A 72,089-nucleotide genomic window follows, 5' to 3' on the forward strand; every position below is an offset into this window, starting at 1 on the left:
AATGGAAAGGAATAAATCCTCAGACATAAATTCCTTGATACAAGTAAATGACGTAAGACAAAGAGAAAACGTAAACTAAAAATTTAGTTTTAGTCAAAAGCAACGTTTTAACAAACATAAGTTGTATGAGGTGATTTAGGAAACCGTAAACACACACAAGGCCGGAGATGGCAAAATAGTATACCCTGGTGACGGGGTATGAAGTGACGGCGACTAATTAGTCCAGCCGGTAAAAACTATGCAAAGTCAAGATAGTGTCATGACAAATATAAAGCGCTTGTCAATATAATACAAGAACGGAGTAAACGTGTTGACGGACTAACGCGACTAGTAGTTAAGTAACAACTCGGTCAAATAGGCGACAAAGATAAGAAAAAATAAGATGAAAGTTATGGTTCGTGAGGACTTACACATAAAAGACACGGAAAGAATGAATATCACAAAAACGAAATTAAGTTCGTTTAGTCTAAAATTATGGAACTACGTAAATAAGGTTTCGGGGACGAAACCTCTTTAAGGGGGGTAGACTTGTAACACCCCAAAAACGGGTTTGGTAATTATATTAAATTAACAAAAAATAAACGGGTAAAATACTGTTAGTTTTAAAGGTAAACCCGGTAAATATTATGATTTAAATAAATAAACCTAATATTAACTAAAAGGAGGATAAATACTTTGAGAAAAATAAAGTTTACGAGAAGCCTGAGCTAACGGGACTTAAAAATAAAACGGGTTATGACTTACCTGAACCCACCAAGTAACTAGGAATGATTAACCTAGTTAGTTAATTGTTTTAACACAATTAATGACGCATGAATTGGTAGGTTTTTGTAAAATTAGAACTAAAGGGACTTAGGTTGCCAAAAAGGGTTATAAAAACTAAAAAGCAAAACACAACACACACTTAGTGTGTGTGTGTGTGCGTACGACCAGGAGCAATAACAGGGGGCTCAAAACCCTAGTTCAACAAATTCATCAAATCGAAGCTCAATTCAAGCCCTAAATCGATGCATGAACACATAAAATAATCACCAAGCTTAGGGGATCATGAGGTATGTCAAATTTTAGATATTTATGAAGTTGAGATTCTTGATGAACTTATGAAAATCGAAATTCAAGCTTGAATGATTGATGTTTTGGTGAAACTAGGATGAATCCATGTTTAAGAACGAACCCTAGTCAATAAATTTATGAATTGGTGTTCATAATTATGAACTTCCTAATCACCCACTTAGGTGTTAAATGGGTTTTGTAGGATGAGGAAGAACATTAGAGTTTTGATTAGGAAATGGGTGTTGTTTGAATTCCATGAAGTGAATCTAGAGTTGTTATGTATGTTAGATATAATAAATTAGAAAATGATGTTAAACTTGGTAGAAATAACTAGTTATGAACTAGTTTGTAAATGTGTAAAAAAATTATGCCTACTAGGTGTTTGTAAAAATGCCTAAGTGAAATCGCGCATCTACTCGGTTTTAAGTAGAACTTGATTTAATTAGGTATCCGTAGGAATGCCTAATAACATGATAAAAAGGGTTTCATTTGTAGATGAAAACCCGTAGATGTTGTCTAATGAATAAAGTGTCTTTGATAATTAACGAGATTGCCTAAATGAGTTATTGAACACAAATTTGCATTTTTGTATGATTAAGGGTAAATGACTTTATAAGTCAAATTAACCAATGATGAAGTCGAATAGTAGTTTCGACATAGAATTCGTAAGATGGAATACTCGTATGTGAAAATAACTAATCTAACCGTCTTACGAATTATGATGATAGTTTGACTCGTGACAAGCTAAATGGAGGCTTGGGAAAGAAGCGGGTCAAACGGATCGAGTATGCGGAAAAGAGCATATCCGGATGTGAGATAAGTGAAACTTACACTTCTTTTGTAGAATACGTATATTCTATAAGCTATAAATACGATAAAGATAATATTCGAAATATGGTTTCTGACGCGTAATGATATGGGTCGGAACAAATATAAATGATAAAAACCATGGTTTATGGTAAAAAGGGGGCGAAACGGTAATTTATCCATGTAATGACTAAGAATTTATAAGTTCCGTTAAGATTGCCTTATAGTGTAACTAACAATGAGAAAAAGGGTAAAAATGGAAGTTTAGTCAAGCATCGACTAATGTAAATTGAACTTAAAAGGATCTTGTGGTAACATCCGAAATGGGTCGGATGTGTGAATTGGAAATTGAAGACCATGTTTTTAATCTATGTAAATGTTTGGTCATTTAGTCCAAACGGGTCAAATGTTGGTGATAACACCATTTGATAATATCTACTAATGATTGTTGTCAAGTCATATGTTAACATGAGCGAATAGCAATTTGGATAATTGCGACGCCATAGAATATCGGTTAATTAAAGCAAGGTATAAAACGGGTCTATATGTTGACTCGAGCCAGGTACGCATATATATAGATTTATAGTTAAAAGTGCAATGTTGATCAAATGCCTTAGCAAAGGACCCTTGTTGTAAAAGGAGAGACTAAGTTGAACAAAACGCCCTTGATGGGTAAATCGGGCAAACCACCTTTAAAAGTTGTTTAGAAATAAGCATTTTAATCAATTGAATCCTTAGGATAAGTATAAAAATGGATGATACGGAACGTTAGTGTCCAATGAATTAGCAGCACAGAACAACAATCTTTCTGTCGAAATGGACCCGTCGCGCCCCGCGACGGAGAAGTATTAAGACGTCGCGCCGCGCCACGGACTGAGGCGCCCCGCGAAAGCCAGGGCCAAGTCTGTTGCGGCCCGCGACAGACTACAGAGCTGGCAAATTGATTTTTATTTGTTGTTTGATGTTTAGAACTTGTTTAAACTATTATTTAAGCATCAAAACTAACTTTTAAGTTGGTTTTGATCACAGGTAAATATCAAGAGTTCCCGGATGAAGATCAAGCTCAACGAAGAACCGAACACAATGCAATTACAAGCTTCCGCACATAGTTTCGTTGTTATATTTACACGACGAATTTCTATCAAACAAGATGTAACGAATTAAAATTTAGTAAAGTTTTAATTAACATGTATTTTCATTATAAATGTAATCATAATTACATGTTTATTTTCGAAATCTGTACGAAAACCGATAATTAATAGTCAGGGTCTTACAGTTTGGCTTTCTAAACAATATGCTTTATTTTAAATTATATATATATAGGGTTAGGATTTAGAGAGAACGGTGAAAAATGTGAGAACGGTGAGAACGATTTTGGTGGTGACATGTGGCATTGATACTAAATTACACTAAGGGGTAATATTGTCAAAAAAACCACTCACATGAACTGGGTGTTCAAATAAAACGCCATAAAAAAACCCAATTCAGAAAAACGCCATTAAAATACTCAGTTAAAAACGCCATAAAACACCCAGTTCAGAAAAACACCATGAAAAAACTCAGTTGAAAACGCCATAAAACACTCAGTTCAGAAGAACGCCATGAAAATACCTAGTTAAAACGCCATAAAAACATCTAGTTCAGAAAAACGCCATAAAAACATCTAGTTCAGAAAAACGCCATAAAAATACCTAGTCTAAAACACCATAAAACCTGGTTAATTTTTTTTTTTGAAAAGTATATCAATAGTATACTCGTTGGAAAGATAAAAAAATGTTGAGTTTTATGGTGTAATTTTTTTCGAAAAATAATCACGTATAAAAAAGTTATTGTCGTTTAAATATGATGGGGGAAAATGGCATGTGATTAGCATGTGCACCTTTGTTTGGATCTTCCTATTTTACCCTTTCTGGTAGTTCCATGACCCCTATTATTTACAAAAATGCCAACGCATCAATCTCAGCCACAAACCACTAAGATCTTGTGGCTGAGAATCGTTCTCACTGTTCTCACACTTTGAGACGTTCTCTCCTGATCCTGTTCCTCTATATACCGGGCTATGATTCGAGTTACAGGAACAAGGGCCAAACCAACGACCCAAGAATGTGTCACACCCCAAAATTATCAGAGCATTGGCGTGACTGGACTGGTATCTTCATTGCACAGCGGAAGCAAATAAACTAAGTCTTTCGAGAAACTGAACACCCACTAAGTACTCGACTCTTCATGGTCCTCCTATTCCAACCGTGCTTTGTCTTAGAAATGCAACCTGAGAAAGAACATGCGAAAAGTCAACATAAAGTTGAGCGAGTTCATAGTTTGTTTGTAAAAGATCTGAAATAAATCTTTTGAGTTGTGAAAGGTTTGAAATAAATCTTTGGTAACCGGTTTTTGAAATAGTATTGAGAAAATGAATTTAAAAATCATTTTCTTGCCAAGTTATATGGAAACGTTGTGTTTGTAACACGTTATGTTCATAAAACCATGTATTTGTAAAGCCTTGTCTTTGTAATGTTCGCATAACCGTCAATGCCCACCCTGACTTTGACTCCATACCCCCATAATTCTTTGTATTTGCATAAAACATGGTAGTTAATTTGTATGAACAAGAAGTTTCCGTAAGTATAAAATCCCTGGTATGTAGCAGTGTAAGAGGACTTGTGATCACCAATGGTTTGCAAGGCCACTGACATATGTGAAGTGCAAATAGGGAGACTCAAACCTAGCAGATTTCGCCACGGCAAAGTATGTGGACAAAGTCACCCCACGGTCCGTTTCTAGTTTGGCCGGGGGCTGGGCTCGCTACACCCAGATAGATCTACCGCTCCTGTCCCTCGGTCCCTCCATGAGGACTAATGGCCCCATGTTGTTCCTATCCACTCACATGATCGTATAACACCTCCTTACGTTAACCATACCATGTAAAAATTTTTCGTAATTACTGTAACATATATTCCACCTCAGCCACCCTGGCTGAGCCTCCCCAGCCACCCTGACTGAGCTTTCCCAGCCACCCTGACTGAACTTTCCCAGCCACCCTGACTGAACTTTCCCAGCCACCCTGACTGAACCTTCCCAGCCACCCTGACTGACTCCTTAGTTATGAAAAATTATTCATATTTCGAAAATAAGCATTTGTTTTGTAAAAACCGGTATGTTTAGTATAAACCTTTCGTAAATCATTTGAGTTCCTCGAAATCCATTCGTGATATGATTTAGAAATACGAGTTTTGCGTTTGTTCAAAACTTTGTATGTTTCTGAAAATTGTGCATGTCTTTCCACCCCGAAAACATTTACAAAAAAGAATGTAAAACAGTAGTAAAAAGTGGGGGTTATGAACTCGCCTGAATATTCCTGTGCAAAGCTAGCTAATTTACGACTTCTTGATGTCGTTTCCAAGGCTCGACTTGCTAGCGTGCATTCTACAGTATTCCTAACACGGAATATCTAATAAGTTTCTAAGCAAGAACGGTAACCACGTGTTACCGAGCTCTACCGAATCGTTAACTGAATGATTTGACGTAAGTTGTTATCTTAACGAAAATGAATAAGTTATATTCGTTTAGCTTCATTTTATGAAGTCGTACGTTGATATATATAGGAATATTCGTATGAAAGTAATATATAATAGACTTGTATTATATATCGCGTTTTGAAACTTATAAATATATACATATGCCGTTAAGGCGTTTGACATGAATAGAAAAGAGTTATACTCATTCTACAAAAGAATCCTCGAGTTGTATTTGAAAATAAATAGGTAACTATATTTATTTTTATAAAAGAACTCGTTTTATTTGTCGTATGATATATGAAATAAATATAAGAACTATATTTATTTTATAAGGCGAAATCGTGTCGCGTGATATTTGAAATAAATATGCTATATTTATTTATAAAGGATTCGAGTTTATTTGAAATAAATATAATAATAACTATATTTATTTTTGTTGTCAAAATAATTTCCGTATCGTTGTGTCTCGTAAGTTGTAAGTCGTTGTCGAAGGAACTTTATATTTGTATCTCGTAAAAGTCGCTTTATAACAATAGTTGTCGTTTTACAAGAAAAGCACGTTTTTATAATAAAACTCGTTTTATTTTACGGGTTTTCTCGAAAAACGGGCAGAGTTTCCTCTGTTTTTGGATGCCCCGGACAACCAAGTTGCCGTTATTTTTACCAAAATTCAATCAATATTCAAACATAATATATTTACTTTGTCAATATATCAAGAGATGTAAACTATATTCACGTTGGTTCGAGCTCGTTCACGTAACGTTAACACTAAAAATAACAAAATAATCGTAACGTTAATTTTTACCAAAACTCTCGCGTCGAACAGCGGACTGAGTTAACCGGGTCTGAGTTGACCGAGTCAGCTCTCGTTGACTGAGTTGGGCCGAGTCGACTCGCTGAGTTGACCGAGTCAACTCAAACCGCTTCTGCCACAACAAATCTGACCGCATTGGACCCGTTTCGAGCTGAACCCGAACCACACCAGGTCTGACCCATTGACCCGAGTTGACTGAGTTGACTCGGTTTGACCGAGTCAAATCGAGTTGAACTGGGTTGAGTCGAATAGCACCGAGTTGAACCGAGTCGCGCTAAATTTCACCGAGTCGAACTGAGTCGAGCACAGATCTGATCCTTTAAATCCCGAACCTGAAAACCGAGTCAAACATGAACCGAACCAAACTTTGAATCACTTAAACTGAACCGAAACAGGTCAAAAGAAAATGATGGTTGAAGCCTGTTTACCGGACAGAACCCGTTGGTTCTGCAGCTCCGATTGCCGCCACACCACGCCGTCACGTGCCGCCACGCGCCACCATCTCTCTCTCTCTACATTTCTCTCTCTCCGTCTCGTTTCTCTCTCATCTCTTCAGCTCTCTCTCTCCGTCTCGTCTCTGTGTTTGCACCACCACCAGACGCCATCGCTCACCACCACCCGATGATGGTGGTGGTGGCCTGTTCTTGTCATCGAGGAAGAGGAGAGGGGGGGTGTCGCCGCCGGAGTGGGGAACCGAGGAGGGGTGTGCTTTGTCGGCCGGTCGGACTAAACTCCGGTCACCGGAGTTCATACGGAGAGGGAGAGGAGATCGAGAGGTGGGGGTTTGGCTGTATTGGGGGTTTTTTTTTGTTTGTGAGGAAGGTGATTCCTCTGTGTTGTTTATGAAATAGAGAGAGAATGGTATTTTATGTGTGTTGTTTGTGAATGTATAAGTAGTGGATGTATTTATAGACCACAATGACTTTTATGTCTATTGTGTATTTACATTTCATTCAGGTCTACGTTTTATCATAATAGTTAAAGATCTTTTGTAGAGATCTTGTGTTCCACCCTTTTGAGACACTAATGCCCTTTGAATCCTTTGATGAGATTTTAGGCAAGATTTTGTTAGGATTTTACTCATATCTTGAAGAGATTTTTGGAAAGATTCACAAGCAAATAAAAATCTTGTAGTAAAGATTAATATATTATGTGTAGGTTTAGGCTTGGGCCCAGGGCCCACAAGCCCGTCTCGTGTGTAGGTGGCCCGCAATTCCTATGAGACACCGTATCGCGACCTAAACTCCATAAGCTTAAAAATTTTCGTGTAGCATCCATATTTGTCGGTGTTGTCAGTATTCTGTACGGTTTCGATCCGTCGTCGCTTATCACCCAGCAGATTTTTCCGTAAACCATCGTCCGCGCATTGTAAAGTCGTATAGACGTTCCTGGCACTCCAAAGGCCTAATTAAGTTAATTTGCGTCGTAAACACTAATTATTATTGCGTTAATCCTCTGTTAATTACGTAATTAAGATCCGTAAATTACCGGTTGTCACAGAATGGAATCGTCGAGCGAAAACAGTTGACAACCTCCAAGAAGCAGCTTTTCTTGCTACCAGAGCTTTCTCCATCAATTAGGAATCTGATGCCGTCACTAAACACATTCTTAAATTGTAGCCATTTGTTGAGTGTTTTTTTTTGGTGTCTAATCCGCATATATATCACCATTGCCCTTGATTTTCTTGACTGCATATCTCTTAAATGTCAACATATACACGTGTGATTTAGTTTACGAAGATTTTTTAATGCCGAGAAACTATTGTTGATGAATGACGATGAATAGTAACTTTATTTTTATAATAATATATAGCTTTTTATTATTTTTTATTTAATATATTATAATAGTTTATTATTATATTTACTTTTAATAACATGTTTTTAATATTTTTTTACCTTTTTAAAACCATCTATTTCCTTTATCATTTTTTAATAATTCTCTTTTCTTTGTTTAGAAGATAAATTAATTTATCGATTAATTTGATACTTCGCTAATAATTTACATTTATAACTTTTTTCTAAAAACTTAAGTACGTAGTTCTGGTTGATTTTTCCCTGACATTCCGTTATAAGTTTTGTTAAAAACGAAGTTGTATTCAAAATAAAGTATTTATTTGGTATTATGAAATTGTACGATGATAAACTAAACCGTTCTTATGGTTTGACTTTCCAAACAATATACTTTATTTTCAAATCACGTCTATTTTACATTATTATTTGTTCGGTTTCACCGTAACGCGAGAGTACGTGACGTCAAGAAAAACTAGTTCCATTTAATTCCTAGTTTCCAACTAATTAAATATTTGCCAACGTCTGTATCTTAGACATTTATTTTTCCTCTCCGATCAAAGGTCTATGTTACTTCATATGTTTCACACACTTCTTAATATTCGTATTTGATTCGGATCATCGTATACACACATGATTTGAAATTTTATAATATACACACATGATTTGAATTTTTAGTGATTCTTTTGAAACTGTAAACAAATTTTATAATTCACTTTATCAAAGTTTTTTTATTTATATTTTGGAATTCAACATATATACACACATATTTTCAAATTTTAAATTAATATGTATTTATATCATAAATTTCACATAAAACATATCACATGAACTAGGTTAGAACCCCGTGTATTACACGGGTTAAATAAATGTAATTTTATATATTAAATAATAAAAACTTATATTTTTATGAACCTTGTATATTGTATGGGTTAAACAAATGTAATTTTATATATCAAATAATCAAAATGTTATATCTTTAAAAACATGTGTATTACACCAATTAAATAAATGTAATTTTGTATACTAAATACTAAAAACGTCGTATATTTAAAAAACCCGAGTATAATCGGGTTGAATAAATCTACCAAATAATAAAAAATTACATCCTTAAAAACCCCGTATATTACACGTGTTGAATAGATATAAAAAAGAGTTATATCTTTAAAAATCACGTGTATTACACAGATTAAATAAATGTATTTTTGTATATTAAATACTAAAAATATCGTATCTTTAAAAACCCGTGTATAGTCGGGTTGAAAAATCTACCAAATAATAAAAAAAATTATATCCTAAATAAATGTAATTTTGTATATTAAATACTAAAAACGTCGTATCTTTAAAAAAACCCGTGTATAGTCTGGTTGAAAAATCTAACAAATAATAAAAAAAATTATATCATTAAAAACCTCGCGTTTTATTCGAGTTGAATAAACATAATTTTGTATACCAAATAATAAAAAAAAGTTATGTTTTTAAATAATTAGGATAACATTTAATATTAATTTATTATTTATTTATATATTTAATATAAGATAAGTAGATAAGAGAGGTATTTGTTTTAAAAATATATTAAATTAACAATTTAGATTTGAGGATAATATTTTATTAAAGTATAATAAGATTTAATATTAATTTATTATTTATTTATTTAGATAAATATAAATTTAAGTATACCTTCAATGAATGACACATGTCCAAAAGTTGGTTTCTTTTATTATAGTAGTTAGAAGTTAGATGTTTTCATCCAAATATTAAATTAAATCGATGAATAAACATTTATTAATCATAACCAAGTGTTTATTTATCATTTAATATTTTAAAAACTAGATAGAATTGTCGGTAGGTGGGGGTTGAGTCCAACTGGCAAAATCATTGGCATTAAGGCTACATGATATGGTGATGGTCCTCCCTTGGAGGATGGTCCGCCACGTAAGCGCCACGTAGGATGGGCATGTGGATGGGGTAAAGAGGATGGAGGTATGGAAATGGGAGGATGGACCTAAAATGTATATGTATATATATTGTATATATAGGTGTGTGTGAGAGGGAAATGGTAGATTTTTGTCTTCTTGTGGATCATCCCCAACGTCCATACTCGACGCCAAGGACAAAGCCTGGGGGCGGCACGGTGTTTGGGTCGGCGCCGTTCCGGAACTATCCGGGGACGGTCCCCATACCCAGAAGCCTAAGGTGTTGCTCTCCTTGAGATCAAGGGCTCGAGCCCCATCGAAAACGGATTTAATGTTAATTTAATCCGTTAAAAAATAGAATTGTTGGTATTAATTATTTCACCAAATAATCACGTACTTAATCTTGAATGTGGTATTGTTTTTTTTTACGAATAAATTTATTAAAAAAATATTATATTAGAATTATAACATAGGTTATGATTGACTCATTTACAAAAAAATAAAAATAAAAATAAATCCTAGCATCCTGATGAGGGGGCACGTGGGTGTCCGTGATTATCATGACGTGTCAAAAATATATTTAGAAGAGTGAGACAATTATTTGTCCGTCGATAATAAATGTGTGTGTGTGTGTGAGAGAGAGAGGGTGGAGCGTGCGTGTGTGTATGGGGGGGGGGGGGTACATGTGAGGGATCTCAACATTGAGAAAAAGTGAGCGTCTGCACCTTCTTTATCTGAGATGCTATAATATGCTCGATTGTGAGTTACCTGTCTATGCTAATAGAGTAAAATCACGACAAGTTTTGTTACATGTCAAGACCATGACCACGACTACGGAAGTAGCAAAGTAAAATTTAATGTTTTATTCGGGAGGGTTTTTAGATTGTTTTGTTATCTCATGCTGTAAGAAAAACTATTATTTAACACGCCACTTTTTATAAAACCATTTAATAAATATAAATGTAAAAATTACAATTTGATCTCACATTATTTATAAGAAAAAAAATAAATTAAAGTAAAATAATACTGATTAAAAAAAGATAAATAAAAGTAAAATAATGCTGATTGCACATTTGATAAGTTGATAAAACACAATTATTAATTACACATTCATAAACTCAAAACATATCACAAAATATTAATTGAACCTCAAATCAAACTATGGAAATCAAATCAATTTCCATAATTAAAAAAAACCGACCTAAAACCATTAAAGCTTAAAAAGAATAACAAAAGTTACAACTAACAAAAAAACATAAACTTTAATCACTATCAAAAAAAAAAAAAAAAAAAAAAAAAAGTTATACCAGCACCAGCACGTACCTCACACCTTGGTCTATTTAACCTCCCACTCACCCCACCCCCACTTTCAAAATCAAAAACCGCATCTCTCTCTCTCTCTCTCTCTCTCTCTGCAACCACCGCCGTGACGACCATGTCAACCACCACACCATCGTCACCACAAATCACCATCAGATCCGTCTTCGCACAAAACATCGACACCGAATTCCGCACAATCTCCTCAATCATCGACGATTACCCCTTCGTTTCCATGGACACAGAGTTCCCCGGCGTCGTCAACCGCCCTAACCACCACCACTTCCACCACCACCACAGCCCCACCGACCACTACCTCCTCTTAAAATCAAACGTCGACGTTTTAAAACTCATTCAAGTCGGTCTAACCCTAACGGACGCTAACGGCAACCTTCCAGATCTCGGAAACCCTAACTGCCGTTACATTTGGGAATTCAACTTCAACGACTTCGACCCGTCACGTGATCAGCACGCTTCCGATTCCATTGAACTACTAAAGCGTCAAGGTATTGATTTTGAGAAAAATAAAAAATTAGGGATTTGTTCAGTCAAATTTTCGGAACTTATGATGACGTCAGGGTTGGTGTGTAATGAACATGTGAGTTGGGTGACGTTTCATAGCGGTTATGATTTTGGTTATTTGGTGAAGATGCTGACTGGACGAGTGTTGCCGGGTGAGTTGACTCGGTTTTTGGAATTGTTGAATGTGTTTTTTGGGGCTAGGGTTTATGATGTCAAGCATCTGATGAGGTACTGCGAGAGTTTGTATGGGGGGTTGGACCGGGTGGCCAAGACGTTGGAGGTGGACCGGGCGGTTGGGAAGTGTCATCAGGCGGGTTCGGATAGCTTGCTGACGTGGCATGCGTTTGAGAAGATTAGGGGGTTGTGTAATGGTGGGTTTGAGAAGTATGCTGGTGTGCTTTATGGGCTTGAAGTTGTTTGAGATGCTAGCTAGCTTGTAGAATTCTTTGCTAAGAATTTTAGTTGCAAATCGACAGATGTAAAGTTCTAGTATTTCTAATATGAATTAGCTGGTATTAATCGATTATTTCGTTTTTATTTACATATGCCTGTTTTACTGTTCCAGTAATCTTGTTGTGTGGTTTTTTCAAAATATATGAGTCGCTAGCTAATGTGGGTAGCTTCGGGGCGTTCTGATGTTCCCCTTGGAAACATTAGGTATATGGGTCCCTTGGGGAGTGTTCTCATTGAGGAGGAACACATATAGTATGTCTTGCTAGTTCATATCTTCAACTGGAAGTAAGATAGGGGCAACCTGGATATAACAGAAGCACACACTACACTATATTTCTAAACATAAATCAATTCGTTTTATGGTTTATCAAAAGTTTGGATGGATGTATTGCTGTTCTGATATTGCGTTCGGAGTTGAAAAGGTATTATCGTTTTTTATGCTAGAGTGAGTTTTGTAGAACCTTGTTGCAAGGCACAATAGTTCCTTTTAACAACAGCTTTATGGTTTCTATCAGGTATACTTGCTATTGGTAAAGTGTTCTATTTATTTTGCGGAACTTACAAAGATGTTTTTTTTTGGATACGTGGGTGGGGGTGCTAGTGTCCTGTGTCTCATTTGCCTCGACTTGGCTTAACTTACATTTAAACTGGAAATTAACCTATGTTTTGAAAGTAGTCTGTCGGTGCATGAAAAAGTGTCTTATATATGGCATAGTTATTAAAGGCGCGAGGCGCACTTAGGGCGATTTGTTGGGCCCGGGGCTTTATTTGCGCCTAGGCGCCCCGGGGCGCTCGCTTTAATAACTATGATACATGGTACGTTATACCGTTCTAAATGCTAACAGACCCTAAAATCTCTCTGTTAGTAAATTAAATTGTTTTAAAAATCTTTTGTTGACACTTTATCATAGATTTACTGTTTTGACATATGACCTTTTAGTGGCTAAGGGTTGAAATATAGCAGAATATATATTTACATCTTTAGGCAGAATACATATTAATATCAATGGAAGTGCTTCTATATTTTTGAAAAAAAAAAGTTGCTGCTGTAGTTCTTGATATGGATTGGATAACTGGATGCATTATCAGTAACAACTAACAAGAGTTTGTTGTTTCAAACCATGGTTTAAAAAAACGTTCGAGGCGTCCGTATTGAGGCGCGCCTCGAGGCGAAGCGGGAAGAAATCATTTTTGAGGTGGCGCCTTGCAGGCTATTTTTATACGTACGCCTCATTGGTCCGAGGGGGTCGTATCTAGCAGAGGCAGTCGTTTATGAAGAGGCGTGCGTTTCCGATGGGAACCGGAGAATTAGGGTTTTGTTCATTGGAGAAGACGGCTGTAACAACAACTGATGCTTACCAGGTGCGGCACTGAAGAAGAACCACTGCAGATGGACATGTAGCGTGGACGGTCCAGAAGAAACAAAGCATATGGAATGACGGCTGTATCAACAATTAGGGTTTTGGATGGAGAGTGGAGAGGTTTTTAGGGGGTGTTTGGTGTTGCGTTTTCAAAACTGCGTTTTGAAAAAGCATGTAGGTACATGCTTCTCCAAAACTGCGTTTTGGAGGCAGATAATCACTTTTTCATCCAAGCACTTTTTTAGATTATTTACGTTTTACAAACGCAATAATCAAATAATCACTTCAAAACGTAATCCCAAACACCCTCTTAGTTGACGATTAGGTCTGAAGAAGTTGACGTGAGTTTTTATAAACTTGGGTTCTTTCTTAAAACTTGGGCTCTTTTTTAAACTTGCGCTCATTCCTATAAATCAAGAAATTTTGACTTGGCCCAATGAATTCTAGAAGTATTTATTAGAATTTTGAAGTATTATTTTATTTTTTATAAGATATATAAAAATTATATTTATTTATTAGTTACGCCTCGTTTCGCTTCGAGGCTTATGCCTCGTGAGGCGAAGGGAAAACGCCTCGAAACTCGATTCCGTGTTTTTAAACCTTGTTTCAAACTACAACATCAGAGCTTGAATACTATTTTTATTATAATCTGCATAACCCTTTTGACTGTGATTTGGCACTGGTAATAGTTAAATTACCGAAAGACTTTATTCTCAAAAAGTAATGAATAAGTGCTTGTTTCATAAGAAAAAAACACCTGAAAGCATACCTGTACAACAGTAACTATGATCTACAAAACACTGGAGCCAAGTACAACTTGTAAAGTCCTGTGTTGTGCGCGAGGCGACCTCAGGCTATGGGTGGTGCGCTTCATTTGATGGCAGGTGAGCTCGGTACAGGAGACTGCTTGATCGGTTGCTCTTTGGATTCTAGTAAGTTTTTTTATATCCTGTTCAGTATTCCCATTTCTTTTTTATGTATGATGGATTAATTTTCTTGCTTCTGCTAAGTTACTTCTTTTTTCTGGTTCTCATAAATATGTTTCTTAGTTGCTCTCTTGCTGACTTCCATTACTTTTAGCTAGTAGTTGGTAACTTCTTTATTCTGACTTTGATACTTATTTGTTTCTTAATTGAATGTGAATGATATGTTCTTAATGTTTATGTGCTTTTTTTTAGTAAGTGTGTGTGTCTTGATTTATTTATGAAAATTTGTGTTTACCCATTTAGTAAGTGTTAATGTTTATGTTGATGAAATTTTTTTAATGAGCTTTTGCCTGTTCTTGTATATATGCCGATGATGTCAATTTAGTTATACCCTCTTAGTTGCATTTTCTTATTAAAAATCCTAGTAGAGTAGCATATCAACAGAGCTGTTAAGTTCTAGTCTTTCTTTCTAATATGAATTTAGCTGCTAATAATCTATTTATGGTTTTTGTTTGTTACATATGCCTGTTTTATACCATGTTTCACTAATTATTCTTTTGAGAATTTTTGATGACTTGATGGAAGTCCTACGTTTGATCTGTTTTAGGCATTTTATCTTCCAGTAATCTTTTGTGTGTGTTAGTATTTTAATCGTGTTTGCCATTTGAGCCTTTTGTGTGTGTTTCCTTTTTATATCATTTTACTACAGCTCACACATAAAGTCATAGATAATTTTGCTAAACATGCCCTTAGTCTCTTGTCTATATCCCTGTTTTCAGTTACGTCTGTTCCAAGGTTTAAAAAAACGAAAACGAGTTTCAAGGCGTTTTCCCTTCGCCTCACGAGGCGTAAGGCCGAGGCGGTATTAATAAATAAATATAACATCAAAAAAAGAGTTTTCTCATCAAATTTCATTAGATGCAATAGTTAAAACATAAAAAAGATTCAACACATTTAAACAGATTATCATACACATTTAACAGCACATTCTGTACAGATTAAACAACATAGGATTGCAGGAACATCAAGTATTATACAACAAGTATTATACATCAAATATTATCTAAACGAATAAACTGAATACATAATACAGGATTACAGGAACAGCTACAGTAAATATACAGAATACAGGATTATACAGCAAGTATTATTAACAGCAGCAAAATCGGAATCATTAGCAGCAGCAATAATCAGAATCAGATTAAAACAAGAACGACAAGAATAATCGGAATCATTAACATCAGAATTAGATTAAAACAAGAACAGCAGCAATAATCGGAATCATTAACATCAGAATCAGATTAAAACAAGACTAGCAGCAGCAATAATCGGAATCATTAACATCAGAGTTCAGATTAAAACAAGAACAACAGCAATAATCGGAAGTTCAGAATCATTAACAGCCGCAAGTATTATTAAAAGCAGAAAAAAACATTAACAGCAGCAATATTTATTCATGATCGATTAAACAAAGCATTGAGAATGAATTAACAATCATCAAAAGCAGCCATAACAGAATCAATTAACAGCAGCAAGTATCATAAAATAAGCCATAAATCAATTAACAATCATCATCAATTATTAAGAATGACCGATTAAACAAAGCATTAAAGAAAACTTACCTCTATTGAAGATTGAAGAAGAATCACGATTTCAAGATTGCAGATGGGATTTTGTGTTTTTGGATGTAGATACTGATCAACCCTATAAAGATATTTAAAGAAACAAAAAAAAGTCGCGCTAGTTTTATTATTGCCGCCAATAAGTTTGGCACCTAAAAAAACCCTAATCTATCCCGCCTAAAACATACACGTACGCCTCGACAAAATAGTTCCGCCTCGAAACGAAACGTGCGCCTCACACCACTGAGGCGTACGTATAATATGTGTCCCTTAGGCGCCTCCTCATATATGATTATGCTCTGTTCCGCCTCGAGGCGCGCCTCAGCACGGACGCCTCGGCCGTTTTTTTAAACCATGGTCTGTTCACTGTAGTTCTTATATATGCACTGAACTCCTATTTGCCCGACTTAACCTACATTTAAACTGGAAATTAACTTATGTTTGCTCTGTTCAATACTTCTGTTGTTGTTTTCTCATATTCTTTTTCTGAATGACCATATGACTTCATGTTCCTTCTCATGTTCTTTTCCCTTTATGTGTAAGATGTTCTTATTCCTTAACCTCTTGTAAGTAAATTATTTTTTCTGATTCCCGGCAACTTATATATATGTGTGTGTGTGTGTGCGAGTGAGTCTTAGTTGCTGGCATTTGTTACTTCTGTTGGAGAAAAAAAATAGAAGATGAAGGTTATCAAGAGTTTTAATTGTCGTTCAATTGAGTTATATTAGGATTGGGATTTGTTTTAATTTAGTTTGAGTTATATTAGGATTAGGATTAGGATTAGGATTTGTTTGGTTTATATAGGGATTTTATAAACCATTACTTGCGTTATATAGTATGGGTTCTAGAGTGAACACTAGTGTATTTGCGATCTGAGTGAACAAATCCTGGCCACTGTTTACACACGTATATGGCTAAGATTTCATCATCAAATCGTAACATACACTAGTATATTTCATCATCAAATCCTGACAATTGATTTACGCACGTGTATGGCCAGGATTAGTTCGCTCGGTTCACAGATACACTAGTGTTCACTCTTGAACTTAATCCTGTGTCTAATTATTTTAATAATGAGTCACGAGACGGGTTAGTCTCCACTTTCCAAAATCGTTTTGTTTGATCTTCAACGACCTGGGCCTTCAACTTCTAGTTAGTAGTTGATAACCTCTTTATTTCCGACTTCTCTTAGTTATGTGCTTTGTAGTTGTACATAACTACATATGCTCTTGATTTACTGATGGCAGTTTTGTTAATGTGCTTTTGTCTATTCTTATATTTATATATTTATATCCTGCTGATATAAATTTTGTTACTCTCTTAGTTGCATTTTTTGTTGCTCTGCAGCTCATGTTTACATTTTGCATATCTATGCTGCTGATGTAAATTTTGTTATGTACTTTCTTCAGCATTAATTTTTTGTCAACCTTTTGGGTTTTATAATCTGATTGTGATCTGTGAAATGGACTCTGCTGAGTCATCGGATACTGCATACTTGTATTATTACCTGGCCATATAGACTTGTTCCGTTTGTTTTGTACTACCTGTAGTCATAGTATATATGCCAAGTGTTTTAGTAGTTAGATTAATGAATGCGTTCCCTGTATGAATTATAGTTTATAAACAATTTAGAAGTGTTTTCCTAAAACAAGTGTGCCTGCTCGCCTTGCCCTTTTAAGTGCATGTTAAGTCAACAATCTATATGTTTAGCGGCTCTTTTATTTTCAACTATAGAAGTATATGCATTTAGCACCCGAATGAACAAGAAGTGAATTGATTATCCTACTATACATTTACAAGCTAAAAAGGAATAGTCCCAGGCAGCTTGCCTGGCACTTTCCTATTGGACCAACCAACTTTTAATTTAATTTTATTTCCAATTTAAAATTACGCTTTCGTCCTTCGTTTAAAATTACGGTTTTGTCCACAGCTAAAAAATTAAATTATAATTTTGCCCCTAGCTAAAATTACGTTTTGCCCCCAACTCAAAATAAAATTATAATTTTGCCCTTAGCTCAAAATTACGCTTTTGCCCTCGATTCAAAAACTGATTTTTAATTTTGTTCCCAGTTTAAAATTACGGTTTCACCCCCCGTTTAAAATTACGTTTTTGCCCCCAGTTCAAAATAAAATGTTGTTTTTCCCTCCAGCTCAAAATTACGATTCTGCCCTCAGCTCAAAATTAGGTTTTTGCCTCCAGTTCAAAATAAAATTATGTTTTCCCCCTAGCTCAAAATTATTAGCTGCCTGTCACTTCCCTATTGGACCAACTCATTTTTTATTTAATTTTATTCCCAGTTTAAAATTACGCTTTCGTCCTTCGTTTAAAATTATGTTTTCGCCCCCAGCTCAAAATAAAATTATACTTTTGCCCTAGCTCAAAATACGCTTTTGCCCTCGATTCAAAAACTGATTTTTAATTTTGTTCCCAGTTTAAAATTACGGTTTCACCCCCCGTTTAAAATTACGTTTTTGCCCCCAGTTCAAAATAAAATGTTGTTTTTCCCTCCAGCTCAAAATTACGATTCTGCCCTCGGCTCAAAATTAGGTTTTTGCCTCCAGTTCAAAATAAAATTATGTTTTCCCCCTAGCTCAAAATTATTAGCTGCCTGTCACTTCCCTATTGGACCAACTCATTTTTTATTTAATTTTATTCCCAGTTTAAAATTACGCTTTCGTCCTTCGTTTAAAATTATGTTTTCGCTCCCAGCTCAAAATAAAATTATACTTTTGCCCTAGCTCAAAATACGCTTTTGCCCTCGGTTCAAAAACTCTTTTTTAATTTTGTTCCCAGTCTAAAATTACGGTTTCGCCCTCTGTTTAAAATTACGTTTTTGCCCCCAGTTAAAAATAAAATGTTGTTTTTTCCTCTAGCTCAAATTTACGATTCTGCCCTCAGCTCAAAGTTACGTTTTTCCCACAGTTCAAAATAAAATTATGTTTTCCCCCTTAGCTCAAAATTATGATTTTGCTCTCAGTTTAAAATCATGATTTCGTCTCCTGTTCAAAATATAATTCCGATTTTGCCCTCTGTACAGACATACATGTTATGAGAGAGAAATATTTGTCTTATTGCCCCGCAACGCGGGCGGGGCAAAAACTAGTTCATAACAATTTGAATTTGGAATTCTTTTCCAACTACATGAATTGTATGTTACCTCCTCACTTTTTTAATATTTTGAGCAAAATGTTTTCTATAAGGCTTCTTTGATTTTCTAAGTTATAAATTAAAAAGTGATAAGAACATGCTCATAGTTTCCACGGTGATGTTTTTGGAGTTGGAACCTATTAAGCATTGGTAGGTAGCCATTAGATCATGCTTAAAGTCCGGTTGTTAATTTAGCCTCGTTGCTTGAGATATCTGCAGCATTATAAGGTAAAATTTTGAAGTTCTCCTGCAATGCGGGATTAAGATTTCTTGAGCATCGTGTCCAAATTATGAACTAATAATACACATTGTATATGGTTTCAAAATTGGCCCTATAGTGTTAAGTATATTTTGCTGATGTAGAATCCCACAAAATAATAATGATAATATGTGATCATCGGAAGCATGCAATCACCAGGCATTTCTGGTGTTCTTGAGGCTACTTTTCTGAAGCTCATGCTAATGCTATCATGTGGCAGCTGATTTACAGGATAGCTTCTCGAGGGTCACATGTTCCTCTATTTATATTTGCAGGCGAATGTCTTCATCTCCATGAGAGTGTCGCTGCAAGAGCATACTTGGTTTCGTTTATTTAACAGAGATTGTCGTCTTGCTTGTCTGTGAGTCAAGTATGTCTTTTAATTAGTTATTTGTTACTCCCATACGATGAAAGCTGTAATGGTTTATTTATCTTTCCTGTAGCGTTTTAGAATGTTAATAAATATTAGTCAAATGCCTAGAGTGATTATCCTAAAAAAAAACTTTATAAAGAGTTGGGTGGTCCGGTGCCTATTTAGTTAAGAATAGGCTAAATGGAAATAAATTGTATGCCTAACAGATGTAGGTTTTTTGATGTGAGGTATAACATATGAGAAGTAGGACCATTGGGCATTGGTACAATTACTTTTGTAGATGATTTGTTTGGCTGATCTACTCCAAGCTAAGAAAATCCAATTGAGCAATTGATTCCGGGTTAGTTTCTTGAAAGCAATTGAATCCACCTTTACTAGGGTTGTAAGCTAAGTGGATGATTAGTTAACTTCAGAGAGCTCAATCTAGGGTCGTTTAGAACATTTTTGTCTAAGCTTGAACTTGGCTCATAACTAATTTTACAAGCTAAAGCTTAGCTCGTTTATTATTTAATTTATTTATATATTTTCTACTTAAATATAATTATTTATTAATTCTAATAATATATATAACAATTTTTGTTATGTAATTATATAATAAAAATGTAAGCATTGTTACATTTATAAAAGTAATGTGCGTTTAAGCCCGAAATCCTGATCAAAATCGGTTGATGAAGTTCGGTATTAGACAACTATTATAGGTTTAGATATGTTTATATAATAGAGGGACTAATATGTAATTATGTAGTCTATGTATATCCTTTGTACTCCTTTATCATTCATACAATATACAAAATACAATTACTCTGATTATCTTGGTATCAGAGCACAGCTCCCAAAAACCCTAACTGCCGTCACCTTTTTTTTTCTGCAGCCTTCTAATCTGCATCATCTCTTCAACCGAACAATGGCCCTGCTTGCTCCATTTACCACAGCCGAGAAAACCAGTCACAATTCCCACAAGTTTGCTTTTACCCTCTCACCCTCTAACTATGGTCACTGGAAAACTATGATACACCCTTTTCTTGTCACAAACAAACTTTTTGATTACGTTGATGGGACTATTCCTTGCCCAGATCCTGTGATAACCGTCCCTAACACAGACGCTGCTTTACCTCTTACAACCCGTTCAAACCCTAATCACACCACATGGGTTTCTAATGATGCTCATGTACGAATGCTGCTGCTATCCACCATCTCTGAAAGTGCCTTCCAGCATATTCAGGGCACCACTTCTAGGGAGTTATGGCTAGCCTTGGAACGTGCTTTTGCCCCGCATTCAATCTCTCGTGAATACACCTTGAAGTCACAACTACTCAGGATCCAGATGCAACCAGAAGAATCATCTACTGCTTATCTCACCAGAGCCAGACAATATGCTGATGCCCTGGCCAACATAGGAGAACCCTACAAAGAAAAAGACTTGGTCATGCTGGTTGTGACCGGTCTTCGTGATGAATACGATGGCTTTAAATCTCAGATTGTAGGTCGTTCTGCACCTACACCTTTCTCTGACCTCTTTGCACTACTTGCTGATCATGAATACATGGTAAAAAAACCTGACACATCCTCTGTTCAGGCATTCACGGTCACCAGCAAAAGTTCCTCAACCCCACCTACAGCCCCGTCCTTACCAGCTGATACAGTTCAGTCTCTACAACAGCTCCTATCTCAGTTGGGGTTACAGGTGCAGCCCCAATCTTCTTCATCACAGCAGCCCCAGCAACAGGCTTTCTATGGGTCTAGGGGTAGAGGTCGGAGCTCTTCATATCGTGGTTGTGGGGGACGTGGCAACTCTCGCTACAATAACAATCCTAACCACAACTCCTACAACAACAATGGTAACAACAGAGGACAATTTAACTGGGCATCTAATCAAAACACTGTCTTTGGTACTTGTAACAGGTGTGGAATCGGTCACATCCCGTCACATTGTCCTAACCGGGATCCCAGTACCCTAAGGACAGCACCAGCAGCAGCAAACTTTGCTGATTATCGCTCACAAGCTTCAACAACTTGGCTGCCTGACACTGGATGCAATGGTCACTCTGCCATGGATCACAACGGCCTTGATCACTCAGAACGATACTATGGTAAGGATTCCCTCCTTGTTGGTAATGGTGAAAGTTTACCCATTTTACACATTGGCTCCACCAAAATCTATTCGCCACACAAAACCTTTACACTTTCCGATATTCTTCATGTTCCACAACTTAAAAGAAACCTTTTTTCCGTTCAAAAATTTTGTCAAGATAATAATGTTTTCTTTGAATTTCACTCGACTTTTTTTTGCTGTGAAGGACACGTGTACACGGAAAACCCTCCTCACGGGTCCAAGTAACACGTGTACACGGAAAACCCTCCTCACGGGTCCAAGTAACAACGGGCTCTACTCCCTTTGTGTGCCATCCATCCGTCCTCTACACAAAGTTGCCTTTTCTGCTGTTCGTGCTTCTCAAGATACATGGCATCGAAGACTTGGACATCCACATCCAGATCTATTGAAGTCTATGTTATCTCTTTTTTCACTTCCTGTTAGTAATAAAAGTTTGTCATCCTCTTGTACCTCGTGTCATATGGGGAAATCCTCAAAACTTCTTTTGTTTCCTACGACTTTTAAGAGTAATAATGTTTTGGATTTAATTTTTTGTGATGTGTGGGGTCCTGCACCAATTAAATCATTGAATGGTGATTCTTATTTTTTACTATGTGTTGATCATTTTACTCGTTATATGTGGATTTTTCCCTTAAAACATAAATCAGATGTGTGTGTTACATTCAAAAATTTTCATGCTATGGTTGAACGACAATTTATGACCAAGCTCAAATCTGTCCAAACTGATTGGGGTGGGGAGTTTCGACCTCTCTCTCCCTTTTTTACCTCTCTAGGTATCATTCATCGTCTCTCTTGTCCCCACACTAGTGAACAAAACGGATTTGTTGAGAGACGCCACCGACATGTAGTGGAAACCGGGCTTACTCTTCTTGCTCAATCCGGTGTGCCTCAAAAATTTTGGCACTTTGCCTTTGACACTGCGGTTTACCTAATCAATCGAATGCCATCCAGAGTTGCTTCCAAAATCTCTCCCTTTGAACACTTATTTCAACACCCACCTGATTTATCTTTCTTACGTGTTTTCGGATGTCAATGTTATCCTCACTTAAGTCCCTATAATCCTCACAAAATGGATTTTCGTTCTTTACCATGTGTTTTTCTGGGATATAGTACATCTCATTATGGCTATCGTTGTCTTGACTTGGCCACAAATCGTTTATATGTTGCACGACACGTTCGCTTTAATGAACAACTCTTCCCTTTTGCTCAACAGTCCATCCCATCACCTACTCCATCTCCCACTGATCATTCGCCTTATGTCTCCTCTTTTCCCTCCCACAAACCTGACATTCCCGACTCAACCACCGAACCTGCAGTCTCTACTTCCAGCTCATCCCCACCACCGGCCCAACACCAATCCACTGACTTACCCAATTCCCCACCACAATCGTCCCTAACCTCTTCCCCACCACAACCGACCCAACAATCTTCTCAAACTCAGCCCACAAATATAGCCCAATCACCAGCTACATCACACTCTCCACCACTACCCACCCGTCCTCGTCCTGCCAACCTTCGCCAAAACCCACAAAAACCTAACCGCTACGACCCCTGAGCCTACCATACCACCACAGGGTCCAATGATCTTGAACCTACTACTTTCACCATTGCTAACAAAAGTCCTGAATGGCGTCATGCCATGTCTGAGGAATACAAGGCCCTCATGAAAAATGGCACATGGACTCTTGTCCCTCTGGTATCAAATGCTAATGTTGTTGATTGCAAATGGGTGTATAAACTTAAACGGGATCAAAACAGTGCTATTACTCGATATAAGGCTCGATTGGTTGCCAAGGGCTTCAACCAGCAACCTGGAATTGACTACCATGAAACCTTCAGCCCTGTAGTCAAAGCAACCAGCATTCGTGTTGTTCTTTCACTAGCGGTTACATGTGGCTGGTCTCTTAGACAATTGGATGTGCAGAATGCATTTTTACACGGTGATTTACATGAGACCGTCTATCTGAGACAGCCACCTGGGTTTACAGATCCTACTAGACCGAATCACTTATGTCTTTTACACAAGTCATTATATGGTCTGAAGCAGGCACCTCGAGCATGGTTTCAGTGGTTGTCTCATGCTCTTCAGCATTTGGGGTTTCAAGGTTCCAGGACAGATCCTTCATTATTTATCTATTCATCTGCAGGTACTATTCTCTATATGTTAGTATATGTCGACGACATCATTTTGGCAGGCAACAATCCAGCCGCGATTGACAGTGTGGTAAAAAATCTGAGTTCCATCTTTGCTATTCAAGATATGGGTGCTCTATCTTATTTTCTGGGAATTGAAGTTCAGTCTAAGGGCCCTGATTTACTCCTCTCTCAAAAGAAATACATTTTGGAGCTCTTGGCCAAAGCAGGACTTTCTCGATCTAAGCCTGTTAATTCTCCCTGTTCTCCCTCGGTTCATCTGGCTCTTGGTGACAGTCCAAGCTTTGATAATCCCGTTCGGTATCGCCAGATTGTAGGGGCTCTACAATACTTAACATTGACACGTCCTGACATAGCATTTGCTGTAAACAAAGTTTGTCAGTTTATGCACTCTCCGACAGAGAACCATTGGTCCGCGGTTAAACGGATCCTTCGATATCTACAGGGCAGTCTAAATCACGGTCTCCTCTTCTGTCGGTCCTCTAGCTCCACTTTGCATGCTTATACAGATGCTCATTATCGGTCTTTGACAGCATATTCTGATGCGGACTGGGCTGGTTGTCCTGATGACCGTCGTTCCACAGGGGGATTTGCTATCTATCTAGGCTCTAATCTCATCTCTTGGTCAGCTCGAAAACAACGTACTGTCTCTCGGTCATCCACTGAATCGGAATATAAAGCATTAGCTAATACAGTTGCTGAACTTACCTGGCTGGATTCTTTACTGCGTGAACTTCGTGTCCCTGTGAAGTCGGCTCCTATCTTATGGTGTGATAATCTCGGTGCCACATATTTATCTGCCAATCCCATCTTTCATGCTCGTACCAAACATGTTGAAGTTGATTTTCATTTTGTGCGAGAAAAGGTTGCTCAAGGGAAACTTGCGGTTCGGTTTATCTCTACACATGATCAGATTGCTGATGTTTTCACAAAGCCATTACCTTCTGAACGATTTGCAATTTTAAGAGAGAAGCTACAGCTCGTTCCCCGCGCTTAGCTTGAGGGGGAATATTAGACAACTATTATAGGTTTAGATATGTTTATATAATAGAGGGACTAATATGTAATTGTGTAGTCTATTTATATCCTTTGTACTCCTTTATCATTCATACAATATACAAAATACAAAATACAATCACTCTGATTATCTTTCGGGCTCAAGCACTCGCTCGTTTTTAAATGAGCTCCAACTTATGCTTCAACTCGGATTGATCTCCTTTAAGCTTTAGATTGTTTCTAGCCTTCTTCTAAAGCTTGAACTTGGCTCATGAGTAATTTACAAGCTAGATCTCGACGTGTTAATAATCCTGTATCCCTTTTATTTCTTCCATCATGATTTCAATCGACTCCTTGTTGTTGAATTCCAGATTATTTCTTGACTTACAAATTTGCCATATAGTTGTCATGAACACAACTCCAGTTACTTTTTTCCATCTCCAGAGTAATTTACAAACATTCCGTACCCAGTCATGCCGATATTTGAACCCAAGGAGCTCTTTACAATGCACTGCGTGCTCCCCGTATTTATCCATACAAGCTTTACGGCATGTCGTACAAGTTTCATCTTCTGGGTACATAGGGATTATCAACCGGTATTTAAGGATGGCTCTGTATTCTACTGCAGACATGCATTGTCCTAGCCCCTCAATTGGGATAACGGTCAAAAAATCCTGAGCATGGGGACCCTTCAGGCACTCAAGCACCGCCTTTTGGCGAGATGACAAATCAAAAATTTCTCCGAGTCTCGGCATTTCAAGACAAAATCTTTCATGATCCATCCTGGAATTGATAGAGAATTGCTAACAGAGTATTCGCCAAGGTTATTTGTGGCTTCAAGGGGGCGGTGTCCTTGTTAGAGAAACCGCTAATATTAAAGTTCGGGAGAGAGACATTTAAGAGTTCGAGCGCCTGCTGATAGTCCGGGTCGAGCCCGACAACCCCATTGTTTCGAAGGATATGATCATGTAGTTCCCAAGACTGAGCTCTAAATGCCACAAAGGCATAAACCTCAACATCTCGAGCTAAGAGGAGGCCCAAACCACCTAGACACATTGGCAGAGATGCTAGACGCCATTGGAGGTCACCGAAGAAGGGGCCACCACCCACAACTATGTCTTCTATGGCCTCCCAGAGGCTATCATCGAAACGAGATGCCGCATCCACCATTAAATGGGGTTGACAAGTCCGCAGCCCAAAAAGTAGCTTAGCAATCCCCATGCACGACCTTAGGAGAAGGAGTTTACATTGGGGATCCCTAAGGCAGGGCAAGAGTTTCATGAGGTCAACCGCCCCCAAGGCCCGCTGTCCTGCCAACTGGTTAATTGAACTTGGATATGAAGTTTACTCTCGAGCTCACTTGTTAACTGAGCTCCAATTTAGGCACATCTCATTTTTTACCCCGGCCACCAACTAGCTAATCATACACTTTAAACACCTAGGCAATATGTTCAACTTAGTACATGCACATTCTTTTTTTCTGTGATTCTTTGGGATGGTCATCTTCCTATTATATTTGCACATATTGTTGATTAATGCTTAATATTGTTATTGTAAGGCCATATTGCAAAGTAGAAGCAACAATAATTTGACCTTCTGGTGTTTATACAGTAATCCCCTAGACAAACAATGGACAGTAGCTCATGGACTTGGGAATCATAGGTTGTACCAGAAGAGTGCATTGTTGGATTGTACCATACAACTCTTTATTGCATGAGGGTCATCACATTTTTCTTATATAGTAATCTTAGAGAGTAATCTGTTTGGTATGAGGTAATGAAATGGACGAGGGAATGGAATGGGCGAAGGAATGGAATTGATGAGGTAATGGAATGGATCACTCCCATTCCATGTCTTGTTTGGTTGTCATGTGAGAATAGAATGAATCATTACTTTTTGTTGTTTGGTATGCGAGAACAGACGAAGGAATAAAATTGGATGGCAGTGGTCAATGATGGGCGGTGATGGTGGGTGGTGATAGGTGTCCATTGTAGTAGTGGCGGTTGGCAGTGGTGGTGGGTGGGGATGGCGGCAGGTGGTGACAACAGTGGTGGTGGTGGGTGGCAACGGTGGTGGGTGGCGGCAGTGGTTGGAGGTGGTAACGGCGGTGACGGTGATCGCAGGTGGTAGCGGCGGTTGCGGTAGGTGGTGGCGGTAGATAGCGGTGGCGAGGTTGGTGGCGACGACGAAGGTGGCAGCGGCGATGATCGAAGGTGGCTGGTGGCGGTGATTGGAGGTGGCAGCGACGACAGTGGGTGGCGGCGATGGCGGTGGCAGGGACGGAGGTGGGTGGTGGCGGGAGGTGGCGGAGGTGGAGGTGGGTGACGACGGCGGATGACGGTGGTGGTGGGTGGGTGGTGGTTGTTAATGAAGGGTGAAAAAGGAATGGAATGAAAAAAAAAACAGGGGGATGAATGGAACGATTTTGAGGGAATGAAATGCATTTTGGAAAGGACGATTCCATTCAATTGACCAACCAAACACTCTTTTCTTCATTACTTCACAATGGTCCATTTCATTCAACCTCTCCTTCCTAGATACCAAACGCTATCTAAATGAGTGTTATAAAGTTCATGATGTATAATATAAATGAGTTCTGCATCCCATAACAATAATGTATATTGTGCATTACAAGTTATACAATCCTTTGTAATGAGTTATGCATTACAAGTTGTATGTTGTGCTGATTTTAGTGATAACTTTTAGATTCAGGCCGTAGCAACCAATTTGTTGTATTGTGAATGGTATTATCATCTCAATTGGGCCATTCGGCTCATTATGAGAGATACAGTCTAGAGGTTGTAAATTGAATTGAGCTCTAGGATTCTTTGGGTCGGGCCTTTCATGCTCATTTGTTAGGCCCAAAGATAGATTTCTTTTGGGGTTGGTGTCACACCCTGGCTTTGCGGAAGCGTGGTTAATTTGGTGTGACTTCTTAATACCATAGCTTAACCATAACAAAGCTATATGAGATAAAATCATGCAAGATCATCCATTCAATTAAGTTTTAAAATCCAAAAACAACAACATTGTTTTAACGGAACATACCCTAACAACATAAACATTGTTCAACACACAAACATCAACATAACACAAACTCAGTTTAAGGACTGTGACTTGTCCAAGAAAGAGTCACATTCCCTAAACCCGGATGACCTCGTACTAGTGCAGGGGGAAAACGTGCCATACCGTGCCAGATTCTTTAATTCCCTGAAATACATCTAAGTTGAAAAATCAACAATAATGTTGAGCGAGTTCATGTGTAAGTGAGTAAATAAACCTTCGTTTGTATAAAAATCCTGGTATGTAGCAAATAAGGAAAAAGAGATCACCAATGGTTTGCAAGGCCATTGATATGTGTGAAATGCAAGTAGGAAGGCTCAAACCTAGCAGATTTATGCGCCGGGTACAAAGTCATCCCGAGGTCCGTTATGCTGGGCCTGGGACTGGGCTCGCTACACCCAAATAGATCTATCGCTCCTGCCCCTCGGTCCTACCCTGAGGATTAATGACCTCAAGTTTCCGCCTACCCATTCACATGATCTAAATAGTAACCCTCCTTACGCTAACCATACCATGTATAAAGTAATCATAATCAAAGTAACATGTATTTCACCCCCGCAGTTTAGAAAACTGAAAACAGTTAAGAGAAAAGGGGAACATGAACTCACAACGGTGCGTCTCTACCAAGTATGTCTCCGAAAGCAAGCAGCTGTGCAATGACCTACAAGTTCTAACTCTATTAGACGGACAGCCGTGCCTTAGCTTTATGGTTTACGTTTTAGGAAATAGTTAGACAACTATTCCGTATATATACTTGGTAATTATTCTCCTTCCCAAGGATGGGGGATTTAATACATGTGCGTTCGTGATATATTATTAAGTCTCACTTAATATATATTTATTTCTAACTCCAAAATATAAATATTTTTCTCAAAAGTATTATATTTTTACTTTACAAAATTTTCCCAAAATAATACTTTGTCAAATATACGCGTGCATAAATATTTCCGTAAAATGCGTAAGTTACGTTTTAACGATCGAGTGGTAATAGTAATTACCGGTGTAACTTATATATTTATCGTGAAAGCGTTCGTATTATTTTGGATTCGTTAACATTCGATAATATTATTTTTACTCTAAAAATAATATTTATGTATCTTCACAAAATAATCATAAACACGCATCAAGTGATTTATGGAAAATATATATATTAAATATATATTTACTAAGTTTTATTTTGTGAAATCCCACCTCTGATATTTTGTAAATAAAGTCGTGGCGAAACTTATATTTTGAAAACATGTCAAAAAGTATGTAACACCTCGAAAATTTACGTCCAATAATGTCTTGACACGTGTCATAAGGTTCCGTTATGTAAAAACATACTTTAGAGGGACTAAAAGTGACAAACAGTGAAAACCGTGGAACGTAAGGGTCCAAAGTGTCAACAATGGATAAATAGACTCTATGATAACCCTACATAATGTTTATAACCTTAAACGGGTGGTTCATGGATCATACGACGTGGAAATTGCACAAAAGTGAGGAATTGCAAACTATAGGGGCCAAAAGTGTCAACATGTTTAATTTATACCTCTGAATGAACTTTTGGCAGACCCGAAGCTTTGAGAAGCTAAAATATACTCACTAGAATATGTGGTTAAAATTTCGTGAAGTTTCGTTAACGTATGAGAAAGTTATGGCCAAAACCGTACTTGAGGGGCTAAAAGCGTCAACGTCGAATTTCATGGCTTTTCGGTCGAGCGCAAAGTTATCCGAGGACATTACCATGTTGGTAAATGTCCTAAGGTTCTTAGAAACCAAGTTTGGGGGTTTACGAGTCAAAATAACAGCCGAAACATCGCGTGCAAGACCAGGGACCAAAGCTGCCAAGTTTGAAAAATTTTTGGGCCTGCAGACCCCAGGCGACCCGCCTGGGAATCCTTAGGCGGGCCGCGTGAACCCCCCAGCATCTGGAATTCGCGAAAATTGCAATTCTGGTCCGAATTTGAAGTGTTAAACAGCTGTATGCACCTCCAAATGCTCCAATGAAAACCCTTGCATGCCTAAGGCAACAGTAAGCTATCCACAAACCTCTAAATTCACCTTTAAAGCAGATCATTCATTCATTTTCTTGGCACTTGCATTGTGATCAAGAACACACACATCTTGCAAAACTCTCAAGACTTCTTCAGGAGCTTTCTGATCATCAAGGCAACATCCTAGTGTTAACTAAGCTTCATTAGGACCTTTGTAAGCCTCTATAACATTCTATAATTCGTTCTTGCATTGATTAATTGCTAAAAGTCAAACCGTTGTTCTTGAACTTTGACTTTTCGATTAAACGAGTTCTACTCTGTCATTTCTCAAATTGAAACCACTGATATGTTGGTATTCATGTGGGAAACAAACCCTCAAAAGGGTATTCTCTGATTCCCACTCTAAGCATGCTATTTGTCGAGTCAAAGTTGTTTCTAAAAAGTCAACAGAAATCGTTTTTGCGAAAAATAGCTCAAATGGTAATGTAGATGACATGCAATCAGTTTGATCATCAAAAATAACTTATAATATATGAAAGAATGTGTTTCACCATAATCAACTCGACAATCTATAGTATAAATACGAATCGGAACCGAAAGTCTTGTAAAACGACTTTTTCGTAGACTATCGATTCGGATCTGTACATGCATGTTTGAGATCTGTATTAGAGCATATTTTGAACCATTTTTATTTTGGTAAAACTCCCTGGAATTTTTATTACTTGAGTCTATACTTAGCCGATTCATTTGCATGTTTCCGATTTATGCTTAAAGTTGACTATTTTTCCCTTTTTGATATAAAACGTGATTTTTGGAAAAGTGAAAGAGTAGAAATCTTTATTTCTAATATATAAACTTGCACCGAAAATTTGAGATCAGTTGGTGGTCCAGAATTTGAGTTATGACCGATATCGTAAAACTATATCTTATTATTACATAAACGGCGCACTTCGCGTATAACCCATTTCAGGCCACGTTTTGATACAAAACTTTTTACCCACTGATGTTATATATTATTTTGGGAATTTTGATGATTTTTATTTAATTTTTGGCTGATCGGATCATAGATCGCTAAGTCGATTCGGTTAATGCCGGTTTTGACCGTTTAAGCCATAAAATGAGTTTTATACATTCTTTTGACCCGAAACCTTTTTCTACTGATTTTATATGTTAAATAAATTATTTTGAGCATTCTGGAAATATAAAAATCTCAGCTTTCCTTTGAAAACCCGGAAACGGCTCTAAATCGCATTTTAAGCGTTTTTAACGCCTAGTAAGCGTTATACTCATTTTAAACATATAAGACTCATACCTACTGATGTATTTAGTATATTTTCATATAATAACAGTAAGTATAAATGTTTGAGCTCAGATTTCCAGTTTTGGCATTTTTAGCCCTTGTGAAATTACCAAAATACCCCTACGGTGCATAGTTTGATTTTAAATGACAAGTTTGGTATATGGGTCATACCTGTGACACCTCGGATCTTTCCGGATAACCTTTTGATGTAACAAACGTGTACGTAATCGACTAACAGTAAAAATGTATGAAAAACTATTTGTTATTATGTGTTATATGCCGATTTGCTTATGTGTATGTATATATATGTATAAGTGTTATATATGTAAACCGAAACCTCGACCCGACTCGAGACCCAGAATGGTCTCGAGTGAACAAGTGACTTGGGCCGTTTGGGCCTTGTAACCGAGAACCCAACCCGGAAACCCTTAGCCCAACTCGGTACACTATATAAACCCAACCCCACCTCCCTTAGCCATTTTACACACTCCCTTCTCACACTCTCATCTCTCACACAAAACCCTAAAGTTCTAGCAACCAAGACCACTCTTCTCATCCTTCTCCTTCTTCTCGGGTTCAACCAACATCAAGAACATACTCGGCTTTAGCTCGGAACCGCCAACCGGAAGCTCATTCATCGATCCATCATACCCGCACATCTTGAATCTATAACCGGTTAGTGGTTTTAGCTCTTTCTAGATGTTCATGTGTTAATAAGGTCACTAGGACAAATATGTGTTATGTGTTACTATGATTCTTGTGTATGGATGATGTTTGTTTGACATGTGTGTGTGGATCAAAATGTGTTAAATGGGTAACCGGTTAGTGTTTGGGCTTTTATATGATCCTTATTGGTTTGTGCTTGTTAATGTTGATGATTAAAAAGATGTTTGTGTGTATCTCGGTTTGTTAGAAAGTTTAGATGGATTGTGATCATTATAAATGTATGTTTCGGATACGTGCAAATTGCTTGAATAATTATATCAAGGGCTTGATTATGAGGTTTTAAGTGCACGGTTTTGGGTTTTAGTAATATGTCTTTGTTTGAATGATTTTCAGTTTATTGCTTGAATGTTATGTAAAATGATGATGAACATGAAGAACAATTTGAATGCCTTTGAAATATTTTGAAATGTGTATATTTGATCTGTTTTGGCTAATGATCAGACAAACAAACATGTTTTAGTGGAAATGGTACAACATTTACATGAAAATGCAATTTCATTGGATAGTACAAGTCTGCAGGTTCTAGAAGGGATTGCCATGCAAGTTATCACGGTTGCGAGTCGCAACCTTTGGTTGCTACTCGAAACCACGCGTGACCAGTCGAAACCTCCCAGTTGCGAGTCGCAATCAGCATGCATCAAACCTGGTTGCGAGTCGCAACCACACCTGCTAAGTCGCAATCTCCGGTTACGAGTCGTAACCAAAACATGACGGACCGAGACCGCAGCTGCGAGTCGCAACCTCGGTTGCGAGTCACAACCACCTTAGTTTCGACTGGGCTGTTTTATGTTATTGGGCCTTGACTGTTTGTCTTGTTGTTTTGGGCTTCAACTGTTGGGCCTCCTATTGACTGGACTTCATTCTGATCTGCTACTGTATGTACATATGTTACTGTTTGTAGTTCTGCCTGTTAACTGTTTGTATACGTGCATGCTATACGTGTTTACTTGTACCCGACTTGACCCATATTTGGTAACCATGTTAGGACGTGGTGACCAACACACTTAACCAAGTAACGTATCATACCGAGCAACCCAAGGTGAGTTCACAACTTAAAAGCATGCGTCCCGGTGGTTTGGGACACGAGACTAAAACAACCCTATCCCCTTGTAAAGGGGATACCGTCTACACTCCTTCCCTAGTTATTGGGAAACAAACTTACTTTATCTTCCCTTGTATTGGGAAACCTTTTTAGTTAATTTCTGTTTATACGGATTGCAACTAACGGCACTAAACGCAACTCTATCACTCAAGTCCCTACTACATAATACCGATTAGTCGCCGGTGCCAGGCGAACGGGTTATTAGTTGATAGCGCTATTTAGGTTTTACCAGCCTCACACCGTGCCATGGTATGGGATCGGTCGTGAACTAATGTACTCAGGCATCCGTCAATGATGATAGAACATTGACATCGGGGCATCCTGCGGAAACGCAAACGGTTACCTAGTGTTCGGTATTGGAAAAAACAGTTTAGTCGCTAACTTTTGGGGTAGCTCCCCATGGCATGTATAAACGGATAAATTAACTGGTGAAACAAGTTTTTGGTAATTAAAACTGGACAACTAGTGAACTCACTCAGCATTATTGTTGACCCCTTACTGCATGCTTTGCAGGTGGCCAGTGACTGGAGCAGCTGCTTGGGATGTGTAGTGGTCGTCGGCCCGTATGTTGGGCATTTATCATGTCTACCTTTTGAACAATGTTTAAAACTGTTAATTATGCTTCCGCTACATTTTACTCTGAACTTAAGACTTTGAACTTTAAACTTAACACCGGCTAATCGTATGGTTAGTAAGTATTGCTTTTGTTATCAACTTAGTTATTCAGTATAATTGGTGGCTGGATCCTGGTCAGTCACGCCCTCGAAGCGGGTGTTATCCGCAGGTGGATTTTGGGGGTGTGACAGATTGGTATCAGAGCCATTGGTTATAGTGAACTTGGTTTTAAAAAGGGGAAAAAAATCTTTTTGAGAAAAAAAAAAAAAAAAAAAAACCAGACTATAACCCGTGACTCGTGACGACACTACACTCCAAGTACAAGGCTCGACTTATCTGACCTCATAGCTCGGACCCATAGTTACTAGCTTGATTGTCTTATGCTTTCCGTTTTGCTATACGTACTAGTTTGCCTGAATAGATAGATACATCTTCTCTCTTCTATCTTATTCTCGCTATCACGCACTCATACTATGTTTTCTGGTTATGAAGACAATGAGTGGACGCGGACGAGGAAACGTCAACATGACCCCGGCTCAGTTCACTAGCCTGCTCAACACCGTGGCCGCAGCTTTCGCAGCTCACCCGATAGGTCAGCCTGCACCTGTGCAACCACGTGTTTGTACCTTCAAGACCTTTATGGATTGCAAGCCTCTTCCTTTCAATGGCACGGAGGGTGCCATAGGCCTTCTGCACTGGATTGAGAAGGTCGAAGCTGTTTTTGCTGTCTGTGAATGCCCAACTGCTAATTGGGTGAAGTTTGCTACTGGTACTCTAGAGGGAAGCGCACTTTCATGGTGGAAAGCGCAAATTCAAATGCTTGGTCTAGAGACTGCTAACGCTACTGCGTGGGAAGATTTCAAGGATATGATCAAGGAAGAGTACTGTCACAGGGATGACATCCACAAGCTGGAGAATGAGTACTATGAACTCAAGATGGTTGGGTCAGAGATTGAGGCCTACACCAAGCTGTCCAATGACTATGCTGCTCTTTGTCCAAACATGTCTCGACCTATGTATCGAAGGATCGAACTGTACATCAAGGGTCTGGCTCCAGAAATTCGAAGCCATGTAACTTCAGCCAACCACACTACCATTCAGCCGATCGTTCGACTTGCTCACAAACTCACTGATCAGGCTGTGGAAGAGGGCAGGTTGCCCAAAAGGATCAGTGCTGCGGAAGGAAGTTCTAGTGATGGCAAACGAAAGTGGGATGGAAATCAGGGCAAGGATGCTAACCCTACTCAAGCCCCAGCTCAGCAAAGGAAAACTGACAACAACAAGGGCGCTCAGCAACAGGGTGGCTACCGGGGAAACTACCCTAAGTGCAACAAGTGTAACAGGCACCACAATGGGGCATGTAACAAGGGTCAGTGTCAGCGATGCCACAAGATGGGGCACGAAGCCAAGGATTGTAGAAGTCAGTTCCCGGCAAGGCAAAATCAGCAACAACCCCAACAGCAACAGCAGCAGGGAAACAACAGAGCATGTTTTAAATGCGGGGCAACAGGACACATGCGAAAGGATTGCCCTGAACTGAATCAGAATCGCAACAATCAGGGAGCTGGGAACAATGAGCAAAACAACAATGCTGGAAATGCAAGGGGCAGAGCTTTCGTGATTGGAGCTGGAGAGGCTAGGAACGATCCCAACGTCGTGGCGGGTAAGTTCCTACTTGATGATCATTATGTTTCTGTGTTATTTGATTCCGGTGCCGATGCCAGTTATGTATCCCTTCGCATTAGTAAGAAACTTAAGCATTCGCCCGCATTATTAAGTTCTAAGCATATCGTCGAGATAGCTAATGGCAAGAACATCGAGGCCACGCATGTGATCCATGACTGCACCCTAGAATTGTCTGGCCATACGTTTAGTATCGATCTTTTCCCTCTCAAACTTGGAAGCTTCGACGTTGTTATTGGTATGGATTGGTTATCCAAACATCGTGCTGAGATCCTCTGTCAAGAGAAAGCAGTTCGCATACCTCGCCATTCTGGTCAACCCCTCATCGTCAAAGGCAACAAAGGTGGAGAAGTCACAGGCATTATCTCGCTTCTAAAAGCCCAGAAGTGTTTGCAGAAAGGGCACACCGCTATCTTAGCACTCGTCACCAATACTCGCGAAAAGGAAAAGAGGATTGAAGATTTTCCTGTAGTACGCGACTATCCCGAGGTATTTCCTGGGGAACTACCTGGACTCCCTCCCCATCGTCAGGTCGAATTTCAAATCGAGCTAGCTCCTGGAGCAGCACCCATAGCTCGTGCACCGTACCGTCTAGCCCCTGCAGAACTGAAGGAACTCTCTACGCAACTACAAGAACTTTTGGATAAAGGATTTATCCGTCCTAGTTCATCACCCTGGGGAGCCCCAGTGCTCTTTGTCAAGAAGAAGGATGGCACATTCCGAATGTGCATCGACTATCGTGAGCTGAACAAGGTTACCATCAAGAATCGTTACCCCCTCCCGCGCATCGACGACCTATTCGATCAGTTGCAAGGATCGAGCTACTATTCAAAGATTGACCTGCGATCAGGCTATCATCAGCTGAGAGTTCGTAATGAAGACATCTCCAAGACTGCCTTCAGGACTCGTTATGGTCACTATGAATTCCTCGTTATGCCTTTTGGAATGACCAATGCGCCGGCTGTGTTCATGGATCTTATGAACCGCGTATGTAAGCCTTACCTCGACAAATTCGTGATTGTGTTTATCGACGACATCTTGATTTATTCAAAAAGTCAAGAAGAGCATGAACAGCACCTACGCCTTATCCTCGAACTCCTTCGCAACGAGCAACTGTACGCCAAATTCTCTAAATGTGACTTCTGGCTTCGAGAAGTCCATTTCCTCGGCCATGTAGTTAATGAGAACGGAATTCACGTCGACCCAGCTAAGATCGAATCGATAAAGAACTGGCCTACACCTAAGACCCCCACTGAAGTTCGTCAATTCTTGGGTTTAGCAGGCTACTACCGCAGATTCATTCAGGGATTCTCAAAGATTGCACAACCTCTCACAACACTCACTCAGAAAGGCGTCGCCTACAAGTGGAATGCAGCACAGGAATCTGCTTTTCAGAGGCTTAAGGATAACCTCTGTAGCGCTCCTATTCTCTCGTTGCCCGACGGTACTGACGACTTTGTGGTTTACTGCGATGCGTCTATTCATGGACTCGGTTGCGTGTTAATGCAACGCGAGAAAGTTATTGCCTACGCCTCACGACAACTCAAGACGCATGAAAAGAACTACACGACGCATGACTTGGAACTGGGAGCAGTGATCTTTGCTCTTAAGATATGGAGACATTACCTGTACGGTACCAAGTGCACTATTTACACCGATCACAGGAGTCTCGAGCATATCTTTAGGCAAAAGGAATTGAACATGAGACAGCGTCGATGGGTCGAACTCTTGAATGACTACGAATGCGCCATCAAGTATCATCCGGGCAAGGCCAATGTCGTGGCAGACGCCCTCAGTCGAAAGGACACTATACCAAGGCGCGTGCGAGCACTGCAACTTACCATTCAGTCTAACCTCCCTACCCAGATTCGAAATGCTCAAGTTGAAGCATTGAAGCCGAAAAACATCAGGGCTGAGTCTCTGCGAGGGTCGAGACAGCAACTAGAACAGAAAGAAGATGGTGCTTACTATGTAACAGGGCGCATCTGGGTTCCACTCTTTGGAGGTTTACGTGAACTCGTGATGGATGAAGCCCACAAGTCCCGCTACTCAGTACATCCTGGTTCGGACAAGATGTACCATGACTTGAAGACTACGTATTGGTGGCCTGGTATGAAGGCCCATATAGCAACATACGTCAGCAAATGCTTGACTTGCGCGAGAGTCAAGACAGAATACCAGAAGCCGGCAGGCCTACTCCAACAACCAGAAATCCCGAAATGGAAATGGGAGCAAATTTCCATGGATTTTGTTACAGGGTTACCTAGATCTCAACGCGGAAATGATGCTATTTGGGTAATCGTAGATCGATTGACCAAGTCCGCGCACTTTCTGGCTATTAAGGAAACAGACAAGTTTTCTACCTTGGCAGAGATTTACTTAAAGGAAGTAGTCTCGAGGCACGGAGTGCCAACCTCAATTATTTCCGACCGAGACGCTCGATTTACTTCGGAACTGTGGCAAGCTATGCACAAATGCTTTGGCTCACGTTTGGATATGAGCACTGCTTATCACCCGCAAACGGATGGACAGTCCGAACGCACCATCCAAACTCTCGAAGACATGCTTAGAGCGTGTGTGATCGACTTTGGCAAGAACTGGGAGAAACATCTACCGTTAGTAGAGTTCTCTTACAACAACAGCTACCACACTAGTATTCAGGCAGCACCTTTTGAGGCATTGTACGGTCGTAAATGCCGGTCACCTCTCTGCTGGGCAGAAATCGGTGATAGTCAAATCACGGGCCCAGAGATGGTGGTAGATACAACGGAAAAGATTGCCCAGATCAGACAACGCATGGCGGCAGCTCGTGACCGTCAGAAGAGCTACGCTGATAAGCGTAGGAAACCATTGGAATTCCAGGTCGGTGACCGGGTTCTACTTAAAGTCTCACCCTGGAAGGGTGTGGTTCGCTTTGGTAAACGGGGCAAGCTTAATCCGCGATATATCGGACCATTCGAAATTACCGAGAAGATCGGTAAGGTCGCTTATAGATTAAACCTGCCTGAAGAACTGAGTGCGGTACACAACGTTTTCCACGTATCTAACCTGAAGAAGTGTTTGTCAGATGAAACACTTGTAATTCCTTTTAAGGAACTAACGATTGACGAACAGCTACACTTTACTGAGGAACCAATCGAGATCACGGATCGAGTGATCAAAACCCTCAAACGTAGCCAGATACCTCTCGTACGAGTCCGTTGGAACTCGCGACGTGGCCCAGAGTATACCTGGGAGCGGGAAGACCAGATGAAGCACAAGTATCCCCAGCTGTTCCCTAACGAAAACCCCAGCACTGAAGCTACAGCCGAATTTCGGGACGAAATTCCAAACTAACGGGGAGATGATGTGACACCCCGTTGAAACGCTTTCAGTTACACTAGCTTGACAGTGGCTGCCTTAACTTTCGGGACGAAAGTTCCTAAAACTTGGGGATAATGTGACACCTCGGATCTTTCCGGATAACCTTTTGATGTAACAAACGTGTACGTAATCGACTAACAGTAAAAATGTATGAAAAACTATTTGTTATTATGTGTTATATGCCGATTTGCTTATGTGTATGTATATATATATGTATAAGTGTTATATATGTAAACCGAAACCTCGACCCGACTCGAGACCCAGAATGGTCTCGAGTGAACAAGTGACTTGGGCCGTTTGGGCCTTGTAACCGAGAACCCAACCCGGAAACCCTTAGCCCAACTCGGTACACTATATAAACCCAACCCCACCTCCCTTAGCCATTTTACACACTCCCTTCTCACACTCTCATCTCTCACACAAAACCCTAAAGTTCTAGCAACCAAGACCACTCTTCTCATCCTTCTCCTTCTTCTCGGGTTCAACCAACATCAAGAACATACTCGGCTTTAGCTCGGAACCGCCAACCGGAAGCTCATTCATCGATCCATCATACCCGCACATCTTGAATCTATAACCGGTTAGTGGTTTTAGCTCTTTCTAGATGTTCATGTGTTAATAAGGTCACTAGGACAAATATGTGTTATGTGTTACTATGATTCTTGTGTATGGATGATGTTTGTTTGACATGTGTGTGTGGATCAAAATGTGTTAAATGGGTAACCGGTTAGTGTTTGGGCTTTTATATGATCCTTATTGGTTTGTGCTTGTTAATGTTGATGATTAAAAAGATGTTTGTGTGTATCTCGGTTTGTTAGAAAGTTTAGATGGATTGTGATCATTATAAATGTATGTTTCGGATACGTGCAAATTGCTTGAATAATTATATCAAGGGCTTGATTATGAGGTTTTAAGTGCACGGTTTTGGGTTTTAGTAATATGTCTTTGTTTGAATGATTTTCAGTTTATTGCTTGAATGTTATGTAAAATGATGATGAACATGAAGAACAATTTGAATGCCTTTGAAATATTTTGAAATGTGTATATTTGATCTGTTTTGGCTAATGATCAGACAAACAAACATGTTTTAGTGGAAATGGTACAACATTTACATGAAAATGCAATTTCATTGGATAGTACAAGTCTGCAGGTTCTAGAAGGGATTGCCATGCAAGTTATCACGGTTGCGAGTCGCAACCTTTGGTTGCTACTCGAAACCACGCGTGACCAGTCGAAACCTCCCAGTTGCGAGTCGCAATCAGCATGCATCAAACCTGGTTGCGAGTCGCAACCACACCTGCTAAGTCGCAATCTCCGGTTACGAGTCGTAACCAAAACATGACGGACCGAGACCGCAGCTGCGAGTCGCAACCTCGGTTGCGAGTCGCAACCACCTTAGTTTCGACTGGGCTGTTTTATGTTATTGGGCCTTGACTGTTTGTCTTGTTGTTTTGGGCTTCAACTGTTGGGCCTCCTATTGACTGGACTTCATTCTGATCTGCTACTGTATGTACATATGTTACTGTTTGTAGTTCTGCCTGTTAACTGTTTGTATACGTGCATGCTATACGTGTTTACTTGTACCCGACTTGACCCATATTTGGTAACCATGTTAGGACGTGGTGACCAACACACTTAACCAAGTAACGTATCATACCGAGCAACCCAAGGTGAGTTCACAACTTAAAAGCATGCGTCCCGGTGGTTTGGGACACGAGACTAAAACAACCCTATCCCCTTGTAAAGGGGATACCGTCTACACTCCTTCCCTAGTTATTGGGAAACAAACTTACTTTATCTTCCCTTGTATTGGGAAACCTTTTTAGTTAATTTCTGTTTATACGGATTGCAACTAACGGCACTAAACGCAACTCTATCACTCAAGTCCCTACTACATAATACCGATTAGTCGCCGGTGCCAGGCGAACGGGTTATTAGTTGATAGCGCTATTTAGGTTTTACCAGCCTCACACCGTGCCATGGTATGGGATCGGTCGTGAACTAATGTACTCAGGCATCCGTCAATGATGATAGAACATTGACATCGGGGCATCCTGCGGAAACGCAAACGGTTACCTAGTGTTCGGTATTGGAAAAAACAGTTTAGTCGCTAACTTTTGGGGTAGCTCCCCATGGCATGTATAAACGGATAAATTAACTGGTGAAACAAGTTTTTGGTAATTAAAACTGGACAACTAGTGAACTCACTCAGCATTATTGTTGACCCCTTACTGCATGCTTTGCAGGTGGCCAGTGACTGGAGCAGCTGCTTGGGATGTGTAGTGGTCGTCGGCCCGTATGTTGGGCATTTATCATGTCTACCTTTTGAACAATGTTTAAAACTGTTAATTATGCTTCCGCTACATTTTACTCTGAACTTAAGACTTTGAACTTTAAACTTAACACCGGCTAATCGTATGGTTAGTAAGTATTGCTTTTGTTATCAACTTAGTTATTCAGTATAATTGGTGGCTGGATCCTGGTCAGTCACGCCCTCGAAGCGGGTGTTATCCGCAGGTGGATTTTGGGGGTGTGACAATACCCTACTGTTATAATATGCCAAAGTAAGTATATTTACTGTATAAATCAGACCTATAACTCAGATTTCCAATTTAACTCTTTTATAATCTCTTAAATGACCAAAATGCCCTTCCAAGGCATAAATTGAGTTTAAACTTATTCGGGGCATAATAGAACATAACTTGCTGATATTATATCACAATTAAAGCATATTATCTCAGGGAACTTGCATATGACCCTTTTTCCTACCCGTAACGCTCTTTTAGCGCTCGGTTCGGTTTATGTAACTAGTTTGCATAAATTGACCGAATCGTGCCAAACGTTATCATTTTTGTCTCAAAATCCAGAATGTATTTAGTATACCCATATTATACAAGTATTCAAACTTGTCGGGTCTAGATCACGTTCTATCCGGTCTTCGCTTAATCGTGCGCTTGAACCGTATATTTCCTTAAAACTAACCGGTCTAAGCTTAGGCTTAATTAAAGACCCGTTAGTATTCTAATTGGTTATTTATACCATCGTTCCAGACAAGAGCTTTCCGGTAAATTGTACCTACGCTTACTTAGGAATACGGCTGAGTTATTATTCTTGCTATTTAAGACAGGAGCTAGCTCAGGTAAATACTTTTAACTTATTTTCCCTTATACGGGCTTGGGATACGGTATTATAAAAATACCGCTTGGTCGGGTGTAGAAACTGTTTAATCGGAGATGATTAAATTGCATAATCCCGTTTTAATCTGTGTTGATTGATAACAAATAACATTGGGGGTTAATGACCGTGTCCTGGATATCCTTGGCTCATTTTAAAAAGTGAATGGCCACGACGTAAGCACAAGGTGTAGGCAAAACACCTCCTGTTGCATATGTATAACGTATACTCACTCGTAAGGGTATCTTCTTGTGAGATTATATTTGTGGTGTGTCGATTAATCTTGTCCGGCTTGTATTGTATAATCACCGGCCCTAAATGTTGGACAACCATGTAAATCGGATACAAGATTTTTATTAATAAAATTGTCCCAAGTATAAAGATTAATTTTGCCTCTGTGCATTTTAATCAATGTGTCAAGATATTTTGTGCCGTTTGCACTCGAATCACTTTTCAAACTCTTTTTCCAAAATGAGTCAGTTAATTGTATTTACCAGTGTAAACTGACGTATTTTCCAAAAAGGTTAAGTGACAGGTACTATGCGTAATTGGCTGGGAGCTCCGGGCGTCACTAAGGAATCTTGCAAGTTCTAGATGCCTAAAGTCTATTGAACAGTTTTCTTTTATTGATCCGCCTGTGGATCCTTTACCTTCCGTTGTAATACTTTGACATTACTTATATTCGGAATGTAATATATTTATCTTTTGCTTCCGCTGTGCATTTATATATTGTGTTGTTTGTCTATGATGATGCCAACTACGTCACTATACTCCCCACCGGGCCCACCGGTGACACGTGGAAAATTGGGGTGTGACAAAGTATGTCTAACACTTATAGTGAAAATAATTCTAAGTGTTAGGTTTTTGGAAAAATTTCACCAGAGTTTCCTCTGTAACTGGAGGTGGCCACGCTTTCAAGCGTATCATTTTCTTTTACAAATCAATTCAACAATTTTCTTATTCAATCAAAACAATACTCAACACAACAAACTAGTTAATAAACATATATTTCGCAAAAGTTTCATGAACTTGTAGTTTTTCCAAAACTATGTAGTAACCTCATTACTTTTAGCGGATCTTTATACAAATCAATCTGGTTTCGTAAAAACCCCGTTTTTATAGAAAGTCCGTCTTTACATCTTCTTGTAAATTTTACAAAAATAGTTATTTTGTCGAAACTTTGTGTTACACAAGTGTTTACACACTTGTGGTTTTCAAAAATCATACTTGTTAGTGTAAGATCCGTTTTTAGAGAACATGATTTTCTTGACACTCGGTCTTTTGAAAATACCACTTATAGATACGTAGATCTGCTAGTTTTAAACACTATTTCACAAGTAAAAATGCTTTTACAAAGTTCATGATTCGTGTGTGGTAGAGTTTCACCCTTTAACCCTTGTTACATTCAAAACAACCTTATGTCATGATCTATGATCATGACCAATCCGGGTTAAATGATGATCCGAGCTACCACAACATAGATCGGGTCCGAATAACCACACAATTTAATTACTACAACATTTACACATCATATGAGCTTTTAACCATCATTACTTGTGTTTTTAGAAGACTTTAAAGCATCATCTTGTAAGATTTCGAGTTTTAATCGTTACACATCGTATTAACCACTTTAAAATAGTTCGAGAAGGTGTTTTAAGTAACATACCACTAGCTCGAGGCTAGGGAAGAATCTAAGCGCAAATAGGGTGGATAAAAGCAAGAGAATGAGGTCCTTCGAGCTCCGAGTGCACCAAGACTCCTTATGCGTGATCCTTGACACTTATGTGATCTTGGAATGTGATGATCAAAGTCGAAAAATATGACGGATGTACAAGGGGATCTCGGCCGAAGCTTATAGAGCAAGGGGAGAGGTGTTTTGTTGAGATGTTGGATGATGAATAATCATATGTGCAACCTCTAGTACTTATAGACAATTGTGAGATTAAGATCCAATGGTTTTTGTGTTTCTTAGATATTAAACATCCAAGAATAAAATAATCAAAAGTGTACCAAGTATGTCCCCTAGATGGGGACGGTTTCAAAAGGGGGGGGGGGTTCTAGTTCATTTGTAACTATTAGTTAGATAATAGTTAGGTTAGTTAGGTTAGTTAAGTACTAACACGGTTAGTTGTGCGTTGAGCTTTATGGCGGGTATTAGGGTATTCGGGGACCTTAACTGGCTCAGAAAAAGACAAATAATGTTTATGGCAATATTTTCATGTTCCGGGTATAGTCCGGTTGTTCGGTTGGATAGTAATCCGTTAAAGTGCTTAACAAAGCTTTAGAGTGTCGTTATTACCATTTTTAGTGACACAACTTATTCCCGACACTTTGGAAAGTGTCTAGTAATATTTTTCTCATGTTTTGGCACTTTATTAGTTAGCTAAAAGCTGAATTGTTAATTAAAGTGCTGAGTTTTGTGCTCAGTGTACGTTTTAGGCACATCCAGTCATTGTAACTTATCCTTAGAGACGCAGTTCTACAACCCTTGTATCCCTACACTCACTATGGGTGTAGTGAAATATTTCTGGCTCATACAGGCCTTAGAGGCAATATCTGCCTGATGCTGGCTTATCAGCATGTTCAATAGGTTATCCGTTCATAGTGCTACTGTGCTTTTGTGCATCATGTTTGTCACTAGAGTTCAGTATGTAAATAATGTAGTGACGGTATGATGCAGGAATATACAAGTATCAGAAACCAAGTAGCAGTTCATCAGTAATTTCAAGCAAGCACAGTAATTAAGCAGTAATTAATTATTAATTAAGTCGTACGGATACCTGGTTCAGTGAGGGTTGTCACATTCTCCCCCCGTTAGAAAAATTTCGTCCCGAAATTTTAAGTTCTGCTTCTAGTCGCAGGGTTCTTGGGAAATAAGTGGGGGTATTTCTCTTTCATCCGGTCCTCACGTTCCCAGGTGTATTCAGGACCATGTCTGGCATTCCAACGAACCTTGACGAGGTTGACACTGCTCCGGCGGGTCTTGTTCACTTTCCAATCCGTAACCTCAACAGGTTCTTCAATGAAGTGGAGCGTGTCGTCAACATGAATTTCGTCGGTAGGAATGACAACGGTATCTTGCGTTGGACTCTTCCTCAAATTGGATACATGAAACGTATCGTGAACACCATTCAGTTCGGCAGGTAGATCCAACTTGTATGCTACGGACCCAATTCTTTCCAGAATTTTGAATGGCCCAATATACCGCGGATTCAACTTCCCACGCTTCCCGAAGCGTGCCACAGCCTTCCAGGGTGATACCTTCAACAAAACCATATCTCCTACCTCAAACTGATGCGATCTCGGATCTGTGCAATCTTGTCTGTGGTTTCCTGGACCACATCAGGACCAACCAACTGTCTATCACCTGCGTCAGACCGACAAAGCGGTGATCTGCACTTGCGGCCATATAAAGCTTCGAATGGTGCAGCACCAATACTGGCGTGATAAATGTTGTTGTATGAAAATTTAACCAAGGGCAAATGCTTATCCCAGCTACCGCCCAAATCCATAACACACGCTCTCAGCATGTCTTCCAAGGTCTGTATCGTCCGTTCGCTTTGCCCGTCGGTCTGCGGGGGAAACGCGGTGCTCATATTCAATTGTGAGCCAAAAGCTTCTTGGAAGGATTGCCAAATCCTTGATACGAACCTTCCGTCTCTATCAGAGATGATCGAGAGAGGTACTCCATGGCGTGTAACAATTTCTCTCATGTAAATTTCGGCCAACTTTCTCGTATTATCCTTCTCTCTGATAGGTAAAAAGTGTGCTGACTTCGTTAATCGATCCACTATTACCCAAATAGTGTCATGGCCTTTTGGCGTTCTTGGCAACTTCGTAATAAAATCCATGGAGATTTGTTCCCATTTCCACTTGGGAATTTCCGGTTGTTGCAGAAGTCCCGAAGGCTTCTGGTATTCCGCTTTAACCTTAGCGCATATTAAACATTTGCTCACATAAACAACAACATCGCCTTTCATCCTAGGCCACCAATAATAATCCTTGAGGTCCTGGTACATCTTATCCGCTCCAGGGTGGATAGAGTACCGAGATTTGTGAGCTTCATCGAAAATAACCTTCCTTAAACCTCCAAACAAAGGAACCCAAATCCTTTTCTCAAAACATAATGTTCCTTCCCCGTTTGGTACCAATAACTTCTCCATCCCACGGAGATATTCCTCTTCAAGGTTTCTTTCCTTGAGAGTTTCTTTCTGCGCGGCACGAATGCGCAAGGAAAGATCGGTCTGAATAATCATTTCCAAAGCCCTAACCCTTATGGGCTTGATCCTCTCTTTTCGACTTAGGGCATCGGCGACCACATTCGCCTTCCCTGGATGATACTTAATCTCGCAGTCGTAATCATTCAACAACTCTACCCATCGTCTTTGTCTCATATTCAACTCCTTCTGGTTGAATATATGCTGGAGGCTCTTGTGATCTGTGAAGATTGTACACTTCGTACCATAAAGGTAGTGTCTCCAGATCTTTAAAGCAAAAATCACTGCGCCAAGCTCCAAGTCATGTGTGGTATAGTTCTTTTCATGTACCTTCAGCTGGCGTGACGCGTAAGCAATAACCTTTTGGCGTTGCATCAACACACAACCCAATCCTTGACGCGAAGCGTCACAGTATACCACAAAATCATCTATACCTTCCGGTAGTGCTAAGATTGGCGCGTTGCAGAGCTTATCCTTCAATATCTAGAACGCTTCTTCTTGTTTGATTCCCTAATCAAACTTCTTATCTTTCTACGTGAGGAGCGTCAATGGTTGAGCGATCTTTGAAGAATCCTCAATGAACCTTCGATAGTAGCCAGCCAAACCCAAGAATTGCCGAATCTCGGTTGGCGTCTTTGGTGTTTCCCAATTCTTGATTGCTTCGATCTTAGTTGGGTCCACGTGGATTCCATCGCCATTTACCACGTGCCCAAGGAATTGTACTTCTCGTAGCCAAAACTCGCACTTAGTGAACTTGGCATACAACTGTTCCTTCTTTAGCAATTCCAAAATGGCTCTTAAATGCTGTTCGTGCTCGGCCTTCGTCTTTGAATAGATCAAGATATCATCGATGAACACTATCACGAACTTATCCAAATACGGCTTGCAAACTCTATTCATCAAATCCATGAACACTGCAGGTGCGTTTGTCAACCCAAACGGCATAACCAGGAACTCGTAGTGTCCATATCGAGTTCTGAAGGCTGTCTTCGGGATACTCTCCTCTTGTATCCTTAACTGATGGTATCCAGATCGAAGATCGATCTTAGAGTAAAAACTTGAACCTTGCAGTTGGTCAAACAGATCATCAATCCTTGGCAGAGGGTATCTATTCTTGATCGTCAACTTGTTCAACTCCCGGTAGTCAATGCACATACGAAAACTACCGTCCTTCTTCTTGACAAACAAGACCGGAGCTCCCCAAGGCGAGAAGCTTGGTCGGATAAATCCCTTGTCTAACAACTCCTGAAGTTGTGTCGACAGTTCTTGCATCTCAGACGGAGCAAGTCTGTAGGGTGCCTTAGCCACAGGCGCGGCGCCTGGAACTAAGTCGATGCGAAACTCCACTTGCCTCTGAGGTGGTAATCCAGGCAAGTCCTCTGGGAAGACTTCTGGATATTCCCTCACGACAGGGATGTCTTCGATCTTCGGTTCTTCAGCTTTCTTATCCACAATGTGTGCCAGAAAGGCAGCACATCCCTTCTGTAAACATTTTCGCGCTTTGAGGCAGCTGATAATCCTTAACGGTGTATCACGCTTTTCTCCGTGAACCACAATTGTCTCACCATCATCAGTTGGGATACGAACTACCTTTTCATGACAAACTATCTCAGCCTTGTTGCCTGATAACCAATCCATTCCTACCACCACGTCAAAGCTTCCCAACTGGACTGGTAGTAGATCCAGAGCAAACTCACGCTCTCCCAATTCGATCACACAACCTCTGATAACTTCATTGGCTTCTACCAACTTCCATTAGCCAATTCGATCGAGTACGGAATATCTAATTTACTAGCGGCTAAACCAAGCATATTCTTAAACTCTAATGATACGAAGCTATAATCGGCGCCAGTATCAAATAAAACGGATGCATAGCGTTGGTTCACAGGGAACGTACCAGTAACAACATTGGGATCCTGGCGCGCTTCCCTTGCTTCAATATTGAAAACCCTTCCACGGGCTTGGTTCAACTCTGGGCAATTCCTCTTGTAGTGCCCAAGATCACCACAGTTGAAGCATCCGGATCTTTGCCCATTTCCACCAGCTTGATTATTCCTCTGATTACGATTCACAGCGCCTGCTTGATTAGCATTGTTAACTCGATTTCCATCACCTCCATTGTTCACTTGTGGGCGATTTCCATTTCCGCCCCGGGTGGTGTTTCTGCTTCCGAATCCTCCCTGGCCTCTCTGGCCCGCTATGGCCCAACAAGAATCCTTCAAGTGACCAGTCTTTCCACAAGCTTCACAAACTCTCAAACCACAACGGCCAGAATGGTGGCGCTGGCAGGTATTACAGTTGGGCTGGGCGCCCATGTATCCTTTTCCTTTCTTCCCACTACCAGCTGTAACCTGAGCTGGCGTGCTTGGTTCTCCTTTCTTAACAACCCCACTAGTGCCTTGCTTGAAGTTCGAGAACTTCCGTTTGTTACTTCCGGATGACTCGACGTGAGTCTCCTTGCCAGGGTTTGCAAGTTTTTCTAGTTTAATGACTTCCGTAACGAGTGCCAAGCCCATCTTACTTGCAGTCATATATGTTGGTGGCGTGGATGCTGTCATTAAGCTCAGGACTTGAGGTGCCAGTTCCCAAATGAAATATCCTAATTTCCTCAATTCTGGTTCTACCAAGTACGGAACGACTCGTGCCAAATCATGAAGTCTTTGCATGAATTCCAACATTTTCGGACCTTCCATTATCAGGCTCTGGAATTCACCTTCCAACCTCTGTGTTTCTGTTTGGGTGCAATACTTCTTACGCATTATTCCTTTCAACTCATCCCAAGTTAACGCGTATGCTGTAGTTAAGCCCATTATTCGAACCTGAAGATTCCACCATAATCGAGCTCCATCTTGAAACAACTCAGTAACGTATGGGACTTGTTGTATGTGTATTGACTTTTACTTTAACGTATGTGACAGGTGCTTAGGATGCTTATTTGCTTTCTTTGCTGTGAAATCGAGGCTAGGAAAGACCTAGGTCAACAATAAACAATTGTCTGTAATAATAATCTGAGTTATCGGAACAGAACAATTTGACTAGATCTTTTCTGTAATAATTGTATTATCTTATATGACATGGTATGGGACATGTTGCTTTAAATATTCGGTAAATATAGTTGTTATGGAAACTTCTGGACAATCTGTTTCGCTCAGTGCCGCGCCCCGATGATTCCGCCATCGGTTGGGGTGTGACACTGCTGGTTCAGACCTGTTTCCCATTTCTTTCGTTCAACGTGTCTTGATCTATCTATCTAGTTACATGACTCGATACAAGACGAAGTAAATAGACATATGCACTAACAAACTCCCCCTTGGATATTGACGAGTCTTCAGTGTATTGAGTCTTCAGTCTTGATCGGTCTTCTCGCTCGGTATTCCTGAGAGGAATAAGTCTTTTGGGTAAAAACTGGGATGTTAGATAATACACTCATTTCCTATCACTTTCAGTCCTATCTTGTACATAATTAGTTGCCTGAGAGGTAACGGGGTATTAGTTGATAGCGCTATTAGGCTTGCCAACCTCACACCGTACTTGAGAGGACGGGCGTGAACTAATGACCTTATTCACGACCAATGCTTAGATAGGGGGCATTGGGGATGGGCAAAACAATCTGGAGCCATCTTGTATGTTACTCGAGTTATTATCAACATTATTAACAAACTGGACTAAACACTGGGCAATTAACGTTTTCATAAAACTATGTACTCACTAGGGTTGTCTGATACACTTATTGCATGCTCGCAGGTCGTTAGATTTAATGGACAAGGAACTTGCTGTCTGGGATTGCTGGAGTGGTCATGGGTCAAGCTTTTAGAATCATGAAACAACCTTCTCAGCTTTCGTACATTTGGTTTTGCAACATTAATCTATGGTTTTCATTCTGCTTTCGCTGAATACATTAACCTTGAGTTATGATTGTGAATGATTTAATTTAATAAATGGATTATCGTATTATATATTGTGTTTGTTCAATATGATTGGTGGCTGGATCCTGGTACGTCACATGCCTAGCGGGGTTCCCGCATGTGGTATTTTGGGGGTGTGGCAAATAGTACGGGAGCACCCCACGGAGAGGTACTTGGACGTATGAATCCCTTGTCGAGCAGTTCTTGTAGTTGACTAGATAGTTCTTGCATCTCGGAAGGTGCAAGTCGGTAAGGAGCCTTAGCGACAGGAGTCGCACCAGGTATAAGATCAATGCGAAAGTCAACAGATCTAGGAGGAGGAAGACCGGGAAGATCTTCAGGAAAGACGTCAGGGAAATCACACACTACCGGAATGTCGCTTATGTTCTTCCCCTTGCCCTTCTGTTCCACCACGTGGGCCAAAAATGCAAAGTTATGTTTACGTAAGCATCTGTTCGCCTGAGTGCATGACATCAACTTCAGTCCTCTTGAAGGTCGGTCTCCGTAGACGTGTAGAATATCACCGAACGGAAGGGGTAGACGAACAAATTTCTCATGACAAGCAATCTCGGCATGTTTCTTACGCAACCAATCCATACCGATTATGACATCAAAACTACCCAATTGCATGGGTATTAGATCAATAGTAAATACGTGTTCGTTAAGAGTCAAGGAACAACCACTTAGAATAGAATCAACTAGAATAGATTTACCATCGCAATCTCCACCGAAAACGACTTAGATAACTTAGAGCGTGCACAGTTTAACAAAGATTCAAATTCTACAGACACAAAGCTTCTATCGGCACCGGTATCAAATAGTATTGAAGCCTAAAGATTATTGACGAGAAACGTACCATTAACGACGTCATTGTCGTTACGAGCCTGATTAGCATTAAGATTGAACGCTCGTCCATGAGTGGCTTGCTGTTGGTCCTGGTTTAGCTGAGGACACTGGTTACGAAGATGAGTAGTATCTCCACACTTGTAGCATGCACGAACAACATTGACTGGCCTTGGATTCTGCTGAGGAGCTGGGAGTGCTGGTAGAGCTGCCTGAACTGGGGCTTGCTAAGCTGGTTAGGCCAGGTTGACTTGATGGCAGTAAGGAGTCGTGTGACCATAGCGATTGCAATTGGTACACAAACGACAAGCAGAAGTAGCAGGATGATGAAAGTTGCAAGTTGCACACTTGGGATGAGGCCCAGTGTACTGCTTTTTGACTTCAGGAGCAGTAGGGTTTGGAACAGCAACAGCAGGAGCAGGCTTGGCAGTAGGGTTGGCAGCGGGGACAATTGCATTGCACCCTGAATCCCGAGATTTTATCTTCTTGTTTCTGCTGCCACTAGGCTGCTGGGTAACTTAGTTTGCTGACTTAGGGGGAGCAGGAGTAGCAAACTATTTGTCACGGATGCGGTTGTTGTTTGAACTTGCGGCTAGACGATAAACTTCTTCAATAGACTCCAGTTGACCTTCTTCGATCGAATCACGCATTGCAGGAGGTAACACGTTGATGTACTTGGTTATCATGCCCTTCGGGTTAGAAACCAAGTGAGGAACGATTAAGCTGAGCTGCTTGAAACGGGTAGTATAAGCCAGATTGTCATCTCCAATCTGCTTGAGATGCCCAGAATTCTTCTTCGAGCTATAGCTGTTCATGGGGAGGGCAGAATTCAAGCATCATCAATTCTCACACCTCGGACCATGGAAGAGCATAGGCTTCTTCATTAGAACGGATGTTTCTCTCATTGGACCACCACTCCAGAGCTCGGCCTTGAAACATTCTCGTTGCACTCCTAGTCTTTAAATGCTCTGGGCACTCGCTGTTAATAAAGGTAACTTCGATGCTGTCAAACCATTCCAGCATAGCAGTCACCCCATCACTACCCGTGAAAGGCTTACGGTTGCAAGAGACGAAGTGTTTGTAGCTGAACTTAGTAGGTTTCACCTTCTCTGTCTTAGAATCAGCAAAGGATGGAGGGGTGTTTGATCCTTGGATCTCAGAGACGATCTTAGGCACGACGCGAGCGATCTGGTCGGCCATAAAGGACATCATCTTTTTCTGAGACTTCTCCCTGGATCTCTTGAGAGAGTCGGATAGCTTATGAGAATACATCTAAAGATCCAACAAGAGGATCGTATAAGTATATATCACAAAGTCTCACAGTATATAGATTCACACATGACAGATTAAAGACTCAAGTCTCAACAAGTCCCACGTAGTTTAAAGATTCAAGTTTCCAACAAGTTTCACAAAGATTCCAATAGATTCAACATCCGCAAACCCACGACCTTCGCATGGCACGTTGTATGAAGGTTCGGTAACATGTCAGAAATGCTTATATATAGGAAATACTAGCGGCGTATCCACCACGTTTCGGGCACATCACTTCCGCCTCATATTCGGTGTCATGTTACGCCAACCATAACATTAGTTCCATCATTCTCATCAGACTTTCTCATAGATTAACCAAATAGATTCAACAATCTTCACCACGAGCCTACAAAACTACGAACTTCACTTAGTGCGTGGTACGAAGGTACGGTAACATGCCAGAAACACTTATATATAGGAAGTACCAGCGGCGTATCCACCATGTTTCGAACATGCCATGTCCGCCTCGTCTTCGGCGCTAGGCTACGTTTCGTATTTTGTCACTCAAACAACACATACGCACTAGATTACACATAGATTACACAAGTAGTTTCCCATAGCTTAGAGTTCAATATCCTCATCACCGGCCTGCAAAGCACTAAATTTTGCATGGCACGTGTTACGAAAGTTGGTAACATGTCAGAAACATTTATATATAGGAAGTACCATCGGCGTATCCACCATGTTTCGTCCATGTTACTTCTGTCTCGTCTTTCTGTGCCATGTTACGTTTAGTGGTTTGCTACCACTATAACGCATTGATTCATCAGATAGTTTCACATAGTATCATAGTCAATCAAGATTCTCACATAGATTAGCACGATGAATAAAGCTTTGTAAATTTAGTTTGATCCTGAGAGATTAGGGTTATCGTTTTAGATTGCGGACATGTGTGCGATTTGCGTAAAAAGTCTCAAAATAAACGAAGAATCAATGTTAAAACCACATATAAAATCGAGATAACATGAAAGATAGGCTTATAAAACATAGGATTGTTTCGGGTAGAGGAACAGTGACTAACCAAAGCGATTCGAACTCTCGAATTGAGGCAATGAGTCTTGACTTACTTAGACAAATACGTCATCGATGTTAGGCCTACAATATTCGTCCTTTTGGTCATTTCACGTCTCCAATTGATTTGGAATTTTGAGACTTTGGCGAGATATAAAAATTCAAAGAGTGGGACTAGTCATCAAGTTATGAGTTTCACCTCTAACTTGACAACTTTTTACCCTAATAGCGTCGGTGCTTACCAAAAGGTAAGACCTACTGGAATATAGTATGGAAATCTCCTTCAAGGTTTGGATGTCACTCCTGGCTTGAAGGTAAATCTCGTTCAAAATCACAAAACACCGCATAGCAACGTTTTCAAAATATCCAAGTGTATATTGTATCGGCCTTAGGAAAGGTATGTAAGTTTAACAGGAATACGTGTTGCTAGGAAGCAAGTACGGTAGAACGCATAAGTCTTAAACAACATATAAGAGTCAAGATTCCTAGAACTATAGACTAGGGTAAGTCTTTCCTACTTTTCCTAATTCCCTATAGTTATGGCTCTGATACCAATCTGTCACACCCCAACCGATGGCGGAAATATCGGGGCGCGATACTAAGCGTTCAGATTGCTCAAAAGTTTCCATAACACTATAGTTTCAATAGTCATTAATTGATTTCATGAGATAGATTGTCTAAACGTCAAAACACAAAGTATCAAAAATTACATAGCATCTCAAATATTGTTCAAATAACTCTAGATTATCTAAGATGTGTTTCTAAGCAGCATCCTAGCAAGTTTCCTTGAATCCAGCATCCTATCAGCCTGCAACATGTATTAAAATAGAGTCAATACAATAATGTACTGGTGAATAAACACTTAACTAATTTTAGGATTAATTACTTTGATTTATGTTTCTACCATAATGGTTAATCTTCTTATGACTTTCTGAGCTCCTTAATGATCCGATAATCCTGCAAAACAGAACACCGTTAGCTCGTTAAGAGGGGAATATGGGGGTTTCCCTCTTAACCAGACTCCGGCGTGAGAATAAGTATCTGCTTTGAGGAAATAAGTGTGTGGTAAGAGTGAGAGTGAAGGGAATAGAATGAATCAACCTATGAATGAAGGTTCCTATTTATAGCCAGAGAGGTGTAAGAGGAGATGGGCTGATGGGCCTTGGGACAGAAGGCGACAACTTAGAGGATATACTCTTTGTCTCTCTGGTGTCGACCGTTAGTGGCTTCTAGGAGATCTCTGGTGTAGGCGCACCGTGAATGGAGCCACGTGTCCCTATTGTCGGCCTTGTTGTCCTTTTGCCATCAGCAGGTGAGTGGAGATCGTGGGGCAGGTGTCGCCGCCCCCTAATTGGTGCCACATAGGCGTCCTTATATACTTTCTATCTCCTGCACATCAGACGATCATGGGGCACGATTGAGCACAGCCTGGAGGACGCAGATTGGCCCTTTTCTTCTGCCACTTGTACCTTGTGTACCTTCTGAAGTGGCCCTGCGCGACCCTTGCTGAACACGTAACTAGCCCACGTAGGGTTATAGGTGGTTGAAGGCTCTTATTCAAAATGTTAAGTATAAAATTGATGCTCTTTCTTGCATGGACCTCGCGCGAGGTCAGCCTTGTTGAAGTAACCCGCGCGAGGCTAAGATTGAGCATCTTGTTGAATAAGGAGTATGGTCTCGCGCGCGACCTGAAAGAAGGTCTGCGCGGCTTTTTTGGGACCATACCCCTTCAAGTCCCCCCAGTCCAGTGCTACACCATGCGCGAAGCAAGTGGTTGGAGCTCTGGACTTAGAAAAAAGAAAGTGCTAATTATGAAAGATGCTTCTTGGTCTTGGTAGACGGCGCGCGTGTAACTGTGTTTCGGTTATTACGGCGCGACTACCAGATCTGGCTGCTGGTGATTCTCTGCTTTTGAATGTAAGCGCGCAGGTTCATTGGGTAATTATGAATATTGCGCGGCCTCAGTAACTTCTGCATGAAGTTTGTAGTTATTTTGGTCGGGAAAAGCCTTGAATTTTGAATTCTGACAGGTTGGTGCAAATATCGTTGAAGGCGACGTTTGAGTTGACTGCTGACACATTTATGATGACGATGTTCCTGACGATTCGGTTTTCCGTCAGGCGAGTGAGGCCCACGCGCGCGTGGTAACCATCACTCCGGGAATCTCGCCTTATGTGGCGGCTCCTGCTAGGCTACGCGCGCAGTGAATCCGGCATGTTTATGCGATGGGTATATATATCCGATGAGGGGTGAGACTGTGACATCTGTGCTTGTGATATCATTTTACAAACTCTGAACAATACAATATTAATAAAACAGTGTGTTTTGATCCCAATGTTTGTCATTTATGTTTGGTTTTGTGCCCATGTTGATTTTTGATCGATTTTGAACTCTATATCGCTTTCTGGAAAGTTATACGCGAACTGATGCGTTAACACGATCAGTAAAACGCGACAAACACTCCGGAACATCATCATAAACTTAACATACCTTAAATAACCTTTACATAACTTAGAAATAAGTTTTAAAGGCTTGGGTATGGCAAAAACAAGTTTATTCGCTCTCAGGGACTATTTGCGTCAACTTGCGAAAGTCTGCCGTTTCGTAAGGCAACGTACAGTCCGGAACTTGATCATAAGTTAAACATACCATAAATAACCTAAACATGGCTTAGAAATAAGCTTTGATAGGTTCGGTGTGCAAAAACATGCTTATATGATCTTACAGGGACTAAAAGTGTCAAAAACGGCGTAAGTTTGCATTTTCGCGCATATCTTACGTTCTGGACACATCTGGACATCCAAAATTTTTGTACACACTAAAATATTTTTATTTTAGTGATCGCCATGCAAAAATTCCATTCGTCGCTTAATTTGGATCGGTTTTGCGTTCGTTACGACTTCCGTCGTAATTAACCGAACAACGCAATTTTACGATCAAACGAACCGACATCCGAGATGTTTTTGAGCATGTTTTGAGTCCCCTATACTTTAACTTCATTTTAGAGCCTTGAAATGAGGATAACGAGGTTTAAACGCATCGAAAAAGGCTTTAAACACGTGCAGGGACCATTTCTGCCATTTTTGAAACTTTGCTGAACCTGATACATGGTAGCGTAGCGCGAGCACCTACTGCCTATGCCGTCGCGCTACGCGAGCATCACATCTGGGCAGAAAGTGTGTTTTCAGCAACAGTTTGTAAATTCAGGGGCCAATCTTGCAATTTCTTTGTGTGGTAACCAAGTTACCACCTCTCCAAGGCTTTGCACCTGCTCCTAACAAATGTATGGTTGTGATTTCATGCTTAATGACTAAGAAAAACACTTGGAGTGATCTTGTTCTTCATGTCCAACTATAAATACCATGCTCCATCAACTCATTTCTTTGCTCATTCACTCATTCCTCTCTTCACATCTGCTTTGGAGCTCTCTCTCAAGCATTTGGGACTTTGTCTTCTTGTAGAAAAGATAGCAAGGACCTTAAGTGAGCTTCTTTCATTCTTTTTCTTGCTTTTTTTCCTTATGTAGTGCAGAAAGTCAAACAGTTTGGCCAACAGTTTGACTTTCGGTTTTGACCATCAATTGGTCAAGTCAAAGTTCAATTGAACTTTGAAACGTGATTGTAATCACGATAGTTATAATCCTTCGTGATTATACCGCTGATTTCCACGTTAGCTAGTTGTAGTGTCGAGTCAAAGTTTCGGTCAACATGCGTTTTAGCACGCATTTTGCAACGAAACTACTTTAGGGTATCAAAACACTTTGTTTTGATACCAAATCAGTAGGTTAGACATGTTTTGACATGTCTAACTCGACACTATTAGTTTGTGCTTGTTTAGGGTCGTAAGTTAAGCGGTATAAACAACCGCTTACACTTTCAAACCCGACCCGTTTGGTCGATCTTTAGGATCCGACCAAGTTTAGTTAATGATCATAGTTTCATAGGGAATAACCACTGAGGTTATAACCTTATGATCACCTAGGATTGGTTAGTCATATGCTTGTTAGCTTGTATGCCCATAGGAAATGACCAAAATGCCCTTTTGAAGCATAAATCCGTATTTTGATTATGTGAACATAATTTTGACATGTAATCTGATTTAGTAACATGTTTAGGGATAATTGGGCATGTAAGACTTGACATAGCACATAGTTAACCATCCGATCATAGTTTTACGCTAACGACGCCTTATAGTAGCTTATGTTACCATAATGTGTCGAAACGGGTCAAAAGCACTTAGGTAGGCCTTCCAATCAGAATGTTGGGACTAATAAATCATACCATATGAGTTCAATTACTCATTTGATTTATAGAACCTCATTCTATCCTATCTCCCGATTTAGGAGCCGATTATTAACATAGTTACCTATACTAGGTGCCGGTTGATTCCGTGACCCTTGGAGCTTAAATTGGTCTTATTCTCAAGACTAATTAGCAATCCCAAGTGAGTACATAGTTCCCCTCTTTTACCGTTTTCAAATACTTTGGGGTGATACACATGTACATACATGTTACTTTTGTGCATTTCATGCTTTTATGACATAAACATGCTAGTTTCACCTAGTACATATATAGTACATGCTTTCCATTGTGTTTTGCTATGTATGTCAAGCATGCTAGCACATTGATTTGTTACACATTTGTTGCATATGTTTACTTAGCATATGTAGCACATTGTTTTACATGACGTTTCTGCTATGTATGTTTACTGAGCATGCTAGCACATTGCTTTTACATGAACATTTCTACTAGGCATGTTTACTTAGCATTCCTAGTACATGGTTTTCACATGCTACATTGGTTATGACATTTGGTATGCTCAATTGGGACAATAATACATTCATTAACATTAGCTACGCCGCTCGGACTTATGTAATGGTACCATAGGAATTGACAACTCCCGTTTCCGACTTCCTGGGTTTGTTTGGAAGTTGGGGATGACAGAATCCGACTACATAACTTTAGATGAACCTTTAATTCGTTTAAGGGTTTGTCGCCACAGTCTCAAGGCTTGAATGTATGCGATTAACATTACTGCATAAATGTTTGTAATCATAAAGCATTGTTTTTCTGCAAAGCATAACATTTGATTTAAACTTAGGTTTATTCAAAAACATGTTTTGTACATTTTCTATGGAGTTGAGTAACTTCTAGTTATTCACCATACATGACATTTGTTTTCACATTAGACATCATTACATAGTTAAGTAGATGATTTCCTACTTGCTATGCATTTCGTTGGTTATACATGATACACATGACATTGTACATGGTTTACACATACACATTTTGACATGGAACAAGACATTTTGGTTGGTTATTGATAAGTGACTTATGTAACGGGGCTATGTGTTATATGATAAAAGCATGGTGGATACGCCGTTGGTACTTCCTATATATAAGTTCTTTTATCGTATTATACATCGTTGCGTTATATAAACCACTTGGGCAACACATGAAACATTTCATACATAAACATGACATTGTTTTACAAATTACATATTTTATACAAATTCACTTTTACTTGGTTATTCATTTAACCATGCATTATCATTTCATCATCATTTGATTTTCATTGATTTTCACATGGTTTTACAAAGGAAAACATTTTACAAGGTTCATGACTACATTTTATTAAACTCTCCTTTCAAATACAAGTCATGAATCTGCATAAACAAAACCTATGTATCTCACAGGCATTTTTATGCTGACGTACCTATTTTTACATGTGTTTCAGGTGCTAATGCATGATGATGCTTGTGCTTCACTTAGGCGGACTCGGGCCTTAGTGACTTAAAAGACAGTTATTATGTTAGTTTAGTTTGAACTCAAAGACAATGTAACTTTAAATTTTAATAATACATAACTTTATTTGCCATGGTTGTTGAAACAATAATTCTGTCGCCACTCACCTCCCCGGCGTTTCCGCCGCGGTTTGTTGTTTTACGCGGCCGGGGTGTGACAGAGAGAAGATCACATTTCTTCTTCTGTTGCTATCTTTTCTCTCTATTTGCCCTCGAATTTTATTTGAATCTTCAAACCTTTGAAGAGCACATTAGCAGATCTCCAAGTTTCTTTAGAAGTCCGAAGATCTTCAAGTTTTCCAGAAAATATTCAAAGTTTCCACTTGAATATTCATGGCTGAGGAGAATCCCCAAGAAGAAAACCTAGGTGAGAAGGTCCCCTTCGTGTCCTGAAGTGGGACCTGGGTTTATTTGAGCAGATTACGAGGGGATTCCGGTTTCCACCGGAGTGGGATGCTCGATACCCCGGCCAGAACCAGACGGCCGCCGATGCACCGCCGGGGTACATCACACTCTTTGAGGATTTCTTCTTGCTGGGTAACTTCCGGTTACCGGAGACTCAGTTTATTGCCCATATTCTTCAGTATTATGGGTTCCATATCTGACAACTTAGTCCACCCGGCATGGTTAGGGTGAGACACTTTGAGTTTTTGTGTCGGGCCCATGATATAGAGCCCACAGTGGAGAAATTCCGGGTATTTTATCAGCTCATCAGAAACATGGGGTTTTATTCCTTTGGCAATCGGGGAGCTGCGAAGAAGATCCTTTTAAATCCACCCAAGAGTTTCCATGACTGGAAACAGAAGTTCTTCTTCATTCGGGGGGAGGTGATGCCGATTGCGATAATCTTTCGCGCACCGGACACGATTGAGAAGGAAGAACTGGCGATTCCGAAGAAAGAAAACTGGTATGTGAAGCTTACTGCCACACCCAATCGCATCTTTGGTGAAAATGTTCTGGTGGCGGCGCAGATGAGTGATCAATGGCCGGAAGATAGAACTGAAGTGCCAGTGTTGAAGTTTCAAGATAGAGGTTAGTTACTTCTTTGATCATTTCCCTTTTTGTAATTTCCTACGCTTAATTTGATGATTTCGATTGTAGAAGCGCATCTTTGGCAAGCTGCTTTCCTCACCTTTGGTGGGTCCATGAGCTCGCGCCCGCTTGAATCAGGGGAGCCATTTTGGTATGAACAGATTAAGGGAATTTTTTTGTGTCCTCCTGCTGGATCCTTTGCCAATCCACCAACTGCAACCGAATGTGCGCATATACCTACCCCAGGCCCTTGCGAGCTGTGACTTCTGCTGGGTCTTCAAATGGGGAGCTAAGTTCGTGGTCTAACATCTTTGCAGGTGTTTTGCGCGACCTTGGGATTGACCCAGAGGAGAAGAATAAAAATTCAAAGAAGAAGAAAATCATTACCATCGATGCTGAGGTGACCAGCAAGAAAGGTGGGAGTAACCGCGCGGCTGCCGGTGCTGGTGATAAAGGTACTCTACGCTTTCGTCAGAGTAACTTGGAGGATTACGTTATTACCAGTGACTCACTTGAAGGTTTGTCGCGTATAGGCGAGAAGAAAACCGGCGCCACTGGTTCGAAGAGCTCTGGGAGCGAGGGTTCAAGGAACCCAGATGCTGGCGCTACCCCTTCTTCCATCGCAATTGATGAAGAGGAGGAGGAAGAAGAAGAAGAAGAAGAGACTGCTGAGAAGTTGATAAGCAGGAAGAGAAGTAGGGAGGAGACTACAGCTGGCGCGTCTGTGTCGCAGAAGACTGGCTCAGCCCCCATAATCGGAAAACAGAGCAATCTGCGCTCTCTTGTTTTCTTTATTGCCCCCTCTTTTTTAACACTTGGTTTCTACAGAGGCCAAAAAGAAAACCCCTGAAAAGAAGGGTGTTGTGTTTAAAGACCCCCAAGAGCCGGCGCAGAAAAAGACCAAGGTTACAATCAACCCTTTCAAGACTGCTGGGGTAGAGTTCAAGAAGGAGAAAAAGAAGGCTGTTGAGAAGCCTGTTGACAAGGTTGCTGAGAAGGAGAAGGAGAGGGAGAAAAAGAAGGCTTCTGAAAAGCGTACTGATAATCCTAAGGAGACCGGGGCCGCTGCTACAACTCCACATGAAAAAGCGCAGGGTCCGGAGGTCATCCATATCACGGGGCTTGACCAGTCCCTTCATGTGAAAAGAAAGGAACCCGAGGTTGAGAAGCCGACCAAGCCTGTGCAGCCTGATGCCCATTTCAGACTGTTAAAGTAACTTCTACTACTGGGGGATCAGGTTCTGCTATTCATAAGGAAAAATCCACTACTCTAGGTGATGCGAGCTCTGGTGACGCTGGAGGGTCTATACCGCAGTCTCCCATCGGCCCTAATGATACTGTGGGTGATATTTATTATAAAACCTACACAGAGGAGGCTCGCGGCGATGCTCCCCACCGAGCTCCATGGGGTTTGAAGCAGAAGGACACCTTCTTGGAGTTCGCACCTTGCCGCGACTGGTTCTTGAATTCCTTCTCTCCAGGGGATGTTAACCGGCAAAGGGCGCGAACTCATGATGCCTTGTACCATGCTTATGTGGTCGGAGAAGCCAACACTCGCGCCGCTAACCATCAAATCATGCGCGAGTGGCGTACGATGGTTAAGGAGCGTGCTGAATGGGAGAAGTATCGTGAGCGCCTGTTGAGGCAAGTTAAGGAGTATGAAACGGCTAAAGCTGCATTTGCCGAAGAAAAAGCTTAGTTTGAGTCTGATAAGAAATCAGAGGAGTGGGGCCATGAAGGCCTTAGGGGCAAGCTTCGTGCCGCTGAAGATCTGTTGGCGAAGGAGCACGCGGAGTGGAAGAAGATATGTGAAAAAGACAATCAACGTATGTATGCCGCGCGCTCTAAAATCACAGACCTTGAGGCTCAAGTTACTGAACTGAAAGGGAAGGTTGAGGATGGGCAAACTGATAAGGAACGCGTTGAGGTTTGATCAGTGTTAACCCTTCTTCCCTTTATGCTTTTTGCTTGTGAAATTATCTAATCTGTTTTTTCCTCTGCAGGCTGAGTTGAAAGCGCAAGTATCTAGTAAGGATAAAGACCTGGCGGCTAAGGACGTTGAGATTGCAAAGTTGAAACGTCGTTTGCAAGAGCAAACCGACAAAAGTGAGTCCTTAGAAATTGATCTTGAAGCTGAGAGAGGGAGAGCTGTTACTGCTGAGGAGGCTAAGCAAAAAGCTGAGGAGGCGTGAGACGTGAGTACATCTGCCCTTAACATAGCACAAAACAATTACTCTGAGGCCCAAGGCATCGTTGACACGCTGGTCGCTGAGGCTAAATGGATGCGCGACAGAGGGGTAGTTCTGGTATGGCTCTCTTTTTAACTTAGGCTTTATTTGTTAGAACTTGCGTCTTATCCATTGCCTTTGCACAGATGGCCAACTCTATCCTGAATGCTTCCGAGCTGGATCGAGCTGTTGCTGCTCTCATAGATGCTTCGCGTGGTTGGTCACCGTGGAGGTTATCTAGAGTGTGCGCAGCATGTTGAAGAGGCACTAGGACAAGAGTTTGATGTTAGTCATTACTCAGTGACCGATCAGGCTGATGCTGCATTCACCCGCGCTGAAAAGGCCTATGACCATTTATCACTACCTGTGATGGATTTGGTCGCAAAAGCACTGGAGCATGATGACTGGTGCCAACGGTTAAAGCAGATTCTCGACCCTCTAGAGACTGTGGAGCTGTCTGATGAAGAACCAGCCGATGGTGATGGTGATGGCAATGGCGATGGTCATGACGATGATGATGGTGGTGATGGTTATGAGTAGATAGTGTTGGTAGGCTTTGTGCATTGTAATTTTCTTTTTAGACGTTGAATGTAACTTGACGCGCGGTCGCGCTATTTTGAAATGAATCAATGATGTTTTTGTTATTTCTTATGTGCTCATTGCGCGATGCGCCTTTTAGAATATAGCATTGTGTTTGCTATTAATTTGAAGTTACAATTATTGCACTATTGTTAGAAACTTTGGTTAAGTTAGCACGGATGAATGTAAGTGTGGCTCGTGTATGAGTAATTGCCCGGTCTCGCGCTCTGTTCGCGGAGGACCTTAGAGGCCTAACTCACGAGCTCGTAATTTACTGGAGTGTTTTTGTGCTAATCAAAAGTTTGACATGCATTTGTAACGTAGAACTCATGATGCTAAAAACAAAAGGCATAAGTTAATGCTTTCATTAAGTAGCTTGCAAACAGGCGCTAGGCCAATCGTACATCATCAAAATAAAAAGGGGCGTATTGCCAACATAAGTAGTAAAAAAGGCGCGTAGCCAACATAGCTGATAAAGGCGCAAGGCCGAGAATATTCACATATAGCACTTGCGCAATTGTTGCGCGTTCCATGTGCGCGGGATGATGTATCCGTCCAGTGTGCACAACTTGCATGCCCCCTTTCCTAGCACCTCATGAACCAAGTATGGGCCTTCCCATTTGGGTGCTAGTTTCCCGGGGCGTTCAGCATTGGAAGCCTCATTGTCCCTGAAGATGTACTCCCCTGGGGTGAAGGTACAAATGCGCACTCTTGCATTGTAGTACCTTTCCAACTGTGTCTTGTACTTCGCTTCTTTGATTCGTGCTATTTCGCGCCTTTCTTCGAGTAAGTCCAAGTCAAGACGGCGCTCTGCCTCGTTATCGATTGTGTTGACTGCTGTCAAGCGCCGCGAGGGCAGGCCAATTTCAGTTGGGATAACCGCCTCTGAGCTGTAAACTAAGCTAAAAGGGCTTTCGCCAGTGCTTATTTTCGGCATGGTTCGGTGAGCCCATAGTATGCTCAGGAGGTCATCTACCCAGCCTCTTCTCTTAGTACCCAGGCAGGCCATTATCCCTTTAACGATACTCTTGTTAACACTTTCTACTTGTCCGTTGCCCTGAGGATGTGCAACAGAAGAGAAAGTGTGTTCGATATTCATCTCTTTCATCCATTTTTGAAGGTCTTCAGAAGAAAATTTGGTGCCGTTATCTGTTACAATCTTGAGTGGGAGACCAAACCTGCAAATAATGTGCTCCCAAATGAACTTAAGCACCATCATTGCAGTAGTTGAGGCGAGTGCTTTGGCCTCCACCCATTTTGTGAAATAATCCACGACAACAATTATGAACTTCACAGCTCCAGGAGCTTTAGGGAAGGGTCCCATCATATCAATCCCCCATTGCTAGAAAGGTCAGGCAGTGGACACACGGATGAGATTAGTTTTCGGGCGTAGGGTTTTCAGGGCGTGCCTTTAACAGGAGTCGCATTTACGCAATTCCTTTAGAGCGTCGACGTGCATCCTTGGCCAATAGTATCCAAAGGTGGGGACACACCACCATTTCTTGAATATTTTATTTGTGGATGTTGCATATCTAGAATACACATTACCTATTGGACATAAGGGAATTGGATTATAAACTAAACCATTAGGACTTAGCTCTCATTTTACAACACACTCAACAACTAGTCACTCTCCTTTTCTTCTTGCTTGTAATCGGCCGAACACCACCACCCATCATACACTCACCAACAATTTTTGTTCAAGCCATTTTCTTACATACAAGTGTGCAAGAGATCATTCAAGCAAGCCCGGTGTACTCAGAAGCTCAAGAACCTCTCTAGATTGCTATTATCCACCTTGTTTATGCCTTGTTTCTTCCCTAGCCTTGAGCTAGTAGTAAGTGCCTCTAAACACCATCTTGTTCTTGTTTAATGTGGTTAATAAGTCATTTAACGGTTAAAACTCAAGAACACACAAGATCATAACTAAAAGTCTTGAAAGTAAGATAAACTAGTTGGATAAAGAGAAACTAATGGTGTAAATCTTGTAAATCTTGGCTAGTTGTGATTATTTTATGTTGTTTGTTGCTAGTAGTGGGATGGATCATCATCCAACCATACTAGATCATGTTTATGGAACATAAACTAGTAATATGTTAAGTGTAAAAGTTGTGAGATGATGAACCCTTCCACTCATGAACATGAACTTGTGTAAATGAAATTTTTCTTGTAAAATAAGGTTCTAAACTAGTTGATCTAAAGATCTACAGGTGGTTTTTCGGAAGAACCAAGTGAAATATACAAGTCTTGTTTAAAACCCGGATCATACATAAACCAGAGGCATTTTAGTGAATAAACAAGGGTGTAAACACTTGTGTAACAAGAAGATTTAACAAAGAAATATTTTCGTAAATTTTGACTAGAAGTTGTAAAACTACAAGTTCTTTAAAAATAAAGTTTTCAAGAAACTAATTTTATTTTTAAAGATGACAAGATCCACTAAATATGTTAGAAGGTTACTACATATTTTTACAAGACTTACAAGTTCATGAGTTTGCGATTTATACTTATTTTGACAAGTTTGATGTTTAAATGATGTATGTTGATGATTGATAAATTGTTTGGTTGAATTTTGAAAAGAAAATGATACGCTTGTAAGCGTGGCCACCTCCAGTTACAGAGGAAACTCTGGCGAAATTTTTCCAGAAATATAACACTTAGAAATATTTTTGTGACAAGTGTTTATAAATATATTTTCAACTTCTTTTTCCAAATAAACTTCGCCATAATTTTTATTACAAAATTACCAAGTGTCGGAGGTGGAGTTTTCGTAAATTGAACTTGTTAAATATATATTTAGAATATATATTTCATAATAAAACTCTTGTGTGATTATGTGATTATTTTGTGAACTAGAGATATATTATTTTTAGGGTAAAAATAATATTACTTGGAAATATCATGAAAATACGACTCCAAAATAATACCAACGCTATCACGAATAAATATTTAAGTTACACCGGTATTGTTATTACAACACGAACTTTAAAATGTAACTTATGTATATTTCGGAAAATACTCTCACACGTATATTTTGATAAGTATTATTTTGGAAACTGTATGAGGTAAAATATAATATTTTTGGGAAAAATATGTATATTTTGGGATTAAGATATATTAGACTAGTGATTAAAATATATTTTTCAAGAGGGACTTAAAAATATATTTTTCGGAACTATAACGTATACGTATATTTTGGTAAAATATTATTTTGAAACTGTAGAAATAAAAACATGTTATTTTTGGGAAAAATACATATATTTTGGAAATACGTTATTTTTGGACAAATGAGTTGAACATATTTTCCAAGTGGGAGATAAAAATATATCTTCCTAGTATATTTAGAGGATATAAAATTTTTGAGAAAAATATATATTTTCTGGAACGATACATGGTTAAACAAAATAAGGTTTATTTATATATTTAAGTGAGACTTGAAATATATGGTTTTGGAAATATATATATATATATATATATATTGGGAATATATTAACGAATCTTTATTTAAGAACCATACACCGAAATACAGCGCCATTACGTGCCAAGATATACAAATACGAATACTTGAAAAGTATTAATACAGAAGCACTGTATAAACAATTATTCCAAAACTAAATACAATTATTATAACTTGGAATAATACCAGAATCGTAACTCAAAAACATACATACTAAGACAAGGCACGACCCGTTCGTCTAATAGACGTTAGACCATTGTAGGTAGTCGTGTTTGCCGCGGAGATTTGGGTTACAAGTACGAAGACGCAATACTGTGAGTTCATGTCCCCCTTTTCTCTTAACTGTTTTCAGTTTTTATACTTCGGGGGTGAAATACATGTTACTATGATTACGGATACTTTTATACATGGTATGGTTAGCTTAAGGAGGGTTACTACTTAGATCATGTGAGTGGGTAGGCGGAAACTAGAGGCCATTAATCCTCGTCGTAGGACCGAGGGACATTAGTGATAGATCTATTTGGGTGTAGCGAGCCCCACCCCTGAGTCCGTTGAGTGAACCAGGTGGTGACTAAGTGCCCGATGCACAAATCCGCTAGGTTTGAGTCTTCCTGCATCACTTCACACATATCATTGGCTTTGCAACCCAATGGTGATCTCTTTTTCCTTAATTGCTACATACCAGGGATTTTCATACATACAGACATATTTACAAAGGTTTATACATACTCACTTACACATGAATTCGCTCAACTTTATGTTGACTTTTCAAACTACATGTATTTCAGGGAACTAATGGATCTGGCACGGTATGCACGTATGTCAAGTTGCGTTTGAATAAAGAAGTCATCTAGGGTTTAGAAGGTGTAACCTCTTCCTGGACGGGTTACATATCTCTAAACCTAGTATTGTTTAAAGTCTTTTGCTAAGTTTTTACGAACTCATTAAACCAAGTCAAGGTTTGTAGCTTATTTTGTGATTGATATTTTAAGACAAGTATAATATGGTGTTTTTCTAAACTCTATTAACGGGTGAATATCTCATGTTTTTATCATATAGCATTGTTATGATTGTTGCTATGGTATTAAGAAGTCACACCAAATAAACCCACGCTTCCGCAAAGCCAGGGTGTGACAGCTTGGTATTAGAGCTTCGATCGTAGCGAACTAGGATTCTCTCTTGAGTCTAGACTACGATCATTAGGGCTCTCACGAAAATAGTTTCAAAACGTTTTTACATTGCATACACTAAACGTCCAGATCCAAGGCACAAAACATTTTTACAAACAAAAGGCACGAATACACTTTCCAAAGTTCATGTTTATAATTCAGTCTTAGTGACTGGGAGGTTGGTCAGGGAGACCAGGGATTCAGTCTTAGTGACTAGGAGGTTGGTCAGGGAGACCAGGGATTCAGTCTTAGTGACTGGGAGGTTGGTTAGAGAGACCAGGGATTCAGTCTTAGTGGCTGGGAGGTTGGTCAGGGAGACCAGGGATTCAGTCTTAGTGACTGGGAGGTTGGTCAGGGAGACCAGGGATTCAGTCTTAGTGACTGGGAGGATAGTCTGAGAGACTAGGAGGATCAGTCTGAGAGGCTGGGAGGATAGTCTGAGAGACTAGGAAGTTCAGTCTGAGAGGCTGGGAGGATAGTCTGGGGAAGACTAGGATGATTACTTGCTTACATTAATTCAGACTTACATGCTTATTTGATTTAAGGTTGATGTACGTGCATATGTGGTAGTTGTTCGCATACACTAATTGTTAGTAATTACATGAATATACATGGTACCCACCGGCACACATGTCACTCTAATTAGAGCACGAGTTATCAGACATTGATAACCCTACGACCACAGCCACAGATAATGAGACTACAACTGCGCCAGAGACAATTACGTCAGATACTGAGAATGATCCTGATAAGCTAATGATGAGGACGACTTCTAACAGTCCGCGCTACCAGACTTTGGTGATACTTCATATCTGCTGATGGTTTCTTTTTTTTGGGTAAAGGGTTACCCTGGTGATTCTATTATAGACAACCGCCAATGAAGTACAAGTAGTGAGGATGAGTTCCCCACTAGTTCATATACAGGACATGCCCCATATATGTAAACAAAAAAACAAACAAACCAAGTTACCTCCTCAATCTAGCCTACTACAATCATGATAATGACTAACTAGTAGACAAAAGAAAAAAAATCAAAACAAACGACTTCAACCGCCATCATCAAAAATGAAGTTGCTACCAACCGGCAGCCCCATAGCAAGATTCAGAAGCCACCTATCCATTAGACAACTTTATGTGAGAGGTGCTTGCCCCTGTACTGGAAGACGTAGGATGTGTACCCGATGTCATAAACTCATTCGTTTCATCATATACAACCTCTACGTTGTCATCGTCGGACTCCTCATTTGGCTCACGTCCCCCTTTATAATTCCCCTGGAAGGAACCCCCGTTCCCCCAAACAAACCCAAGAGCACTAAACGAATTGTGTGTTTTAACCTTGGACGAACTATTGCTCCGCGTGCTCACGTAGGAAGAACTCTCTACCTTTTTTTTCTTTTTATCCACAGGTCTATATTCAAACTTGGGCTTTTGATTATTAACCTGAAAACCGCTCTTCTTTCCATTCTTCTTTGTCTTGACTTCAGTATAACCATCCGCATCTACTATCGGATTGTTTGTAGGAGGTTCCACTGTCGATCGAATGCATTTTGGACACTCCCCAGAAACATGCCCAAAAACACAACAGTGAGCACATCTCGGAGGTTCCCATTCATACTCCACCCGAATAGTCTCAGTAACATAATTGTTCCCAACCAATTCAGGAATAGCCATGGTAAGAGCCTCTTTCAACTCATGATCAGCTGATATTTCAATGAGAGCCCTAGCATAGCTGCTCCTTCCCCAAGCCTCATTACACATATCACTAGTATACGAATCCAGGCGCACAGGGGATCCAATTTTTGATGCCAGCATGCTTAAACCATCATCAGAATAAGCCACTAGCGGAACATCATGCAATTTAACCCAAACTGCAACCTTTTTAAACTCTTCTTTTTTAAGGATGTTTGTAGGAGACCAAATGTTGAGAAACATAGGTTTGTTACGGATCATCCAAGGTCCCCCTTCAAGAACAGTATCCATACCCTTTCTATCTTCAAACTTGAAGAAAAAGAAACCATTTGAATTCATCATAGTTTTCTGAAGACCATATTTCTTCCAATTTGTTCTGACAAAGTATTCAACTACTTGATATGCAATCCTATCCCCCAGGAAATACCCATAAAGAGTGTTGGCTAACCTGTTATTAACCTGGCGAACCGAATCAATTGGAAGCACTACATCCACTCCATCCATTGATACATCTGATTTTAGAGGACGAAAATTGACTTTAGGAACTTGATCAGCCGCATCATTGGCCTTCCTAATGTTTTCATCTTCATTCCGATTCTGAATTGACTCACCGCCCCGCTTAGTATCACCCTGCTCGACCTGTTCATTTAGGACCACATCCGCATAAGATTGGACATGAGCATTATCATCCTGATTCTGATTTTGAACTCGAGTAGGACTAATATCATTCACCGGTAACACAAATGCCACCTTTCTCTTGTCAAAGACTTTAGCATAATTCTGATTGGGAGAATTAGAACAGCCAATAACATGTTCAGTATCATTAAGCGGCAGCATAAAACATACCTTCTTGCTCGGCATTTCAGAAACCCTAGCCGCCAAAAGTGATGCTTGTCTTGGCTCAAATGTTTTACCATCTATGTTCTTAATTTTTCTTGCAAACACATTTGAGTTTTCTGCATTTTGGCCATCCATAACAGCCGAAACTTAAAGCAGAACGGACAACAGGAATAGTTTGGTTCGCACAAGTCTGATCAGATTACGGACAGATTCTGATCAACACAACCAGCCAATACAAAGAATAGCAATGATAAAGAAAGTTGCTGAAACCCTAACTCAATAAGGAACCAGCCGCCCCCCTTTGCTAATCAGAAAATACCGAAATCAAAGACCTTATTTCAAAATCTGAAATCACCTTATAAATGCCAAAGAACAGCGCCGTTGAATCAGATGTAAATCCAGAAATCAAAACAACGAAATCAGAGCCCTAACTTCAAAAATACTAAAGATGTATTGCTGTACACACCCCGTTAGTAAACAGAAATCAGGGCCAATTAGAAAACCCTAACTAGTAAACTCAATCCAATTACAAATGAATATCACCTAAGGATCGATTAGAAACCCCAAGCTAATGAACAAGATCAATCGTAAGCAGGATTGGCAAGAAAAATGCTAGGGTTTCACAAAAACGCCTATGTCTCCAAAATCGCCCAGAGAACCCATCTAAAACATCTAGTCGTCATCTGCTGATGGTTTCTCTGACAAGAATCTTTCTGTCACTCTTGTTTCAATCCATGACCACTCCATCACTGGTCACCCTGATGATGGACACACCATGGCTCCAATCCTCGATGATGCGCATCTTGCGAACATTTCTACTGAAGGTTGGCTACTCGACAAACAATATATGACTACGTTGGCATGCTTATCGATGGCCCTCCTACCGACGCCCATAACGATAGAAAATTAGACGAGAACACTGTTACTAACTTCACTTCTTAAGACCCCTATTAACAAGACATCCTCCGATTCTAGCATGCATTCAGACTCCTTTGAGTCTGTGATCCCTGCAACCTTACAAACAGCTGGATTACAGCATTCTACTACTGACACAAGACGACGATGACATGGCTGCTGCTCTATCACCTGCTGCTCTATCACCTGCTCAAGACACCACACCGTTACACGACCCAGAGCCTGCTCTTGAGCTAGCTTCTACACATTTTGGGTCAGCCTGATGTTGCGCCTGCTGAACCTACACCTTTACATGATCACGATCCTGCTTCTTTTTGGTCTGCCAGACATTGCACCCCTTATATCTACCTGCATCGGGCAATCTCCTCATTTGTTGAGATGTGTATTTTTACACCCGCAACCGCTGACATTGCTCCTTTTCCCTATAAAACCGACTTCCATTGTGCCAAGGTGCCTATAGCTTTCTTTCAGAATATAACCGCACCCCGGGAAGGTACTTCAGGTCAGCACCCGCATAACGATTGTAGGATCGCGTTCGGCCCTGTTTGAGTCGATCAGAAGAATTCCTATCCAAATCAAGAGGCGGAAACTAATGATTTGGTGCTATTTCAGTCGAATTCACTTAATGTGCTATTGTATTGATCAATAACACGAGTACACGTTCTGACAGCACTTCGGCAGCACTTCGTGGCTCACCGGAAGAATACACCTTTAACTATGTACTTAGTTTCGCTTGAAATGACTGCCTATTTATAGGTCTAAAGGTTTCGCTTATACGTACATGTACGTATAAGCGGAACTACATCATGACATATAAGCGAAACTATTTGACTGACACATAAGCGAAACCTAGACTATGCCCTATAAGCGAAACCTATACAATCACATGTTTCTAGGATTTCGTGCCATGTCTACCCTATACACAACTAAGACTCGATGTAAGACGTAG

The 72,089-nt window shown here is 40.1% G+C and overlaps 2 protein-coding genes across 2 annotated transcripts; one reads left to right on the forward strand and one right to left on the reverse strand.

Annotated features, from left to right (window-relative positions):
• The first annotated feature begins 11,251 nt into the window (after positions 1-11,251).
• On the forward strand, positions 11,252-12,274 carry LOC110912868 (probable CCR4-associated factor 1 homolog 11). The gene has a single exon (XM_022157697.2). The coding sequence runs from the start codon at positions 11,328-11,330 to the stop codon at positions 12,150-12,152; it is 825 nt and encodes a 274-aa protein (XP_022013389.1). The 5' UTR covers positions 11,252-11,327; the 3' UTR covers positions 12,153-12,274.
• Positions 12,275-27,025: 14,751 nt separating this feature from the next.
• On the reverse strand, positions 27,026-27,580 carry LOC110914470 (leucine-rich repeat extensin-like protein 5). The gene has a single exon (XM_022159257.1). It carries the CDS (start codon positions 27,578-27,580, stop codon positions 27,026-27,028), a length of 555 nt encoding a protein of 184 aa, XP_022014949.1.
• Positions 27,581-72,089: the final 44,509 nt, after the last annotated feature.

This window comes from Helianthus annuus, chromosome 15, assembly GCF_002127325.2.
Source record: "Helianthus annuus cultivar XRQ/B chromosome 15, HanXRQr2.0-SUNRISE, whole genome shotgun sequence".
NCBI lineage: Eukaryota > Viridiplantae > Streptophyta > Magnoliopsida > Asterales > Asteraceae > Helianthus > Helianthus annuus.

Bases quoted from the DNA above. Each gene is read 5' to 3' on its own strand.
- LOC110914470 (XM_022159257.1), bottom strand. From the start codon at position 27,580: ATGCATTTCATTCCCTCAAAATCGTTCCATTCATCCCCCTGTTTTTTT.
- LOC110912868 (XM_022157697.2), top strand. From the start codon at position 11,328: ATGTCAACCACCACACCATCGTCACCACAAATCACCATCAGATCCGTC.